Consider the following 63,006-nt stretch of genomic DNA (forward strand, 5'->3'; position numbering starts at 1 on the left):
TGTAATTCAATTTCAATTCAATTTTTCAATTTTATTTATATAGCGCCAATTACAGTCAGATTGTGTCAAGACGCTTTACAGAACCCATGTGCCTGAACCCCCAGAGCAAGCTAAAAGGCGACAGTGGCAAAGAAAACACCTTTTTAACAGGGAAAAAAACCTCAAGCAGAACCCGGTGCTTTATGTGGGGGGACCCATCTTCCTGCTGGGCGGGTTGAGAGGGACAGAAGAGGTAGAGAGGTAGAGGGATGGAAAGGTAGAGAGGTAGAGAGGCAGAGGGGTAGAGGGGCAGAGAGCCAGAGAGATAGAGGGGGAGGGATGGTAGAAGAAGGGGGTGGGGAACAAGGAACATATAACACAGAATTGGATACATGTATGATAAGCTAGATGATACATGCAAAGTACAAGCTAACATTGAAACTGTCACAGCCACAGTTTAAGGCTGTGGACTGTGGTAGTGCTTCCTCCTCCAGCCCTGTTCTCTCTCTCTCCTAGGTGTGTGTGGTGAAGCTGGCAGCAGGTGTGCTGCATCGTAATCAGCAGACGAGCTGCAGGTGGAGCTGAGTGACTGGTCTCTGAGCGTCTCTATAAAAGCAGATGGCACCCATCATTTGAAGCTGGACCGTCGTCTAATCTCCAGTTAGTGCTGGGAGTAGAACTGTCTTTGCCACCAGCCTAGAATTGCCAGTAATTCTGTTTTCTGTGTTTAGAAAGCTGATTCCTGCCTGATGAGTTGCCTGGGTTCCTTCGTCTGCTGGTTTCCGCCCTACCATGGATTCTGCCTTCTTCTCCGGAGGATCTCCACCTGTTGCCAGCTTAACCTGGGAACATCAACATACACCTGGAAAGAGGCCTTTCTCTGGAAACATCTGCCACAACCGGGTTCTACTGATACCAACTTACCAAGCACATGGTGAACACCAGGAGGGAGAGTTCTAGATGAAGTCAAACCAAAAGGACTGTTCTCAGCTCATCAGATAAGTCTCCAAGCCCTAGTATCACCAGACTCTTTGTATTGTTAATATGTCGAATTAAATAATCAGCGTTCTGTATTTAACTTAATGTACTTTATGCTCTGCATAAGATAGCTTTAGTCTGGGGTTTCAGCTCATAATTACTGGTAGTCTAGGCTGGGTTAGTTTTGTGTTTTCAGTTGTTTCCCTACCTTGGTGTTACCATATGCGAGTTAACCTTAGTTTCAGTTTCCATGTTCATGTAGTTATTCCTCTGTACCTCTAGATGGTTTTTGTTTTTTAGTTCTAGTAGTAATTTAGTTCTTCTTTGTCTAAGATTCTAGTTCTGGTTCCTGTATAGAGTTTCTTGTTATGAATAAAAGCGTTTTTAAAATGTTCATGCTGGTGTTGTTTCATTTCCTGCTCCTGAGCCTTTTGAACCTGCCGTAACAGAAACTGATTCATAGTTTTTATATATATATATATATATATATATATATATATATATATATATATATATATATATATATATATATATATATATATATATATATATATATATATATTCAATATAAAGGTAGATGGAGAAGGGATGGAGAAGGGCTCAGTGCATCCAGAGAGGTCCCCCAGCAGCCTAGGCCTATAGCAGCATAACTAGGGGCAAACTAAAGGGACGTCAAGAGGGGAAGTCAGTTGTGCAAATGAAGACACCAGCATACCCCCTCAGGGTCACCCAGTCAGTCCTAACTACAAAATTTGTTAAAAAGGAAGGTTTTAAGCCTGGTCTTAAAAATAGAGAGGGTGTCCGCCTCCCGAACCCAAACTGGGAGCTGGTTCCACAGGAGAGGCACCTGATAACTGAAGGCTCTGCCTCCCATTCTACTTTTAGAGATTCTAGGAACAACAAGTAAGCCTGCAGTCTGAGAGCGAAGAGTTCTGCTAGAATAATATGGTACTATCAGGTCTTTAAGATATGATGGAGATTGGTTGTTAAGCGCTTTATATGTCAGAAGAAGGATTTTGAATTCTATTCTAGATTTAACAGGAAGCCAGTGAAGAGAAACCAGGAGAAATATGATCTCTCTTGCTAACTCCCGTCAGTACTCTGGCTGCAGCATTTTGGATCAGCTGTAGATGTTTCAGAGAGCTATTGGGACAACCTGATAATCAGGAATTGCAATAGTCATGCCTGGAAGTAACAAATGCATGGACTAGTTTTTCTGCATCACTGTGAGACAGGATGTTCCTGATTATATTATTTCTCAGGTGAAAAAAGGAAGTCCTACAGATTTGTTTTATGTGTGAGTTAAAGGACATGTCCTGGTCAAAGATAACGCCGAGGTTCCTCACAGTAGTACTGGAGGCCAATGTAATGCCATCCAGAGTAACTATATGCTTTGAAAGCAATTCTCTAAGATGTTTGGGGCCAAATACAATGACTTCAGTCTTGTCTGAATTTAGTAGTAGGAAATTACAGGTCATCCAGGTCTTTATGTCCCGAAGACAATCTTGCAGTCTGGCTAGCTGATTAGTTTTATCTGGCTTCATAGATAAATACAATCGAGTGTCGTCAGCGCAACAATGAAATAGTGCTAGAGACTGTCTTTCGAAAGCCACACTGTGTTTTGGCTTTAACGACACATGAACATAAGATTCTAAAACTGGATTTCTTAAGAAAACAAACAGAAGAAGTGTCCAGTTGAAATCCTATATTTTCCTATATTTCACTATTGTGGTAAATCACTGCCGTTCCATCACACCACCACACTAAAAGTTAACAATCTGATTGCACAAGACCATAAACTATATATTCATGAATGCCGTATGACCTAATGTGTTTACATGGCACTCGCCACTAGACTGTGAAAACTTAGCTCAGTCATGTCTCTCCCTGCAGGACAATAAAGATTCAGCTGAAGCAGACACTGCAACTCGATAAAAATACAGGCGCTATGGGGAAAACTCAATGTTTTAGTTTATTATTGAATTAAATGTTCGGCAGTTTCATATTTCATGTAGCAGAGCAAGTGAAAGTGAGCAGTGCAAGATAGAAATAATAACTGTTTTTTAGAAGATATAGGAATATTGTGTTAAATCAAAAAACCTTCAGGAACAAAACTGGGAACTATGAAATGAAGCTGGAATGAGCGTTTGACAAAAATAAGGTCTTTATGTCTCCAGACACTGGAGTCAAGTTGAACTGAGAATAGCACCGCGGTGTTTCCCACATCAGTTTTAATGAATGTAACTGAACAGGAATATACTGGCTGATGAAGTATGGGAAACAGTTAGAGGTATGAGCTTGGTGCGTGAGAGAGACAGAGAAAGACTGAGACATTAAGACAGAAGCAGAGGAGAAGAAGGAGAAAAACACAGAAAGAAGTAAGAGGAGAGAAAGAGGAGAGAGGAGAAAGAACAAGATGACCGACTCAAGTCCTTGGCAAACAGCTCCGTTCCAGATGTGGAAGTTGTCTGAATTATATTCCTGCACGTTCGTGAGTGTGTGCACACAATTTCCTTTTTCACTATGGATATGTAAAAGCGCTGTTGTCTGTTGGGACCTACACTTGTCGTTCACATTTTGAAAAATGGGCCTCAAAGTCATCATCCCTGACGTGTTTTGCAAATATTAATGTTTAAATAAAAACAGGTGGCCACTATAGTTCCTAATGATATTTGCTTAAAGTCCCTCTCTGGTCATTGATTAAACCCCTAAATACCCATTTCTGATGTTCGTCAAAGTTTCATGTTTTTTTTTTTCATGAAATGAATCCCTTCATGCCCTATAGTGACTTAGATGTAACTCTAGACAGCCTCCTTTAAAATGTGGAAATCTATGAAGTCTCTACCCACGTCCTACACCAATCGCTGCAGCTTAAGCACACCAGCTCACCTACAAGTCTGCTGAGACACCTTAAAACTCCTCTGCACACACAGAATAATTCAGCCACACATATTTGAATTGAGGGCACTAGCTTGCCGGTTAGCATTTTCGCCTTCATGTCCTGGCCTTCCCGGGATCTTTCTGCATGGAGTTTGCATGTTCTTCCTGTAAATATCTCAGTTTTCTCCGGGTACTCCGGCTTCCTCCCACAGTCCAAATACATGCTGAGGTTAATTGGTAATTCTAAAGTGTCTGTAGGTGTGATTTTGAGTGTGCATGTTTGTCTCTATATGTAGCCCTGTGATAGACTGGTGACCTGTCCAGGGTGTCGTCTGCCTTCACCCGGAGTCGGATGATATAGACTCCAGTCCCTCCACGACCCTAATGAGGATTAGGCAGTGTATAGATAATGGATGGATAGATGTTTGAACCAGAAACCAATGCAGAGGAAGAAGAATGAATGACAAGGAAAATCCTCAACCTCCAAGTTGACAGAAGAAGTTCCTTAGGCTTGTTATGTGTGAAAGCTTGATTGTCTGAATCTGTGTTTTTGAGGCTACCACCAGCACATTGTAGTTTTAAGGCGGGAATGCTCAGCCATGATGTTGACTACTAATTTTGCTAATGATGTGTATTCCAGCATATGAAAACACCATATGGATGTTAACAACGTAAAAAACAACTTGATTTTCGCCAGAGGGGTCTTCAAACCACAATGACTCAGTCATGCATGAACAATTTGAGGTCAATGACACTCAATCTGAGCCAAAATTAAACAAACAAGTTAGTCATTATAGTAACCAAAGTGGTGATGATGAGACGCACTTGTGACCTTCTGATCTCAGCATTTTTACTTGCTGTGTCATCATTTCTACCAGTAAGTCAGGAATTTAGAGCTTCTTACACAACTTTTAATTTTTCCTCACTAGGTAGAGATTTTCACTTCTTTAGTTAAATTCATCACATATTGTTTCTTTCTGCTTTTTTTATTTGCTGAATTAACACTTAGAGTTTCTAATCACATAGTTTTCAAGTACTGCATTTGTTTAAGTCAGAATCTCACTTTCTGTATTACAATTTTGACTTAAAGACACCAATCCATTGTCTATACACCGCTTAATCCTCATTAGGGTCGCAGAGGGGCTGGAGTCTATCCCAGCTGACTTAGGATGAAGGCAGGGGACACCCTGGACAGGTCACCAGTCTATCACTGAGCTACATATAGAGACTCACATTCACACCTACGGGCAATTTAGAATTATCAGTTAACCTCAGCATGTCTTTTTAATTTACGAAGTAAAATTCTGATTTTTCATTTCAGAATTTTGAATGGAATTTTTGACTCACCACTGGTATTTCTGACTCCATCAAAATCCCATTTTTAAGAAATACATTTAATCTTATTTTTTTCTGTACAGGCTTCCATGCATTCCAATTTCTTTTACAGACCACAAAAAGTCCCTTTGACACTATTTCATAATTTTGTGTACAGGACTGCCTCATAGTGTTACAGTAAAGGATCTCTCTACTGCTGCTTTTGATTCTGCACATGAGGAGAGGGGGATAATGTATCAGTCATGTTTATAAAGACCTGTGATTCTGAAAGTAATGTTATTATCAGTCATAATGTGAGTAAGAGACACTGAGAGACCCAGATGACAGCCTGTAACACATCCTGCTAGAACTGGAGTCACAGTCCCAAAACCACTAAGTCTACCAACAATCCAACCCTCCTCACGTCTTGAAATAATTAAGCACAAAAGTTGCCATCCCTGCCAAATCTCCCAGATCAGGGAGCTGTGATAAATCCTTCTGGGAGAAAATTTGATGTGGGATTGTTTTCCTGATCTTCTAAATTTGTGTATGGCAACTTAATTGCGTCTGAACGCGAAACTCGTAGTGTTTTACTACTCTGGTGACTCCATGCTGGCAGAGTGCTCTCTTCCCCCTGCACTGGAGGGGGAAAACCTTTTTATTTGTGGTTTCTGAATCTTTATTCTAAGCTACTCATAAAGCACTAAGATGAGTGATATCATGTGGTCTTCATCAACAAGGGAGCTTTTTTGTTTTACTTTAGAGTCGTTTAAATGGAAAGATTAAAGAGCATGACACAGAGGCAAGGTTAGACAGCAAATGGAACCAACAATTTTTTAACAGCCTCTCATTTCTTCATTTGACTTCCACGGCACGTCACATTCACAAAATTACAAACTTTGCAACCCATGTAAAATATACATTTTGTATAATTTTCTAAAAGTTTCTCATTATGCTCCCTGGAATAATACTGAAGGACAAACATGACAGTTTTACAGATTATGTTGCGTTTACTTGTTACAGTTAGAGCAGAGCCTGTGAACAAGGGGTTGGGTGGGCTATGGAAAATGATCTGCCCGGATGATGTAAAAGGAGTCACCAGGCAGGGTGGGTCTAATGAAATTATGCTGCTGATTATATTAGAGGAAGTGTATATCAGGGATTAGTTACCCATACTAGGGTCTACAGGTCAGGATACCTCAGCTTCTCCTGCTTTCATGTTGAGCTTTTTTTTTTAATATGTTCTCAGCGTGTTCCTTGATTTCAACTCCAACAAGTAGAAAAACAATCCTGGAGGTGCTAAATGATATTTACTCAAAAACAAAAAGCCTGAACTGACGTTTTATTGATTTATTTTTAGTTTGAGTAATTAATTTGAGTATAATGTTTGGAATTAAACATAACTTACCTCATTCTACCACTGCAGGTTCCACAAAACACATGAATATAGGATACCCAGCTGCAAATATCCACAGCAGCTGAAAACAATGATTTAAATTAAGAATAAAACTTTACAGAAAATCAGCAACTTTTTTTTCAAAATAAAGGCTTAATTTATTGACTCCCTCTTACAATCTATGAACAGCATCTTCATCATTCTTATTTTCTCCTTTACTGTCTACTTCATCCTTAATTTAAAAAAAAAACCCAGCAACAACAAAAAAGATTTCAAACACCCCCAAAAAGTTTTCCCTTTGTGCCAAACTCCCTCTCATCCTCACCATCCTCATCCTCAGCATCGTTCCTCCACTGAATATAAATGTTCCGCCTCACAGAGGGCGCAGGCTAAGTGTTTTTGGTTTCCTTATCTTGAGGGATCTCTATCCTGCTTTAACAAGGCACTTGACCTCCCTCGGCGCTCCCCTACTCCCGGAGTGACGCAAAAAAAGTGGGCTGGCGGAGCGCTAAGTGCAGTAGTTTAGAGGACTATCGGTGCGCACCGAAACATCACTACTCCAGCAGACTCCATGTAGAGCGCCTATAGGTTCAGCGTCTCTCTCTCTCGGATGTTATACGCGTGCTTGTTGGCGGAGATACCGGCATGTGTTCTGATGTGTTTGACAGGGAAAACACTGACTTTTCCTCACACTTGTAGCAGCCTCCTTCATTCAGTAAGTTGGGAGGTTGGTGAAACTTTTCTTGAATGAGTATCCCGCCGCTGGCTGGCGCATCTGGATCTGGAGCTGTCAAGTCCAGCGCGAACTTTTAAGCTGGACCTGATCTGACCCTCCTCTGTTTTTTTTTTTTCTTTTTTTTTCTTTTTTTTTTTTTATCCCTAAACTTTGAGGCGGAATATTGGAATTAGTTTGCATCAAACTCTTCTTTCTTAATTTTTATAACTTTTTTTTTTGTATTTTTCCCCCCCTTTTTTTTAAAATTGCAAGGCACAAAAATGGACTCAGTCCTCAGAATAACATGCGTCTTGGTGGTTGTCTCTCTCTTGGATAAAAGGTGAGTTAAATTATTAAGTGGTGTCTGAATTCAAAGTGTAATAAAGTTCACATCTGTGCTGGTTTTATGCATTTAAAGAGTATCTTTGGTTCATAATAATGTTGCTTAGTCATCAATAGGATATTGTGGACATTTTTATCAACTTTAGATGCATTAAAGTTATGTTTCATTAATGCAAATACATGTTAAATAACTTATTAAGCTAACATGAAAAGGAGACATGAAGTATCAATCTATTTTATTTATTTTTCTTATTAGAATTATTATTACTTTTACAGTTATATTATCCTACAGTTTATCTGCCTCACTTGCCTCCTCATTTCTAGACAAAGTGTATTTTAAATTTTTATAAAATGCCTTTTGTAGAAGACAGTTGTTGAACTTGATCCATCCCAAAGTAGAAAGCCCAACAGGTAGCAACATAAGTCAAACTGGTGTTACAGAGTCACAGAGTGCACAGTCACCTAGAAAGTGCAACAACACTGGAAATGAACATTTGATGTCATTGCAAGCTGTATTTATTGATTTGATTTAAAACTCCAAATTCTATTTAGAGCTCAAGGTGTTTTGTGAAAGCTTAAGTCTGTGATTTAAAGGCTTGCACTTGCAGAATTTAACACGTGTTGACGAAACTATGTCAAAAAGGAGTATGCAAAGTAGAGCGTGTGTGTGTCACTGTACACTCTGCCCCACACCTGGGTATTTGTGTGTGCATGTCGGGATGTGCTTGAGCATGTGCATATGAGGATGTGTGTATGTGTGTGTGTGTTTGCCTCGAACTGTGTGTGTGTCTCTCAGTCATACAAACGGTGAGGCGCACAGCCTGTGTTTTACTTGTGATGAGACGGAAAAGAAAAGCCGGACACCTTGCAGCTCTCAAGCCATCATCAGCGCAGCCTGTGATTTCCTTGTTACTGCTGTTACTGTTTCTCTGTGAAGCAGAAAAGAACTGAGGCTGCTGTCAACTGAATTACTGTTGTTCACATGATTGATTTGCAACAGAAGCATCAGCCAGTTGAGTACAGAGACACACCTTACAGCTAATAAGAAATTATCTGCTAAAGTATTTCCTTTAGTGATTTTATGAGGCAGTAAGTTTTGTGTTTTTTTTCTATGTGTCTGTATACGTAAAGGTTACTAAAACAATCATGCCTTGAATGAATGTTCATGCAAAAAATGTTGGTCATGAAACTGAATTATGACTAAATTTAACATGGCATGCAAGTGCTTTTCTGCATATATTTAAATCCGCATTTTATTCTCCCACAGGAGCAAGCAGTCCTTTCTTTTTCACTGTCATTATGCATCAACTATCTTATCACTGTAATATATACAAATTTATATTCTTAGTTTGATTTTGGCAAAAACTACACCAGACCAACAGATATGAGAGTGCACTCCCCCCTCTAACCACCAGCATCTGGAGAAGTTTTGTTTTAAGTGTTAACCCACAGTATGTGTATTTTTGAGGTTTTACAGGAATCAACTGTACTGGGGACCATCAACTCAGGGCATCTATTTGGCACTGTGGGAACTGAGTCTTGTGAAGACACCCAAAAAACAACAACAAAAACCTGACTATTCCTAACAAGGCATTTGTGACTAAAACACAGGGAAAAGATTTGAGTTGTATGTTTCTCTTGTCGCTAACCTGACCTGTATCCTCCATGCAGGGTAGACTCCAATGAAATCTTGGGCCTGAAGCTCCCCAACGTTGACCCGATCCTGAATGCCAACACGGTGTGTCTGACACTACCAGGTTTGACTCGGCGCCAGCTGGAGGTGTGCATGCGTAACCCAGATGTGACAGCCTCAGCAATCCAGGGAATCCAGATTGCCATCCATGAGTGCCAGCACCAGTTCAGAGGGCACCGCTGGAACTGCTCCAGTCTGGAGACTAGAAACAAAATACCCTACGACAGCATAGTCTTTAAAAGAGGTCAGTTTCATGGTGGTCACTGTCCGCAATATGGGCCTGATGTGTAAACTCATTTGAATTCACATTTCAGTTTCTGTTCTTGTAGGCATTTTGCATCTATTCCATGAAAAAGCTGGTGGAAGCAAAGTTGCCAACTTTTAAAAGTTGCACAATACTCATTATGGAAAATAAACCTGACGCTTAGTCTAAAAGGATAAATGACTTTAAAAGAGGCGGTTCAGTAGAGATGAAATGTCACCACAGGCAAAAGTTTTGTCTTCAAACAGACTGTGATTTCCTCCTTAAACACACTTCAATGGACAACCTTGAAAGGATAAGCTTAAGAAGATTATCTGGCACAGAGATACAAAAGGTCCTAAACAAGAGTTAATATAACACAATTCTTTCAAGCAAGACCATAAAAAGAGATCATTTTCCCTATAGTTACAATTCATCAGCACCATCCTCAGACATCCTCCAAATGGTCAGGTTATCTCTAGTCACCGGTTGATTGGTATATACTTTCTAACGAACTTCGTGTAACTTTTCAATAACCCATACAAAAGAGCAGGTAACTTCAAAAGCGGTTAGTCACCTCCAGATTATCAAACCTCATGCAGATCAGTTTTCTCTGATGCTTTGTAGTGCTTGGAGCTTTGCAAGTCAGCCACAAAGGATGAAAGCGGATCTTCGGAGTTCAGAAGCCTTCAGATGGTCTCATCCCAGGTTATTGACTGGAAAAGGCATCAATTTCTTAGTAGCCTGAACACCTGGATAGCTAGAACAACATGTAGTGGGGTTGGTAGTTTGAGTCTTGAGTTTAGTTGGCTTTCAGTTTTTCAGGAAATGCGTCAGATCTTTCTTGTAGGGAGTTGCTAGAATTAATTTTCTCCTTAAAGGTAGAGGCAGCGATTTTAGTCACATACAGCTGTTGTCAAATTCATTGAATATCTCCTCACAGTTTCCTAGTCCTGGCTCTGTAAACGGGAAACAAACAAAGTGGCTTGGAACAATCCTCACAACACTATTCCAATGCACCTGTGCATGTTCATGCTCTTGCATGGCGGGGGAAATGGAAGTGGAACGGTGGCTAGCGAGAGGCATGGCACATCAATCTAAATATTACAGCTTTCTCCAGAATCACAGACTCACCTTTCTGCACTGCACTCATATAACTTCAGTTTTATAACCCTCACTGAGAACGGCGTCTTATCTCTGCAGTGGAACCTAAAAGTCCCTCCTAACTAACTACAATATATGCTTACACACCTCTGGTCTTACTTTCACTCCTCACTGACTCATTGAAAGGCTGTTTGTCATTATTAGTAGAGGCAGTTGCTGGTTGTCTGGCATCCCTGGTTTGCCCCGGGTGCAGAAACTCAAAACCACTGACATAAACAACCTCTTTAAATTGGATGATTCATCTGTTACATGTTGATACAATCCTCTCTACAGAAGCTAAAAAATGGATAGAAGTTAACATTCTGCAGCCATTATTGCATGTGGCTACCACAAAAGGGGGCAGTTCTTTGAATGAGAAACATTTGCAGAGATGGATTAGATGGAACTGGGGAGATTAGCAGAAGTTTTCAATGCAACTTCCCATAAAAAAATAAATGGCCGTGTCACACAAGGCCTATGCGAACCAAACTGGTATTTTTGTTTTGCAAATCATGTGACTGTAACAACAAGTTTATCTGTGGTTTTTAAAAGCTTGTGCAGCACAAAATCATCCTAACAAAACAGATTTAGATGAAATGCCCTGTTGTTGGAACTTCGCCTACTCAAATATTCTTGCAGAGCTTTCCCAAATCCCATATCCGATATTCTGAAAAAGTTTCTGAGAAGACTGTCAGGTGCTCTTGATGTTTGTTTTGGTGTCTAATTTTACTGCATCAGATGCTGCTTGGATCCTCTCAGGCTCTGCCACGAATCTCTGTGCTGATGGTCTCTGATAACTTTTATGGGCAACTCCCTGGTTAGCTTGCATTAAAATCTAGGCTAAAGAGGATGCTAGGCAAGAGATGGATAGACAGAAATAGGAGAATTTGCCCCTCTCTCTCTGCGTCTGTCTTTCTTTCTCCCTCTCTTTCTCTGACACTGTGTCTGTGTCCTCCCTTGCTGGCCTGCTCCTAATGCTTTTACTTCCCTTGCCAGTGCAAGTGCTTGTGAATTTGCTCTCAGCACTTTCCCAACTCTCGGCGGCAAAAGCATAAACCTGTTTAGTCGGTTTCTGTAACACAAAGTGACAGTTTCCTTTGAATCTTTAATTCATTTTACCACTTCCTCTGCCATCAGTTCAGCCGGGCGTGCCGCAGCCGGTGAATTATTTGTTAGATTGATTTGTTCCCAGTCTTCTGGGGGACTGCGTTGCGGAGCCCAGCTCAGAGCAGGGCAAGAGCTAAAACAGGCTTTCTATGTATGAGGATGTGCTTAAGTGCCATCCCTCTCTCTCCTCTCCTAACTTGTGTGGGTCAAGGTGGTCGGGTGGAGGAGGGAGGCAGGTCACGAGTTAGTGACTCAAATTACACATAAAGTCTTTGCAATTTCAGAGTTTACGGGTGTGCATTTCTTTCTGGGATAAAAACAAATTTAGAATTGCTCTGAATCAGATGTTAAACATGGAGACAGCTGTTATAAATGATTTTACAATGGCTGTGGATCAAATGACTGCTTCTCCCCGAGGACTGAGTGGAGACCAGAAACAGAGCTGTGAGGACTGTGGATAGTGGACATAAAATTGTCAAGTGGCCAAAAACATGACTCCAGATGAGTGTTGCTACACAGCACTGATTTGTTCACATGGTCACTTTAAAAGTGATAACATTTCACCACTGGAAGAGATGTAAAATCAAACTTAAGTAAAAATAATTTAGTATTAGCAGCAAAGTGAAGTAAGTAAAGTAGTAAAGTAAAAGTGCTGGTCTGGTCACTCTTACTTGTGCATTGTGTGAAATAATTGGATAATTAATATTGAAGTGTCAGCAGCATGGTGTGCCTGCTGCAGGTTGAGCTACTTTGTATGCAGTTTTATCTACAGGGACAGCAGATGCATCTCAGGGCTCATTGCATGATTAACTGAGGAGAAAAGAAGAATTTTTCACACATTTGTTTGCAGTCTTTGAGCTTTTTCTTCCAGTCTTTGATTTTTGGTGAGATGTTGGATCATATGAGCGTTTATTGAAATGACCATGAGGGAAAAATCGCTATATCATGGAGTTGCTCTTTTTGTTACCACCAGTTGTATTTCCAAAGCTTGTTATATTATTTATTGTACAAAATTTAATTCTTCAACCTAACAAGTAACAAAAGTTGTCGAATAAATAAAGTACAAACAAAAAGTACAGTATTCCCCTCTGTTGTCCGTCTATAGTTTAGGGGAAGTAGAAAATAGTATAGAAAAGAAGTGCTAAAGTCAGAATTGCACAGAACATGACTACATGTACTTCATTTTTTCCACCACTGATTACTTCTTACCAGTTAGCAGCTTATAGATGTGAAAATTAATCTGCAGCTGGTGAGCTCACTGCTAAATTAGAAGCTGTTACTGTACAACAATGCCAGTGAACCCAAGTTTAGATCAGGAAAGATAATGTTTTGCATCAGAAATTCCTTTATTTTGTTGATTTTAAATGGGAGAATTGTGAAAGTGAGTTTTATTAGTTTTGCCATGTTCATAACTAATTGATTATGCTAAAACAGGGCACATCAGTGGCCATATGTGACAATAATGCAGACAATGCAAGTTTTGAAAAGTTTGAATTTAAATATGTAAGAACTACTGGCTGTCTCCTGCTGAATGGGGTTTTTTTCTCTCATGTTTTATTAGACTGCCACTGAGTTCACTGTGAAGTATGCAAAAGCAAAGAAGTTCAGCATTATAGCAAATGTGTCAATGTTACACCATATCTCACAAAAACTAAAATGGCATTGAGTTCATTTGAAATATATAAATAAGGAAGCTACATCAAACAGTGCTAAAAAGACGTGTTCCAGTTAATAGCTTTTTATTTGACTCCATCAAGCAGCCTGAATCATTTCCCCCTCAAGTACCGCGCCATAAACCCCTAAGTGGTTTCTTTTCAAGTTTCCTTTACAAGTTTCCATTATAATCCTCACTGTTTTCTAAACCAGTAAGTGAGTGCCGGTGGGGCCGCTTTGATAGAACCCGAGGGCACCTTCACATGCAGTAAGCTGAGATCTAACAACAAACACTGTCGAGGGTATGAGAGCAAGTGAGTCTGTCGCACTTCATTCGTCAATATTCACGGATTCCACAATTGGACATGGATTTTTTTTTTTTTTGTCGCAGAAATACATCAACATGGATTGTATGACTGTGTATGTGTGTTTATGTTTCCAGTGTGTGAAGGAGAGGTCTACTATAACATTAGTCTTATGATTTACAGATCAGTCATGGTAGAGTTGCACTCATTACATGTGCTGCACGCAAGTTAGAAGATCCATCATGGAGAAAGGGGTGTGTTCAGCTGTGAAGGCAAAAGCAGTCACATGTTGTATGCAGAGAGATTACATGCACGCTGTATTTAACCACGTCCTCGACATGCTGTAGTCCCCCTTAACCAGTTTGAAGTGATTACAAGGCAGAAGCCGCAGTACGTCATAATCAGCCCCTCTTAGCTAAATGTGTACATTTGGTGGTAACTTTTCATCACAACATATTAAATGACAAAAAACAGCAACTGAACATAAAAACAATAAAATTATTAATAAATAGCCCTTAATTAGCCAGTTAGTGATCAAATCTGCCAGTCAGCTTGGAAGAACAAAGCTAGAAACTATTTCTGATGAAAATTTCTTTTTTTTACTTTGTAATCATGTCCATATGTTTTATTTTTTTACATGCTGGAAGACATAATATGTGTAAAATAAGCAGTTAGTGCCACGGCGAAGCATTACCAATTTGAAACAGTGGTGCGCAAAAGATATGAATTTAAACCTCATAATATATGTAGAAAACCTAAGGAACCAATTCTGACAACATGCATGGTTGGATCTTCCGTATATTTATTCTTCTTCAGAATTAGAGTCGGAATTACTCCAATATTACAAAACCTCTTGTTCAGCCGTAGTTTTACAGCATTTGAGCTATTGAGTCATAGGTGAGCTGGTGTGCTTGAGCTGCTGTGATTAACACATTCTAGAGAAAGTAATAATGTACAGCTGCAGTTAAGCCTTTTTAAGATAAGAAGGGATTATTTTCATGCCAAAAAAAGGCTTCAAAATATGCCACTTTGGATCAGAGATGAGTTTTTAGGGGTCAAATCAGTGACCATAGAGGTATTTTAACCATGTAGATGAAAGATCCTTGAAAGATGAACAGAGATCAAAAGGCAGGCAGGTATACAGGGCAAGAAATGCATGCGCTGCTATTCCCTGGCCATGATGTACAGTGGTGCAGAACAATAGTTTGTCTAAACAGCTGAATATCTTGTCTATGAGCAGTAGGACAGACAGAAGGAGACACAGCCCTGTTTAGTCACACAGTGTGAGTCCCCTGTGAGTCCTCTGATGGGAGTGGTGGGGGTCTGTTCATGTTCAGCGAGTCCATAGAGACAAAGTACGCAAGTGTTTGGAACACTTAATTGCCATTGTCCCAGATGTTTCCTCTTGTTTTATGAGTGTTCGCCTGTGTGCATATAAACATGTGAATAAACTGTTCAGTATATTACTTATCTTGTATAAAATAACGAGTGCAAACCGGCAATGAAGTGCAAACTCACAAAGCATCTGGACGCATGTTGCTATGTGACAAATTAAGAGTTTGTCTTAATTTGAGCTTTCGGGTGAAGGAAACTTCACATCTTTAGGTTGCATCCATAACTTTTACAACTTCAGTGAGCGGAATGAAATAGGCTTGTTGCTATTTATGATGCTGTTTTGGGGAAAAGTAGGAAATATACAAACACTAAAAGAACATGCTTTCAAACTGCATCTTTGTCATAGTCACGTGAACATGGATTATTATTACGCAAATTTAATTTTCCATCCTCCATTTAGCTTTTAATCCACTTAGTTCAGCTGACAGGTTCATGACACATATGCATTGGTATGTTCTGCCTGCAGGTTATTGAAAATTCTACAGAAACTCAATCTTAGAGTAAAACATGTAATGCCTGAATAACGGCTTCTTAAGAGCTCAATGGCTCATTGCCATATACTATATCAGCTTTTCTAGGGTTTGCGTGTGATGTTTATGTCATTTTGGATACAGCAGTAAAACATTTAGTCAGATTAGAGAGTATAAATCCATCTGTCTCTTGGCAACTTAACTGAAAGCATGTCATTCGTTAAACCTTTGAAACTATTATCACCCTTTTTTCATTCACCCTTTTCATTTTCCACACCCTGACTGTGACACTTCTTATAATCTTTTACTCCCGCATTTGCCCATATATCAACATTGTTACGCTCTCCATATGCCTGCAGGTTTTAGAGAGAGTGCCTTTGCATATGCCATCGCAGCAGCAGGCGTGGTGCACGCAGTGGCCAACGCCTGCTCCATGGGCAAACTGAAGGCATGCGGCTGTGACGAGAAGCGTCGTGGGGACGAGGAGGCCTTTCGCATTAAGCTGCACCGCTTGCAACTGGAGGCCATCCACCGAGGGAAGGGTATGGTACACGGCGTCATGGAGCACTTCCCCGCCGACCTGCCGGGGCCCCAGGACTCGTGGGAGTGGGGCGGCTGCAGCCCTGACGTGGAATTCGGAGAGAAGTTCTCGCGGGACTTCCTGGACGCCCGTGAGACCTACAAAGACATCCACGCTCGCATGAGGCTGCATAATAATAGAGTTGGGAGACAGGTGAGGGCAAAGTGAGAGGATGTGTGTGTTTGTGGTTCTCAACTGTGCATCACTGCTGCAGCATTAGACGCACCACAAGGCAAGATTTTCATTTAGTTTAACCACATCAAACTCACAGGTTACTCATATCGCATACCCAAATCCATATGTTCGAGTGTTTTCTCAGCACGTTTTAAGTCCAGGAGCCATATTTAATAGCTGCAGCAATACAGTTACAGGGTTTTTCTTTAAATTGAAAGGGCAGGCTGTGGATATTACACATCCAGCTCTGTTTGCTTTTTATATGTTTAACCACTCAGTGTGTGGCTGCTGTGGTAGCTTTACCAGGCAGGGATAGTGTAATGAAAGTGCCTTATAGCTGCATTACGGTGAAATGTTTTCGGAACTTGACCCACCCCTGGCTGCAATTGAGCACGATCAACAATGTAAACAGGAGGCCGCTTAGGCATCACATGGACCTCCAAATATGACAGTTTTAGAAGAGATATACATATTTGTTTCAATTATGTTATGTTATGCATACATATGTCTATAATGACAAAGAAACATACAATTATGTTAACTTAGCTGGGGTTATTTACTCATTTAACCTTGACAAATGTGCTGTTTCCCTGGAATGTAATTTTATTAGTGATCATGAAGATTTACATTGCCATTAAAACTAATTTTTATCATTTATGTTTCTGGTCAGATATACCATATCCATATAACCTCTTACTGTTTAAATAAATGATACATTAGGAAGCTATTGTTAATTTTGTAACATGGTTCTGTTAATTACGCACCTGATGATCAGTGGGTATAAATAATTAGTAACAGCTAATCATTGTTCACCATCTCCTGCTGTTAATATACCTATTAGGTCTTCTCTGTATAACTTATTACACAATCAGACAGGTGGAGGGTTGGTGGGTTGAGTGCTGCTGGGCCAGTGATAACATTATAGTGTACAACACAAACCTATTAAACTGGTCATCTGGGGCCTGTCAGTGTTACACTGTGTGTTTCTGCTGGCTGACTTGCAAAGATTGTGTGTGTGTGTGTGTGTGTGTGTGTGCGTGTGTGTGTTTGGATGGACTTCACTTGCAGTAAGACTTACCCTACAGTTTGAGTCTTGCAAAACAACAGAAAGATTCTTATTTGAAAATAATCAATTCAAAAATTATTATAGCACTACACGCTAACTGCAGCGGATAGATTAGAGCATGTTTTAAGTCGAGACGCCAAACTGGAGAAGTTTAAACAATTTTAAGGGGCCTTATACAAGGTGACAGGAGCTGTTTTTGCTAAATAGGAATTATTTGAAAAGCTGAGAAAGACTGCTTTGGATGCAGGGGCTCAGCTTTTTCAGTAGCTGAGTTGGATCTTTATTTTTCATTCATACTGGTTTGCATATTCTTTCAGTTGTTGAATTTTGTTTGCATAGGTTGCACAACAGATTGGGAGACCAGATTTGACCGTATGAACATTGCGTCTCTGAAAGCAAGATTCCCAAGAAAAGAAAAAAAAAGTTATTGTTTTGTGTCAGTATGAACTTTGGTGCGTAGTCGAGCATCTTGCACGCTCTGAGCTGTTTCATCAACTGTTCGGAGGGAATTTGCCCTTTTACCCTCCCACAGAGCAGAGCAAGAGGAGAGGTATTTGCCAAGGTAGCCACAGTAGGAATTTGCAATACGATTCTTCTCTTATGTCTTAATACACAGCTGCACGGATTATCTTAATGTATACATTATGACTGGAGTAGGTTTCCACTTGAAATTCAAGGCAAAGAAAACATCAGCTTGCATTTTTTTTAATACTATTTTGGAATTATAACTTGGATAATGAGACTAATAGATAAAACTAACACCAAAATGTACAGGTCCAGTAGCACATTTAGCATTTGCCTAATTGTGGCTGTATTGTTTCCTTGTTTAATTATTTATTTCGGGGAAATCCTGTAATCTCACCAATTTATGAAGATTTTTCATCATTCTCTGACTTAAAGAGATGTTTATTATTTAGAGGATATATTTTGTTATAATTCTGGCCATGTGCTGGGTATCATGTCAGTTAGTGTCAGATCAGTCAGGATGTTAAAGAGTGTAATGGGCAGAATGTTTTTGCTGCTGAGGAGTAGGCTCTCTTAGTCTTCCTCGTGGGTTTTCTGACATTTTTATCTTATTTTTTTTCTGTGAATCCAAGTTCACATATCATATTTTTGTTATATTCAGTTTGTGTGTTGTTTAGGATATTTATGCCAGGGAACACTATACAAAAGTTCTTCTATTTTAGAAACTTGGTAGAATTTCAACCATTAGTTAATTTACTAGCTCCAAAGGTTTTGACCTCGGGCAATTCAAGAGAAAGATGTAAATGATGGTGATAAGCCTTGGCAATGCACAGCACTATGGTGGAACAGTGACAAGAAGCAACCGTAAATTGCTCATTGTTCCCTGTTTCCTCCTGAGTAATTTGGGCTTGTATCTTTTCATCAGTTTACTTCTGGTTTCCTTGATTATGCAGACAAAACACAAATGTGGAGCGCGTCAGCCGAACTCAACAACAGCTGGCCTCCGTGTAGTAGCTGCAGTGGTAGAAACAGTCACAGACGCAGAACTGGTGACATAAATTCCAATCAGTGCGGTGGACGTGGGAGTAAACACAGGTGGGGGCTGACATGACGCGAGTAGTAACCAAATTATTTAGCCAAGGAACAGAAATGAGTTGTGTTTTTAGTCCTCCTCTTTTTGTTTGAGTGTAGTAAGTAAAATTCTGAAACTCAATAACATGCAGGGTCACAGTATGCTCACAAGTAGGTTGTTTTTAATCTCTCTACTGCACCTCTAGAGGCCACAGGCTTCACAATGTTTGATTTTTGGGTAGCAGACTGACATACATGTTGTCGTACGGCCAACACATCCCAAGTTTGCCTGTTTTCTCTTTGTCAATCTGTGGTTTTGCAGCAGTGTATCTTATTGAAATGCAATTTAACAATACACTGAGACCTCTTTTCTGGTGAAGAGGTGTGGTTATGAGTTTCTAATTATGTAAAAATGCAGAACATTTAGAAAAGTGCATCATAATTTTTAAAAAAAAAGCTACATATACTATTTTAAACAATCAACAAGTTTCAGTTTTTCTAACATATGCAACCTTACTTTTACAATGACATGTGGAGATGGCCTATATCATTGTCAATGACTTTAAATAATACCCTTTTACTGCCAGATGATGACACAGGCACTAATTACCCTATTAGCCTGATATTCAAGTGCTGCTTTTCTTATACAATAGGCATAACCTAAATTACACTGCCAATGTGATACATGATCTTATTACATAATTACCATACAAGTGAGTTGGTGAAAGGTTGGCAATGAATGACATCCCTACTCTTCTTTTGAAAGTCTGACAAGATCGCTGTGGAGTTGCTGAGAGTGAATGTTTTGCTTCTGTTTTGGCCATGAGCATCTTTGGCAGCACATCTGCTTTGTGTTTGTTGAGAAAAATAAATTAATTAGGATGCCTCGTAAATTTGTCAAACTCTGATATGCAAGACAAGATATGGAAACCACCTTTTCATGTAGAAGTGACTGGGAAAGAAAGAAAGAGCAACTTCAATGGGACACTGCTATGTTAGAGGAAGCCAACTTTTTGAAGCACAAACAAAATACTGGCAACATTCATTACGTATGGAAATTATATAATTTCATAATTTTTTTTGACATTAAAGCAAAGTTTCTCAAATCAGGTCACTTCCAAACTTTGAGAACAGCAGCGGTAGCTCAAGGAAAGAACAAACTAAAACTGGCATGGCTTAGTTTCATTTGAATTTACAGCTTTCATCTTTCCAGAGGCTAAGTATCGGCTCTCAGATTACTCACAATAAATTTTGTTTTCAGTGTGCCTTTTCACCAAACCAGCAGAGGCAACCATCAACCTACTGAAAGAAAGTGTGACTCGCATTTATCATCCATCCATCCATCCATTATCTATACACCGCTTAATCCTCATTAGGGTCGCGGGGGGGGCTGGAGCCTATCCCAGCTGACTCGGGCGAAGGCAGGGGACACCCTAGACAGGTCACCAGTCTGTCGCAGGGCCACATACAAAGACAAACAAGCACTCTCACATTCACACCTACGGGCAATTTAGAATAATCAATTAACCTCAGCATATTTTTGGACTGTGGGAGGAAGCCGGAGTACCCGGAGAAAACCCACGCATGCACAGGGAGAACATGCAAACTCCATGCAGAAAGATCCCGGGAAAGCCGGGACGCGAACCAGGGACCTTCTTGCTGCAAGGCGAAAGTGCTAACCACTACGCCACTGTGCAGCCTCGCATTTATCAGCTTTATCAATAATCCTAAATTCTCATTTACAGAGAATACTGTGGCTATGACCAACTGGTGCTGTATAAAATCCAATGCTCCAGATCTGTACTTTTGACACAAATCCAATGAACCCCAGTGACTTTGGTAGGATTCCAATCTAAAGTCTTGTATTATTGGCTTAACTGATAAATACCTGAAAATATCTCCAAAGTTTTAGCTGCAATTGCACATACGGAGAACCCATATTATTTTCTTGAAAGACAATATGCCATTTATGGCTTAAATCAGGAGAACAGGTGACCTACCGAGAGCTTCTCCGAAGGTACTGACTTGTTACAGGCTTCACTGGCCGGAGATCACCGCTCAGATGAGTGTAATACACAGTGGCAGTGCCTGGTCAGAGAAGAAAAAGATCAGAGAGAAAGAGAAACCCAGAAAATGGGGAGGTGTTTGATGGGGAAGAAGTACAGAGAGGATGAGGGAGAGACAGAGAGCAAACTTATGAGTCACTGCAGTGCTGTTACTGTAAAATACCACGCATCTGATGACTTCAAGTGCTATAGAAAGGCTCAAAAAAAAAAACAAAAACCCCTGTTAAGACCTCGCACCACGCGTGTAAACACACATGCATGTGCACACACGACCCCTATCAGACGGAGCACACTGACAGGTGGGGCCTCGCACTAATGCCTACCCTTCCAGTGTCTTTCCTCCCACCAGCCCACTGCTACCACCACTTCACCTCCCTCCACCCCACCCCCCCACCCTGCCCCTCTCCCCTCCTTTCAGAGAAGTAGTCTTTAAGCAGAGGAATGCAGTGGTTTTTTAGCGGGGTGTGCATGTCGCCTCATGCCCACCCCAGGGTTCTCACGACGTCCCGTCTTGTTTTTAGCCCTAATTAGTGGCTGCTGGCAGTTTGGAAACAGATGTTTAAAACCCTGCAAAAGATTTTAGACTTCAAACACCGGGGCGGAAAGTAGAAAGAGATTCGCCCTTCCTTCCCTCCCTTCTTCCCCCTCTTCTGCTCTGCCTCCTCCAACTTCACTCCGGCAGGCTGCAGAAATAATCCCGTACAGTGAGGACGAACAAGAAACGCATCTACAAGTGATGTCACCATAATATTAACACTATACAAATGTGAAGTCCAAGCTTGGCCTGCTGTGTGTTTTTTATACTTAACAATTTAATATATTATATAGAGTAATTTCAGTGAGCTATAATTATTATTTAAAATAAGATGATTTTTGTTTTTATTCAGAGATTTCCAACATCAACATTCATTTTAATGCAGAGATGCATCGTGTTGTTATTTTGTAGCAAACCTGAAAAAACGCTTCTGTTCAGCAGTCTGCAGTCAAGATTGACTACATGTTTAAAGCGGTTGCGTCTGACATGGAAACACATCAGCAGGCAATAAATTTTACTCTTTTTTTCCTTCCCTCCCTGAGCATTCTTATCTAACGTTTAAAGAGCAGCACACCTCAAAACAAATGCTTGGCACGCTTTCTTGTGTTCATGTTGTAGAGCTCAGAGCCATGTTGAGGTTCTGTTGAATCCTGTCTGTTCATTAGGCAGGTGGTGACAGTGCTGCCTATGTAACAGTCTGCTGTGTAACTGGCAATCGTCTTCTGGTAATTACAATTTACCATCAGGGTCTGACTGCAGGGGAGTAAGGAGAGATGGTGTGCAGCGTTTCAGGAAGGAAACGATAGATTTCAACTGCTTTTCTCTCACAATTTTAAAGTATGTACACTTGGCAGCTCGCAGTTAAAGACTGGTAAACAACCTTCGAGACATTTACCTTGACTCTTACCAAATCAATGTCAATACTTCTATTCATGATGAAACTTGCGTTGACTCTTGGTATCTTGACAGCACCGAAGTGGACTTGCAGGTGCAACAGTGCGTAGCTGGTTACCCTTCAGTGCAAGTTTGGCTTTAAAGTTGCAACCAAATGGCAGTAAGAGCATCATAATCATCTGTAATGTGTTGCATTTCAGGCTATGATGGAATATCCAGGGTACAGTTCCAAGTGGGACTTAAATCAGATCCTTTAGATCTCATGGGATTGCTCTAAAGTGGAAAATGCCTGAGTAAATATGGCGCAATATACGGAGCTGCATTGTTAGAGCAAGAGTAGGAGGACTGATAGAAATGTTTAGTTGTGTCATTTAATATAGTGGCAAAGAAAAGACTTCATGAATGGAGTCAACCTCAGATTGTATCGGGACCAATGGGAAAAAGCATTTTTTGTGAAGTTGTTGTTTTCAAGCAATAAAAGACTAGCTTTGTGTCCATCGAGGGTTAACATTGTTTCACCAGAGCACTGAACACACAGATTTATGTAAGTCATAATGAATTTGAGCAGCACCCCTTCTACGTTCATCCAAACCAGTATTAATGGGACTCCTAGATCCTTTAATGGCTAATTTAACCCTTGAGCGATAATATACTGCTCTTGAGAGGCCACTGGCATTAATTCATTGACTCAGAACCCACACAAAAAACAAAGTGTGTTTGATCAAAAATAGAAACATTAGCGCAGGGTTAGTCCTGAGCTCCTCAGAGACCTTTTCTTGTCATCAGTGGTGCGCAGAGCATTCCTGAGTCCTGACAGAACAGAGGCAGTGCATTTGATCTGACTTAACACACATCTAACGTGCTCCAGTTCATGCAAACACACATGCATGTGCATATATACACACACATTAACTCACACCCACTCTATCCTTACAACTCTCTTTCATTTTTATTCACTCACACACATGCACATAAGTATACACAGAGGCAAAAGTTTCATAAAGCCCAGCAGGTGGAAGTGCTTATGCTGGTAATAACATTTTATTAGAGTCTCCAAATGAGAGCTGTGGACATTGTGTGCAATTAACAGTGAGGAAATACTATACACACAGACAGAAACACACACGTTCTAATGTAGTATACCATAGATATGCATTTGCTCAGTAATTGCATGTCATTGTGTTTGCATGTGTGCGTGTGTATTTGTCTGCGTACGCTTAACTGTTCTTTTGAAGCAAGGCGTTTGATTTGTTTAAAGTGATGTCTGGGTTTAATGTGTTGCTGTGGGATTTGTTTGTGTGCTTTGATATCGCCTCGGCTTTCTGCTCGGCTTTAAACGTCCTTTAGTAGATTCCCTTTGAACTGACATACACAAGGCAGCATGCAGACTAGTCTGCTGTTTATCTGCGAAAAGGGTCGATCGTGGGACACGTTAGACTGAAGATTAGGATTTTCCCAAATGCAGTTAGTGGTGATGACACAGGGATTGGGCAATTATTAAACTCAAAGCGCTCAACAAAACAAGGAATAAGGCATCAGTTTTACCGGCGCAGTGTAGCTGGTTATGACTGGCAATGACGTCGCTGATTTAATGTACTTCCACACGGTGAATTACTTGCAAACTGCATATGTTGCATTTTGCAGAAAGTGTTGTTTAATATTACCATTGCCTAACATTGAGAGAAAATAAATTATTAGCTTTTTTTAATGTAAAAAGCACAATTACAATGTTTTTCCCATCAAAGGGAAGACGTTACAAGCACAGACAAATGATAATTTCCATCAGATGCTTTTGTTGTTGTCTGCGTCATGCGACAGGACTTTCACCACACCAACTGCTTTATTACCACTGAGTCAATATTGACTGAGCCAAATCTTGATATTCAGTGAGGATGACAAAATAGGTTTAACATTAGGCTCAAAGGAGTGTGGTAACATTTCACCTTTGGCACACTGCAGCAGTGGATCACAGTATGTGTTATGACAGGGCTGCAACAGGCGAGCGCATGCAGGAATTGAAAAAAATAAAAAACTGCCCTATTAACTTTGTATGCAAAAAAATCACTGTAATTATTGACTATTGTTGCACAGACACGGAAAAATGCGAGACCAGAATGCATTTTTAGGTTTATTGTAAGTCAAAGGAAATAAAGATCTGTGTTAGAGATGCAGTGGTCCTGATTTTCTGGTTAGATTCATGATCTTGGTCACGTCACCCCCATCTCTTTGTGTCGTCTTGTTTCCTTCAGTTCTGTCTACTCTCCAGTAAAGGCAGAAAAGAATTACGCTTTTACCTTCTTTTTTTTTAACCTAATTAATGTGCTCTGACCCATACTCAAAATCACGCTGTGGTAACAAGGCTCTGATCTTTAGTTTACTTCATCCACTCCTACTCATTGCACAGTAGTCTGCTTGTACTTTTCCCTGGTCTACTGTATTATGTAGCCTGCAGTCTTAGTCTGCCACCAACATGTCGTATTTGATCTCTGTCTGGGGTTGTTTTATAGATGCCTCTGTCTACTCTCCGAGCCAATTAAAACTTGCCAGATGTTTGTTTCTAACTATGGTCCACCATTGACTTTAAAGCAATTACATCTCTGTAGCGTAAGCGCAGTGTAAGTGGCAAAGTGTACGTCATGAAATAGCATATATTGACATGTTTCCGTCCTTATTCCAGTAAGTCATGCTTTGCCTTGTTAATATTTAATGCAGATAATTTTATTCTTCTGTCTGCACAACAAAGACTTGAAACTCGAGAATGCAATGAGATATTATGACCAATTGTTCTCTTTCAAAATCTTCAGCTGTTTTCCTTGGTTAACACAGTGACCTATTTCACTCATCCCTTGGCTCTAGTGTGGTTCAAGTTGTGTAAGAGCAACAATATTTGTATATATCCCATCTCACATTGCCAAGACAATCAGTGATAACAGGTTAGATAGGACTGCAATATGATCTTTATGGCTAATGACAGCCGGCTGATGACCGAACCTAGATAGAGTATCAGCTGGGTGGACGGTTGATTTATGATAACCTCACACACACCACCACACACATAAGCAGCCTTTGTGTATCAAACAGTGTTGGGACAACAAAGAGATAATCCAAAGATCATCTCCTCCTCCTGTCAAGCCCTTTTCCTCTCCCCTCCCCTCACTTTTGAATTTACTGTACCACCCCCCCCCTTCAATCCACTGTGCCGCCCCTCCTCCACCGGCACGATACGTCCTCGGGGCTAAATTTCAGGCTCTCCAGCAGCGTAACAATAAATCATTGCATCAGTTATCTTCCTGTTTTCATCTTAAGTGACGATATGGTAAACACAGAGACAGACACACAGCATTTTTTTTTCTGCGTTGCCTTGCTCTCCCTCTTCTCTCTGCTTTGCTGTATACAGCCATAGCCCCAGGTATACAAGAGGAGGAAGAGAAGAGACCAGAAAATCACAACCTTTCATCTGATCATCAATCGACCAGTCTGATTCTTTGAGTGATTCAAAATCTGGGAAAATACAGTCGAAATGTTCTGGAGGGAGACCGGAAGTGCATGTTGGTTTGTTGGTTTCAGACCATCATCCTCTAAAAACAGGATAAATCAACAAGTGTTTGATATCAGTTTCTCATTGTTTCAGTGCTTCCTACAATCCTGGAAAAATAATACCTCTAAGGGAACCATCTTAAATAAACAACAAAAAAAAAAGGCTAAAAAAAATTATTAAATGCAACGCCACACATTTGAAAATGCAATGCTGCCTATTCATAATGCTAAGTAAAAAATTGGGCGCTCTTTTGCGTTTGTCTTTACTTGTACAAAATGTTCTTAACTAATGCTCTTTTGTCAGATGAATCAGCACTCCACATGTCACACTGACAGACCACTTCTAATATAGCAAGAGCAGACAGCTTCCCTATTTCCTATTACCTGTTAAGGGTCTGAGCTCTACCTGTTTGCCTTTCATCTACACGCCAAAAGAATATTTGACATTTCCACACACAGAAAGCACATTTCACCCGCAGTTATTTTCTTTTGTTGAGGTTTTACAAGCTTGCAAACTTTTTTTTTCAAGCCCCGCCCAGTCAGAGCACAGGGTGTGCAATACGCCTCGTGTTTAATGAATAAACAGACCCTAAAAAAGAAGTCCTTTGATGCCGCACTGGTGTTGAATCTTAAATCGAGGGCTATTTCGCTGTAAATCCAAACAATTGTTGCAAGTCAACATTCTTTCAAAGTTTCAGATGAGTAGAAAAAAGCCATAAACCTAAATTGCTGCGTCTGACAGAATAAATCACACTTAAATGATGTAGCATTGTTGTTTTGTATGGTCACATATTTCACACAAAACCAGTGGCCTGCTCTGCACTTACTGCTCATCATTTTTTGTAATTTTTGAGACAAACAGTCATAAGCTTGTAACATCTGGCTGCTTAGATACAGTTGTGAGCGTACGACCCTTTTCAGACATGGGATATGTAACTTTACTAGATTCATCAATCCGCTAAAGAGACAGTAGCCTTCTGTCATATGTTACCTACATGTTTATTTTCTTCATGGCTTTATTCAGAAATACCCACAACTGATGGAGAGCCAGGTTCAAGCAGCTATTAAAAATCAGAAGACTAATCTCTAACAGCCACCTCCATCAAACTCTCCAAATACCTGGGGAAAGTTCGAAATCGGTATTAGCAAACAAGTTTACTTCTTGATAGCCGCTTCATAGTGTAGCAATAAGGCTACCACAAAGATGATAAATCTCACTTAGGCCATTTTTTATATGTTCATTTGGAAACAGTTTGATCTAGTGCTGAAACAGACAAATGACCACGGTCCTCATTCAGTCATGAAGCTAACGTGTTCAGTTGCTGTCAGATCGTTTCAAAGAACTGCATGTCTGAAAGGGGTATATGCCAATCACTGTTCAGTAAAGGTTCAGTTACATTCAATTACTGGATGTATTAAAGAGAACTGAATACTATTTTTAAAGAATCATTCCTCTGAAAATGACAAATTTGCATGTAGATTAGCATCCTTCTCCACTTGAGGAGGCTGAAAACACATTTTCTCTTGGGTCTACTAGACTTTTTTTTAAAAAATGCTCTTAGACTCAAGGCACAAAGAGTTATTTGGGGGTTTGTGATGTTCAGATTATTTACAGTTTTATAGCTGCTCCCTTTCCCAGGGTTAGTGAACAGGAAATATACTCTCTGGTCAATGGGCATCATGTTTTGGACATCCAAGTTGTAGTAACATGGTTTGGCCACTATGCCAATTCACAGCTCAGCACTGCTCCTGGAGAGACTGACTTTGCATCCCATAGTTTAGATATGGAGGCCAGACAAGGCTATGCAACTGATGAGCAATGATTTTGAAGACACCGTAGTCTTAGTGAGAACATTTCCATATGTTGAGTCTCCATCAGGAAGATATTTTCTTTTATGTAAGCTACTTCATTCTGACACATCTAAAAACTTTATATACAAGTTGCTGTCGACCGTAATCCCCAAGAACAATTTCTAATTTCCCCCTCTGCAACTGTATATCTAATTGTAATTAGAAATAACACTCTTCAGCTGTTTTTGTTGCTCTACTGTTCTTTGAAATCCCTGAGCTTGCTGTGAACGTACCATCAAACAGTAGCAATGTGGATGCAATTATGACTCCTGGGTCAGTTTGTCTCTTTAAGGTTTAAGTGGGTTGGAGCGTTTCATGATTACAGACTTTGCTGTGTGTTTAAGGCCAGCACGTTTGTGATTCTGGGGTTGCCGCTGCCCCAATGTAAAAACTGAACTAGAAGCTGCAATCTGAACTCAGTGCAAGTGCTGTTTGAGCTATTATAGTGTTGTTTACTATAAAGTCTTACGGGCCCTGGTATCTCCTCACCGCTGATCACAGCTTCTTAAAACTGTCTTTTCAACACTCTCAATAACAGTGGAACTATGTTTATCCAAAAAGCACACTTCTTAGTCACTTTCTATTATCCTAACATGAGCAAAACATGCACTGATGCAAAGACTGAAAATATTTTGCATTCTTTTGCATGATTGTTATAATACACCATCGAAATGCTTTCTAAACTGCAGCATCAGTGGCTCTAACATTTAATTTTCTCAAATGCTCTGCATTACTGGCAGGTTTGGTGACTGATGGGGAGATAAACATGTGTCCAAACATTAACATATATTTACTGTGGACTGTAGAAATTTGTCTAAGTAAGTAAGAACACATAAGTCCCATACTCACCTCTATGGACATTTTTGCAAGTCAGAACAAAGCAGTATTTTTTGAACTTTTGGAGCTTTAGCAGGATGCACTATCTTTCCTGTTCCATTGGTTGTGTGACAGTGACTAGATTTAAAAAAAAAAAAAAAAATCTATTAATCCTTTTGACAGTGTGACTGATCACTTCAGCATTGCCTCTGTGGCAAACACGGCTGTTTTCTTTCGCTGTGCGTTTCACTTGTTCATTCTGGACAGATGAGTCAAGTGTCACTCCTTTCCTCTGTATTGTTGGTAAACCCAGACAGCACAGCATCATATGTTATGCTGCACACACAACAAGCCCCTTTGCGGTATTTAACAGCTTGTTCTTGAGAAAGGTGAAACAGAAGCCAGGAAATCAGGTTTTTGGCATTGGTTCTACTTAAACGTAATTGTCATACTCAATACATACAAGAAAGATCTTATTTTCTTCTGTGCTTCTGTTCTTAGTTTTGCTTCTTATAAAAACCCTTCCAGTGAAAAGCAAGGTGTCCAAAAGTGTTTTTGTTTGAGCTTTTAGAAGACATGTTGTGAATGAAATAAGCAGACAGCACCATGGCTGAGCATTTCCATTTTGGAACTGCAGTGTACTGCTGACAGTCTCAAAAACGTTTTCCATATACATAACAAATGTAAGAAACCAATCCTGTCTGCTTGCAGGGTGGGTATCATTGTTCTCCCTCGGAATTGGTTTCCAGCTGAAGCATATGTAGCTGAATTACTCCAACAACTTTGTGTAGTTGTGCAGCACAGAGCAATTTAACAGTGTTTCAGCAGAGCTGTTACGGAGAGGTGAGTCTTTTAGGAGTTGAATCAGCATTCAGAGAGGGACTTTAATGGATGTCAAGCATATTAATAACAGAGAGGTTTTAAACTGTCTAATTTTGAAACAGGGAATAGATTCTACTACTTTGGAGAGATTCTCAAGAAAATTTCAGCACACACATATCACCACCTGCATATGAGTAGTGTGTACTTAAAAACACACAAAAAACAACTTCCTCTGCCATACCTGTACGTCTGCCAGTTTAATCTTGTTGTGTATGAAGCGATAAAGTATGTGGATTAGGTTCATATTTTGCATATGTGATAATAATTACCTTTATCGCTAGCATGTGTGTTGAATGTCTTTAATTGTGGGAGTGTTCAGCCTGTGTGTGTGTGTGTGTGTGTGTGTGTGAATGTGTGTGTGTGTGTGTGTGTGTGTGTGTGTGTGTGTGTGTGTGTGTGTGTGTGTGTGTGTGTGTGTGTGTGTGTGAGTGCTGATAGGGGCGGCAGCAGTAGCATCTGTCAGTACTCTGGGTGGCCTGTTGTTCCTGTTTGTAATTGGATCTTAAAGTTTAGCGCTAGTGATGACTGATAAACACACATACACACACCCTCACACACACATACACGCACAGCATTAAGCATTAAGATGGACAGGGTTCCTGCTGTGTCGGATGTATCTGTGTTTTTATATATGTGTGCCAATGAAAGGGATGGGTAGGTCCTGCAGGGTTGCTCATGCTCTAATAGGATGCTTTGTGTTGCTGCTTGTTTATGCGTGCAGAAGAACTGTAGACACGCAAAAAAGCATTCTTTAAGACATTTTAAGAGTTAAAATGTGAGTTGAGTAGTACTTTCATACATTGAATTTAGGCCTACAGCAGCCCTGCCTGTTGATATCCATGTGGCTCCACTGGCCAGCATTAAACCATTACAGTGAAAATATGTAAATACTGTAATGCTCTGATGCCTAATGTGCCGCTATATGTGGGTCATGCTTGGAGTCATTACTTCATGCCAAAAGATGAATAATGACACTGCTATCTGTTTGGGTAATGCCTGCATCCGTCTGTGTTATTTGATATCAGCATGTTTAACAACACACTCAGAGTCAGACCACCTGGCTTTTTCAGCACGGAACCAATATTTCTTCAGGGCTTTATATGTCATTCGGTATACAGTGGATCAGTGGATTGCTTAGCAGAACAAATGAAAAAAACACTGAAGTAAAGCCAGTATGAAATATGACATCCGGTCTTCAATGTTCCGTACCTGTATATATTAAACTTCAAATACAACTGGTAATCAAGGCAGTCATTAATCTTTCTCATTTTCTTTTTTCTCCCCTCGCCTCTGCTCACCTCCTCGCCTCTGCTCACTTCCTCACTCCGTCCCACTCTCTCTTTTCGTCTGTCTGGTCTGGTGTTTATCGCAGGTGGTGCTCGACCACATGAGACGGAAATGCAAGTGCCACGGGACGTCGGGGAGCTGCCAGCTGAAGACCTGCTGGCAGGTCACTCCGGAGTTCCGGGTGGTGGGCTCAATCCTCAAAGAGCGCTTCCACGTCGCCACGCTTATCAAGGCTCACAACCGGAACACAGGACAGCTGGACCACTCCCACCACAACCATCACAACCACCACAACCACCACAACCATCACCACCATCATCAGCACAACCACCACCATAACCACCACCACACGCATCGGCGGCGGCCCAGCGTCAACGAACTGGTCTATTTCGAAAAGTCGCCGGATTTTTGCGAGAGGGACCTGGGGTCGGACTCCGCGGGCACGCAGGGCCGGATCTGCAACAAGACCAGCCCTGGCATGGACAACTGTGAGAGTCTGTGCTGCGGGAGGGGCCACAACATTCTGCAGCAGACACGAAGCGAACGTTGCAACTGCAAGTTCCACTGGTGCTGCTATGTGGTTTGCGAAGAGTGCAGGATAACAGAGTGGGTCAGTGTCTGTAAATGAAGAAACACACAACAAAAGACTAAATCAAGACATCAAGGAAAAGAGAGACATTTTAAAATCTGGACTATTATTCTTTTTTGCTGTGGACTGCAGTTTTTCTTTGCAGAAAAGGCGAGCAAGGACAGAGTGTGAAGCAGTTGAGCCAGCAGAAAGATAGATGTGCATGTTGGTAAAGAGTGTACACATGCAGCATATTCTGTGAAAGCTGCCACAACTCAGAAAGCTTGGACGTGTACTGCTTTCCCCTTGAGACCACGGAACATAGTTATATCAGATAAATGTCTGAGAAAAAAAATTCTGTTGACTGACATACAGCTGCATGAGATTCAAATGATCCAAAAAAAGAAACTTTATAGTAAGCGGTAGATTGCAAGCAGAAAGAAAATAAAATTGCTTCTTAACAACAGCAACATTCTAAGATCTGCATGAAACTTAAAAATCTGTTTTATTTTATCAAACAGATCACACACTAAACAGTAGTTCCTTGGGCACCAATACCATGGCTTACAGTACAGCAAAAACCCAGCCACTGAAATACAGCATTTGCCATGATTCCTTATCTACTACGTACGGAGACAAATGTAGATGATGTTCACATGTCAGGACTCACAGTGCACAGGATTTGACACAGCACAAGATATCTGGAGCACTTAAGGATTTTGTGCCTTGTTCAAGGGCAGTTTGAAATTTTTCGATATTTATTTATAGCACCTATCATGGTGTACGGAGAATACATCAGGTGATTGTCTGGCTCAACTGGTACATGTACCAGTCAGTATAACTGTGTTGTATGCATTATGTATAACCTGGCTAACAATGATAATAAATACAATCACACATTTAGGTAAAAAGAAGGCTGAGTGTGGAGTCTAAAATAGTCCTAGAACATCACTAACTAAACGGACTATTTAAATTACAAGGTCGCATTAATGGTCCAATGTTGGCCACTGTGGAAAGACTACAACAATAATGAATCTGAAGTCAATCAAAAGACTGATCTGAAATATTTTTGTGCTGCTTCCTTGGATTCCTCATATCAGACCCTCACTCGTCAAAGCATTTCCTTTCCTCCAAGGGAGGGTGTTGAGAAAACTTCAGGCAGATTAAGGAGTTCCTCGTCTACACACGATAAGATTAATATTGTGGACCCGTTCGGAAAGCACAGTTTGAAAACCCTTAAACACAAGCTTGTACTGGTGTTTTCAGACTAAACACGGCACAGATATCTGGTCTCGAATTAGCCAAAATATGCCATGTGTGGTCTTTTTGGTGTGTGGTACGAAATACAAGAGGAGTGTCTGAGTGCACAGTAAACCTTCATTTAACTAGTACAGTTTTCATCGTTAACGTGATCTGAAAACCACTGTAAATAAAAATGAATAATGCTGCACAAATGCCATCAATAATTTGAAAGTGCCTCGGGAAACTGAGTGCACATGAACAGGCTCCAGTTCCTCACTCTATAAACATCCTAAACTGTCATCAATCAAAGTGTTTCCTGTTTTGTGATGCAATGTACTGTGTGCAACACTGTAAGCTTCTAGGAATATATCACACCTTCTTCACACTTCTTTGATGTGTACAACGGGCATGTCAACTTCAAAGTATATAAGTAAGAACATTGATATGGATTTCTGCCTATGCACATTTATAAGATCATATTTGGTCTCAAGAGACTTGTATGAGTTAGGCTCCTTATCAGACAGTGTAATTTATTTCAAGCAAATATGTTTCTGTGTCGAAAGCACAGAACAGATTCTTTGGACTCTGATAAGTAGTTTGCACATACAGAACCGTGTCCAGGAAAACTCTGGGAAGATATCAGCAATATGCATTTTTTTTCATGTCATAAATGTAATGTATGTATGTATTTGTATGTTTTAATATGGTTATTATCTAAGTTATTTTATTTTTGTTGATAACTTAATATTTGTAAGACAATAAAGACAGACCATAATAATGAAAAGGTCTTTAATGTGATGAATAATAAAATACACGGTAATAGTGGACTTGGTGAAAGAAACATCTTATGTTTATTTTTTCACAAGCCAAATGCTGTCAGCATGCTAATGATGATGACGTCACTCTGCCAAAGTACATCGCTGGTTAGAGGTCATTGGCTTTCCACTCTAGAAAAACAAATATTCCAGTTTTCTAAATTGTTATTACTCTTTAGCTTGCAGTTTCATCTTTGCCGATGACACGTGCTAATAAACAGTTTTGTCACAAAGGGATCGGGGCAAAGTTGCCATGAAATCAACACAAATTACTGTGAAAACATTTTTAACATGCTGTATAGGTACAGTATCTAACTACAAAGTAATCCTTCCAGCATCATGTTTCCTTGAAAACATATTTTTTGTTGCAAGTTTGATGTATTTGAGGATCATCTTGAGCAGTTAGAAGTTGCCTTCACAGGACAGAAAACATAATAAAGATAAAAAATCATGATATCAATGCATTTTAATGAGGTGCCAATGGACCCTCTTGGTCCGCTGAGGGCAATAGCTTGAGCCTTGTTTCTTCAGCCTATATTTGATAACATTTTAGCAAATTTACAAGATTAAGACAACTTCATTCGTTGTTGAGAACAAATCAAAAACAGAAGGATTTGGAGGTAAATACTGGAAACATCCTTTTAAATTTTTTTCTGTTGTTTTATGGGTTGATCTATGAACTTTTAAATCTATTTTAATCCACAGATTTGTGATGATCAGACTTAATAATAAGCCTGTAACAACAGCCCTAAAACACATGCATTACATCTCTGTGTTAAGATTTGACGACTTATGATTCCAAGAAATAATCTCTAATTTTGGACACAATTAATTTACGTCATGCAGTATCTCTGCCTGTCTCTCTGTGCTCCCCTTCTGCTGTCCTACACCACCCTTTGGGACATACCTCACAGTTTGAAAACCTTAATGCAACACATCAGCGTGAATTCCCAGCTGTGTAAATGCTCATGACTTTGAAACTCTGCACTTTCAGTTTGCTGTCTGTTATAAAATTGTAGTCCCCGAGCTCAAACTGCAATAATGACGTCACTAGAAAGCTGCTCCAAAGCTGAAGAACACACCTGTTTTCATGGACTAACAAGCACTCTCTGTGATAAATGCAATGAATTTGATGTTAAAAAAAAAAAAAAAAAAAGTGGGGAATCCCTTTAAGGTCATTTTGCATACACTCTGTGCAACTGTTTATTTCTTTGTTCGGTAGGTAAACAATTTATCCCTTTAGTACATGTAAATAATGCAAAAGTAATTTATAAACGGAAAGATACTGTGGGTTTTTATTGGCAGGTTCCAGTCTGGGAACAATTGTTTATTTTAAAAAAGGGTTTGAACAGAAAGCACAGCAAATACATATCCAGTCTGCAGGGGAGAAGGTGTTTCCGCACTGTAGTCACAGTTATTACAGTAATTGCTTTTGATAGTACATAAATAGCTTTGTTAGGAATTTTTGGATATGCTCAGACCAAATAAGACCACAGCTCCGTGGTCAAGTGCAGATCCTCCCTTACCAGTTGCTGCTTGCGTGCAGAGAGAAATCCTGTTGAGTGTCCCGACTCACTTATATATTCTGTGCCCTGAGGGAAGTGATGAAGTCACCAACTCAAGTGTAAGAATGCAAGAGATACACTTTCAAAGTAAACAGATGTGCAGTAAAAAGGTGCTATTTCAGAGTCATGCAATTCTATTCTTATCCAAACATACCACTCCTCTTTCTGTCTTCTCTCTCTCTCTGGTGCACCATCTGTATGTTGAGTTAAACATGCACAGGGCATCTTTCACTGCACTGATTTAAGTGGAAATGCTCTTCACCTCCCTCTCTGAATGTATAAATAGTTTATGCGCGATTGTGTGCTTGCTGCGTGTGAATTGCATGTGCATGTTTGTTTATGCAGGCTCAGTGTGTCAGTTTGTGCGGCCACATGCGTTTAAGTGACAGTGTGGGTGTATGCTGAGTAGCCTGCTGCGACCGCTGCCGGGTTCTTCCACCAGCAGGCTTCAGTGGCTTCAGCCAAATCAAAGTTCAGCTGATCCTCTCCATTGTAATCTTACAGAATTTAAAAATGCTTACTTCTACTTTTTCTGCTTTAATGGTTTCATGTTGCTTGGAAAGAAACAAAAGACAGAAGAAAAAAAAAACATTAATCTTCATGAGAATAGCTCTCGCCTGTGAATGTCAGAAACACCAGGCCTGGGCTTGTGTGCAGAGTTTATTTGAACAGTGGCTGTTATTTTGATAGAGAGCAGGTCCCAAAGTGACTGCAGATTTGAGCTGAAACAACATCATGCTGGTGAATGAGATTTATTATGTTATGATCCCTTGACATGAGCTAGCATGTCTGCATCACTTGTTAAACATTCTTTAATGTTTTCAAGGACAAGGTCAGGTTGTTGTGCAACGATGCCTGAATGGACACTCACTATGCATGTAAATAACAGGATGTGACGTGTGTCTTCACGATGCGATGTGCGCTGAATGAATTCACTTGTAAAACCATTGCTTTATCCTGTAAATTAGCATCTGTAAGCTGAGATATTATTTACATATTTACATAAGTTGGGAAGAATACACTAGTTTATATTAGTTACTTCCGTAACAAAATGTTTTTACATAACACTGACAAGATTGGCCCTTTGGGGCTACATACCAAACTGTCGACAACTATATTCATCAAGCTTAACCGTAATTACTTAATTGAGATTGCTGTTTGCTGAGATGTTGGTAAAGAACATTTTAATACCCCAATTGTGGCAGATCAAAACACACTATTGTAATTAAAGGTAGAAGTAGAGTCTATCCCAGCTGACTCAGGGCGAATGCGGGGGACACCCTGGACAAGTCTCCAGTCTACTGCAAGGCTACATATACAGAAAAACAATCGCACTCGCATTCACACCTATGGACAATTTAAAATCACCAATTAACCTGGGCATGTTTTTGGACTGTGGGAGGAAGCTGGAGAACCTGGAGAAAACTCACACATGCACAGGCAGAACATGCAAACTCCATGCAGAAAGATCCCAGGCCGGGACGCGAACCGGGGATTTTCTAGCTGCAAGGCGAAAGTGCTAACCACCAAGTCACTCTGCAGCCCTCACTTTGCTTGTTAATTTGCTATTTAAACACAGAATGTTCACCAATTCAAAAGATAAAGTAGATGCATTACTGACATTAATGACATTGGAGTTGTTTTTGGTAAAATAGTCAAAGTTGCAGACAGTGACAGATGGTCAGACAAAGTTCAGTCAACATGATCAAACAATCTGAAATGAAAGACATAAGGAGACAGACAGGCAGCTAGCTGCTACAAGCTTGATGAGGAATAAATGTTCTCCTTGCCTTTTCCCTCAAGGGTGGATTGAGAAGAACAAATGTGAGAAACCAGTCCCTGCAAGTAAATTCATGAGAAAGAACACTGAATGGTGCATTATAACAGTAATCCACATGAATTACATGTGCATGCCGCATGCTGCAAACAGAAACTCGAGCAAAACAACATCAGCGGTATTAATGACCAGTATTGCTGCCTACAGAATCTCATAACAGACAACAGCACTGTGTGACTGATCATTTTAGGTCGACTGAACACTGAAGTCATGAATGACTTAAATGTTATGCCTTTTAAGAGGAGATGCTACGTTGGTGGTCCTTAAAGTTCAGTGTACATTCTATGCTGGATTAATATTTTTTTTTATCAGTTTTTTGTGAGAAATATCTGCAGTTTTTACTGAAATGTGTGTGGTTTATGTGATTTGTCCATAAAGTTGTGGAGCTCACCTTCTTTTCTGCCCAATAGTGATGCTAAAGTGGTAAATAATTCATAGAGAGAACAACCAGGTAACCCTACATGGTGGGAAAACAGTGACAAAGATTGGTCACTCAGCACTGATGATTTGGAAATGGTTCTGATTTTTAAAGCCAGACAAGCAGCAGCAATATTCATGGCAAAATGTGTGGATGACCTGTGACCATGCGAAGGTAAGTTAACACCCTGCTATATACATCAAAAGCTAAAATCTGTGCTCATAAACTGCTAGAACCAAGCTCAAAGTGGTAACAACAGTTCAAACCCCAGTCGCAGCAACATTGTATTTTTTTTTTAATCACTCTGTGGCACATACAAGTAAATGCAACTGCCAGTATCAGTGTACAGTAGCTAATATATGCAGCAGAACATGCCGATCTGTGTGACTGCTGGTTACTTTGTAGAGGCATAAATGTTCGACCACATTGGTGGCAGAGAAAATCCAGTTACTGATTCAAAAATAAATGATAGTTCTGAGCCATAACAAACCTTCCTTTCATTCATATAATATTCCATCCTAAATTATATCTTGAACCTCAGAGTAAAAGGTACTCTCATAACTTATGTTTATGCTTGGTGTTACTTCCCAGAACCCACTGTGTGTATACTGTGGGGGTCAAAGAAACATGTTAGTGTGTTTCCTTATATTGTCATAGTTGCATATTCCTTTTTTTTTTTTTTAAATGGTATAATTTTATCGCCATATCACTCGACCCTAGCCTAGCTCATACTGAGCTCTCCACAGCTCCATGAAGTTATGCAATGATTTGTATCAAAGCAACTTTAGCAGATGCTCTTTCAGTCGCATTGCTTATTCCTAAAAGTTTGCTAATGAGCACTTGTTCCAAATTCAGTAGGGACTGCTTAAAATGCATGTTACAGAAAACACCCCATAATGTTTTTTTTAGACATACCACGTCAATAGATGTTGGCTGCAGTAAATCAGAGAAGACCACACATGAGACAGTATTTGATCCAATGAGCTGCAGCAGACCAGCCCTTTAGGGTTAAAACAGTATTCTGCTTTTAAGTGAATTTACTGACTTTAAATGACATTAAAGTTTATTTTCCAAATGACTGATTGCTATACTCAGAACTTTTTGCAAACAGCTTTGTAAAATGCTTTTTCAAGACATTTCAGTCTAAAGATAGGTCTTGTGTTAAGATAACTAATTCATCATTCTTTCACCTGGTAGAATTTCAGTCCAAATTAAAATTCAATGTGACACAAACGGGGACCATGCAAGGCACAGCCACATTATCTCATAGGGCCTCTATAGCCCTTTCAGCTTCTTTACAAATACTTGATCTGCGGTAACACTGCAGTTTGATCTGTGTTATTAATTCATGCCCTCTTCCACCAGGGAAGGATCGAAGAGGAAACAGGGATCATTTTTAGCGTGCCTTCTCTTATTAATTATTGAGAGCGAGGGCCAACGAGTACATGCTTTTAACACCATTTGCAACATGTTCCGCTTGACCTAAGCTGACACTTTCTCCATTGGATTTGAGTTCCACTTTCTTGAAGCCTGACAGGGAATGAGATGGTGTAGAGAAATGCTATGGGCCTGCTGACTAATTCACTTTAACTCAAGCCTCACACACACACACACACACACACACACACACACATACTACAATCATGTCCTCGTCAGCTCGGAGATGGGGAGTGACACGAGGAGCAATTTTCTAAAATATTGATCAGTGGAGGTCAAACATTTCCTCACAAGCGGGGCTATATATGGAAAAGGGCTAACCCCTCTGCTCCAGTGGTTTTCCCCAGCAAGAGCCTACTGATGCTCCTAGAGCCCCTTGAAATCTTGCACTTTGAGCTCAACAAAGTGGAGGGCTACAGAATTTGGGCCGAACTTGACTAAATACAAACTTTAAATTAAAGCTGCAAGCAGCGTTGGACGGGTCCTCGCATCCTTGCTGGTCGGCGAATCCGCGCACGTCCACCAGGTGGCGCTGCGACCGAGAATGCATGTCGGCCTATGGATGTGATCAGGACTGGACTCTGATCACACATGTAAAGTTTGAGGCAGATTGGAGCATGTTTAGGGCAGTTACACAGCAGTTGATGTTTCATGGCGAAGCATCAGAATTCACGAGGCCGCCATGGCCACGCCCTCAGACTTAAGGTGAGCATTTTGATAACTTTTGATCACCCATGCCTGGAGTACATCCTGGCTGAATTTCATATCTGTCGGTGTTACCCTGTTTGAGTTGATAGCTTTTCAAAATGTCAAAAAATGACCCAAAATTTAAGGTTGGTGTAAAATTCTAGAAAGAAGAAGAAGATTAAAGAAAGAAAATACATAAAAAAGAAGCAATTAAATAAATGGGAAAAAGTTAAGACAATTAAACTTTTATAAAGTATGGGGGGGAAAAAAGATGTAAGAAATTAAAGAATTGTATTTAATAAAGAAACAGGAAATTTGTAAAAAAGTGTTGTAGTCTTTTGCAGTTAATTGATGGATAGGCGTAGTGAGAGACAGCCAGACAATGGGGTAGAAATAAGAATGAGAACAATTCATACAGCACGGGGTTGCGAGCGGGAATCGAACCAGGGCCTCAGCGTTGAGGACCTACTACATGCGTCAGTGGCTTAACCCGCAGAGCTATATGATCACACATGTTGCATGTCAGCAAAGGTGTAGCAACCCAATAGAAGTCCAGGGGAAGGGTTAGGGTTGGAGAGGTAGGTCCTGACAGTTGTAATGTATCATAAAAAATTGATATATAAATTAAAATTTTTTCATAATTTAATATTAAGCCACTCAACCCAAAAAATTTATAAAATAAACTTGGGGTTTTCCCTTCAGCATTGTGGTTGCACGTCTCCGATAGAGGATATTTAGACCCACAATGCTGAAGGGAAAACCGTGGATTAATTTCTCGGATTATTCTGTTGCTTAGTATTAATATTAAAAATATTTATGTGTCATATTAAATTTACCTTATTTTTCATTAATGCTGTAAGGACCTTGCTCTGTAACCCTAACTCTATCCCTAGACTTTCTATTGGATTTATACACGTTTACAAGGCGAGAACATATGTGCTCATGTAGCTCTACGGGTTACGCCTCTGACGTATGTACTTGGTCCCCGCCGCTGAGGCCCGGGTTCGACTCCCGCTTGTACACCCCATGCTGTATGCGCTGGCCTACCTCTTATTTCTAACCCCATTGTCTGACTGTCTCTCACTACGCCTATCCAAACAAAAAGTGAAAGAGACTACTACACTTATTTAAATAGTTAAATGTTTATTTACAAATAAACACCTTAAAGACAATAACACTTTTACTAGGAATTAAACACAATTTACTATGAAAACTTTAAATATACAATTACACATTAAAATCTACTACAAGTTCTTAAAATTACAAACTACAACAGTTTATCTAAACATTTAATATTGAAAATAATATTTTAACTCATCACATCCAATAATACTTTTGACTCAACAATTACACATTAAAAAGACAGAACATTTGGACATCTAATCTAATATTATAAAATCATACAGAATGACAAAAGACCAAGACTACACTTTTAAGATGAATCTAAATACAGACAAAAAATTTGAAAAACACCAGTGACACTTTTGAATATCTAATTACACAGAAGACACAATAACAAAATCCAAAAAAACAAATAAATTTACATATCTTAAAACGTTTTCTATTCTGAAACAAAAACATCTGGTTGTTTCTTCAAACAGTTCCTCTTTCAATGTTCTGGGTTGCACTATGAATTGATTTACTAATAACTCTTTTCTCAAAACTGCTTCCCTCATAAAGTCTACTAATAGTTGAAACCATTGATCAAACTAATGTTACCTTCTGATCACCACTAACTATACTTTTCAGTGAATACAATCAAAGTTTCTGGACCATTTCTAAATAGCACACAGGTGAACATCTCACCAAAACTCAAATGGATACTCTAAATGTGAAATCAAGACTCATGTTCACAACTTTTAAGGCTTCGATTAAACAGAAATTTCTAACTAACAGAGAAGTACTAAGACACTTTGCACATTTCAGTCCTCACACTATCTGACATTTCAAATTAACAGACAACTACACATGGACATAGAAGACACGAGTCCTTGGACTATCTCAAGGTTCTAGTTTACAGACAGCTACTGTGAAACTTCGAAAATTTCAGCCCTCACACTGTGTGAAAGCTCATCTCCTCAGGACTCAAGAGGTCTGTACACTTAGAACATCTTGGAAATCAGGGTTCAACCCTCCAGCACAAAGCCTAAAGTCCAACCTCCTCACAAAAACTGTCGAGTCCAAACTCAAGTTAAAAATTAAAGCTGCAAGCAGCATTGGACGGGTCATCCGTCTTTCTCTACAAAACTCCTTTATGTCCCCGAACTGTGGCCGTGAAAACAAAAAAAATAAATAAATAAAAGCTTTGCGCTCTTTGCGCTCTTTGCGCTCTTTGCCAGCAACTTCTTGGTTTTGCAGGAACCACCCTTCAACTCCAATCCACTGACACTCCACACCACAGACCACAACCTTTCCACTCCACTATCATCCTCCACAAGGTTCCCAGTGGGGATTCGAACCATGACCCTCCACATGACAGACACACAACCTATGTGTGAGCTATCTTTCACACAAGGTCCTTCGTGGACTTTGTTGTAATGATGGTTGAAAGAGGTTGTCATACAGCCAAAGTATGTATATATTGTAAATAAAGCTGCTGTAACAATGTAAATTTCCCCTGGAGTGGGGAGAAATAAAGAACTTTATCTTATCTTTATCTTATCTTAAAAAGTGTCAAAAGAGCCCTGGGCTGGATTCGAACCAAAAACCTCCTGGATGAGAGGCAGATAACTTACCACTGCACTATCCTTCCTACTGGGTGTAACTGTTAGTTTTCGTAAATGATGGTACACAAAATTATTAAGGAGGTGAAGATAATAAAGGTACTAAGGTGGATTTCAACCGGGGACCTTCAACATGCCAGGCAAGAAACTTACCTCTACACCACCTGTCCTACAAGATGCTGCTCTAACTTTGCTTAAATGATGCTAGCAATTAGTACTGGAGCATCCAAAGGACACATAAAAAGTGTGAGTGGGGATTTGAACCATGGACCTTCAACATGTGAGGCACAGAACTTACCTCTGCACCACATTTCCTACAAGGTGTTGTTGTAAATTGGCTTAAATGATGGCATCAATCAGTACTGGAGCAATCAAAGGACAAATAAAAGGTGTGAGTGGAGATTTGAATAATGTGAGGTACAGAACTTACATTGTAGGTTTGTTTCTGAGACTGAATAAACCCAATCTCATCTGATCTGCAATGCTAAGCAGGGTTGGGCTTGGTTAGTATTTGGATGGGAGACTACCTGGGAATACCAGCTGCTGTAAGCTTTTTACTTCTCCTCACAACCTGAACAAGACACTGCTGGTCATTCACTAGAGACAGCTATCAACTAAAACCTCTTGGTTTCTTTATTATACACTCTATGAGGTGGATAAGCTGCAGCTCATGCTGATTTATTGCTGGTTCTGGTTGGAGCCAAAGAACAAAGGCGTCACCTGTTGGAGCAGCTGATGTCCTGCAGCCTCTTCACCACAGAAAGCCTCTGACAGCTTCAATTCTTTACACTCTGACTGCAAGACACCAATCACATAGGAACATATACATGTGTGGAACAAAGAGCTGAACTGACACTCAACATGTGTTTGACCATTTATTGATAAAGACATTCAAACATGTCTAGAGATAGAACACCAACGCACGGTGTAAGAAAGGTCAGAACAGACTTCACCTGCTCAGGAAACTGAGGTCCTTCGGGGTGCAGGGAGCAATTCTGAGGACCTTTTATGGTTGTGTGGTGGTATCAGCCATCCTGTATGGAGTGGTCTGCTGGAGCAGCAGCATCACAGCTGCAGACAGGAAGAGACTAAAGAAACTGGTTAAGAAAGCAAGCTCTGTCCTGGGCTGGTGTTAGACAGGAGGATGATGACAAAGCTGTTGTCTATCATGGAGGACATCTCCCACCCCCTGCAGGAAACACGACCATCACCGGCAGCTCCTTCAGGGACAGACTGCTTCACCCACAATGTTTGAAGGAGGTCCTTCCTTCCTGCAGCAGTCAGACTGTGTTCAATCAAACCTGCTCCCAGTAGTTCAGATCACCCATGAAGTAACTGCAATAAAATGTAAATAAGTCAATATGTGCAATTTCACAAGGTTTTTTTTTTTTTTACAAGCATTTCTATTTCTTCTCTAAGGAGAAAGCATCTATTTATATCTGTGCACTGAGTGCTGCTTTTCTTTTTACTTTTTTTCCTATCTGCTACTGCCACACTGAAAATTTCCCCACTGCAGAATCTACCTATCCATCCATCTATCTATGGTCCATCTACCTCCCTACCTATCTATCCATCCATCCATCCATCCATCCATCCATCCATCTCTCTCACAGGTGTGGGGGTTGATTCACCTGTTCTCAATCACCTTAATCCACGAAGGCCCGGTTCTTCATTCTTCCGCTCTCTGCCAGACCAGAGACTTTGAAACCAGAACCTTTCTCCTACAATTAGTCTGGTTTCCCCTTTTTGTTTTCACCTTGGTTTAGTTATCCTTTCTGTGTTGGTTTTAGTTTCATTCGTTAAATAAACTCCTTGTAATCTTTGACCTGTGTCTGCAGATGTCCTGTGACACCAATGATCCCATCTGATATTTAGCATGTTTTCAATTATTGGTCCCATTTCTTAAAAAAAAAAAAAAAAGCCCCCTGAAATCTGATCAGATAAATGAATGTGAAACTTCTTTGGGTCTGCTGCAGCTGCCTCCCTCTGATCTTGTTCCTGCCCACAGCACAATCTGATCAGTGAAACACTGAAGGACAACTTCAGCATGTAAAACATAAATAAGCAAAGGCTGCAACTCGTGATTATTTTAATTTTAACTTAACTTTATGTGCTGTTCAAAAACTTTATTTTTTCTGCAAATGTGTAGTGATTCCAAATCTTGGTTATTGATCTCCTTGATTACAAAAAAAATCTGTATCGACCCGGAAAAAAAACAAACATGTCAGGCACCCTATGATGTTAACTGTTTGCCTGAATGTTTTTGTTTAAAATCCTCAGTAATAACCTTTGACTGGTTGCTCTTAACCCTGTAAAACTCACTGCTGCAAAAATACAACATCAGCTTATTTTTTAATTACTATTTTCTATTATATATATCTGAAATAAACCCTAATCTGGGGTCTGACAGCAGCGTGAGGTCAAAGAAGCTGCCATCAGCTGCTGCACTTCTGTCCGTCCAGCAGATGGAGCCATGGAGCTGCAGTGAAGTGAAGAGCAGCACAAGGCAACCACCACTTCCATCCACTGACGCATTCAATTTGACTGACGCTAATGCTTTATTGACTTCCAACCACTAAACCAATAAAAGCTGCAAGCAGCGTTGGACGGGTCCTCGCATCCGAGCGGCCCGACTGGCCCACGCATATCCACCAGGAGGCGCTGCAACTGAGAGAGTAAAGTTTCAGGCAGATTGGAGCATGTACAGGCTACTTACACAGCACTTCCTGTTTCATGGCGAGAAATCCAAAATGACCGCCAAGTGGTGCAAAGATGTGATTAGGGCCGGACTCTGATCATACATGTAAAATTTCAGGCAGATTGGAGCATGTACAGGCTGGTTACACAGCACTTCCTGTTTCATGGCGAGAAATCCAAAATGGCCGCCAAGTGGCACAAAGATGTGATTAGGGCCGGACTCTGATCATGCATGTAAAATTTCAGGCAGATTGGGGCATGTACAGGCTGGTTACACAGCACTTCCTGTTTCATGGCGAGAAATCCAAAATGGCCGCCAAGTGGCACAAAGATGTGATTAGGGCCGGACTCTGATCATGCATGTAAAATTTCAGGCAGATTGGAGCATGTACAGGCTGGTTACACAGCACTTCCTGTTTCATGGCGAGAAATCCAAAATGGCCGCCAAGTGGCACAAAGATGTGATTAGGGCCGGACTCTGATCATGCATGTAAAATTTCAGGCAGATTGGAGCATGTACAGTCTGGTTACACAGCACTTCCTGTTTAATGGCGAGAAATTCAAAATGGCCGCCATGTGGCGCTATGACTGTGAGTGTATATCAACCTATGGACGTGATTAGGGCTGGACTCTGATCACACATGTATAATTTGAAGCAGACTGGAGCATGTACAGGCTAGTTAGACAGCACTTCCTGTTTCATGGCAAGACATTCAAAATGGCCGCATTCCGCTGGTAACTATGGCCATGCCCTCAGACTTTTGCGGAGCATTTTGATAACTTTTGATCAACCATGACTGGTGTCCATCATGACCAAATTTGAGCTCTCTCGTGGTTACGCTGTTTGAGGTTATAGCTTTTGAAAATGTCCAAAAATGACAAAATTGTCCAAAATATGAATCATATTTCAAAATGGCCGCATTCCGTGGCTCGCCATTTCCACGCCCTCAAACTTTTGCAGAGCGTTTTGATAACTTTTGATCAACCATGACGGGAGTACATCCTGGCCAAGTTTGAGCTCTGTCGGGGTTAAGCTGTTTGAGTTTATAGCTTTTGGAAATGTCCAAAAATGACAAAATTGTCCAAAATATGAATCATATTTCAAAATGGCCGCATTCCGTGGCTCGCCATTTCCGCGTCCTCAGACTTTTGCGGAGCGTTTTGATAACTTTTGATCACCCATGACTGGAGTACATCCTGGCCAAATTTCAGCTCTCTCAGGATTACGCTGTTTGAGTTTATAGATATCAAAAAATGTCCAAAAATGACTCATAATTCAAAATGGCCGACTTCCTGTTGCATTATGGGTAATGATGCAAGAAGCTTTTTTGTGCGTCTTGATGAGTTACATATGTGTACCGAATTTCAGAAGTCTAGGTCAAACACTGTCCGGGGGCTGAATTTTCTTAATTTTCTAGGGGGCGCTATTGAGCCATTTTGGCACGCACGCGTGCCATTTCCCTAAAATATCAAATTTTTCGCCGGTTCTGATGTGTGTGGTGATTTTCATGCATTTTCGTGTATGTTTAGGGCGTCAAAAAGGCCGATTTCCCGGCGGACGAAGAAAAATAATAATAATAATAATTCTTAGGGTTTCAATAGCTTCCTCGCACCACTTCGTGGTGCTCGGACCCTAATAATTCCTAGGGTTTCAATAGGTTCCTCGCACCACTTCGTGGTGCTCGGACCCTAATAATAATAATTCCTAGGGTTTCAATAGGTTCCTCGCACCACTTCGTGGTGCTCGGACCCTAATTAGGACAGTAATTGGACAATGATATGATGATGTTTCAGAAGTCTGTGAGAACAAAAATACAGATTGTGAATGGCCGATTTTGGCTACACAGTAACACTTTTCACCTGTTCAAGAAATTTGTATTAAGGCCATCACCCATTCTTTTTCTAATACCAAAAAAGCACAATTGCTTAAGATATATAAATATATGTATATACATAAATATAAATCCCAACATCACTCTCAAAGACAAAACCAATGTGTTAACCTGTGAACCTTGGAGGTACTGGCAGATGGATTTTGTTACCTTTGGTATCAATCTTTTGCTTTAACTTGCTCTAAGACAGCAAATAATCGTATTGTTCAAATTGCTTTAAACTCGGAGGTCTAGTCTCATTTGAAAACAACTTCTGAGGATCGGCTGATATCTTGATTATTGCCCACAAACGGAGGAATGAACTTAATGTGCCATTGTTTGGTCTTTTATCTCTGCATTCTTTCCTCATCTGTCATGCATTCTCTTGAGTTGCTGGAAACCCTTTTGCACTCACCATGCCAATCACTGCATATAATGAAAGCAACACATTCATCAAGACAAACCTCATTAACATTCTTTCATTTACTGTTTTTTCATGACTCTGCACTGTTTTAGATAAGATTAAATTATTATTAATGCGTTTCTGGTCATGAAATATGAATGCGTGGAACGGCGCCCTGTACCATCCACATAGTTGGCAGTCTGTTTATTACAGCTGCTTTAGTCATACAGTACAAATATGTTTATTGTAGCAACCAAAATAAAAGCCTCGAAAAAAATGCGTTCTATTTTCTAAAGCCTTCTTTTTCTCCTAATTATGACTTTGGACTTAACTTTGCACTTGCCTCAGTGACTGAGTACACTGCTTCCAAGCTTTCCAACTAAACTACATTTTTATTTTGGAAAGCTTTTAAGCATAATTTTATTAGAAAGCTTTTACTGGTGCAATTCTTGCAGGAATCAAATAGACATCTAAAACAAAGAATGGAGGCACAAGCAGAAGAGCAATGTGCCAAGAAAAACAGCATACCTCAAGTAACTGGTGATGTTCCTGTGGTCACTGCTGTTCAAAGCTGTTTATGCCAGACTTGAAAAATCTTGGCATAATCACAGCTGCTATAACAAAGGCATCTGCGGAACTGATCACCATTGCCATGGTGGATACGGTGCCTCACACCCTCAAAATAAACTGGAATTAAAGACAGAAACTGGCTGAACCCAACAGCTACGTCTCTGTGCATCTCAAAAATCACAAATCCCCTCTGCAAGTGATGACTGAAAAGTTAGCAAGGATGACGACAAATAATTAATGCATTAAAACTTAGCAGAATCGTGTTTAAATTTGGGTCACATTGACTTTTTATGCCTTGTTGTCTTCAGGTGTAAGCCCACATACAGAATATATCTTTAATTCTTTTAGAATTCTAGATATTGACCTGACTTAATGTTAATGAGGAAGTCAAATCTTCTAAACTCAACTGAAATTTTAATAAATGTACTCTTTTTAACTCTCTCATACATGTTGTACATCTCTAGCTTACAGTTCGCTCTGTCTTTCTCTGTGTTTTTCTCTTCTTATGGTCTATCAGCTTTCTCCTTTATGACCCAGGCGGGTGTTCTGCTTTGATCACTTATCTGCCCCAAACAAGTTGAATTGCTGCATCATCAACCAAGCCTTCAAACATCTGAGACAGTATAATTAGTAATTCCAGCATTAATAACACAACGAGGGACAAGCTGTGGTACCCTTTAATCTTAAGCTGTTCAGAGGCTTGTTTTATGTCCTTTCTCCTCTCTACTTCCTACCTTCTTCTTTATGTCTACTGACCCATGATAGAGTGCAACCCACGGCCTTTAACCAGACCAGACTTCAGACCTCAGAGAGAGGGTGTGTATGGTTCTAGAGACAGATCTGAAAAGTGGTGGTGAGCCAAACGTCTTCGTCGGTAATTTCTTATTTGTAACTCTGTAATCCTTTATTATATTCTCTCGAGGCCTGTAGTGCATCAAAACATTTTAATGGATGCTAGGGATTTGCAGAGGAGTTTAAGTTACTGAACGGCGACTGCAGACTTGGTGGTCCATCGTGATTGGCTGATCTGAAATAAATTGCATGTTTTGTACTGTTTGGCTTGAGTTAGTGAGCGCTGTCTGTGCTCATGGAACCAGAGCTGCTCTGTGAAACTTCCATTATGCAATCACAGCAGTTCATGTATGGGCATTATGCTTGCATTTCATTCATTGTAGCACATTGCAAAAAAAAACATCATTTTCTGAGTTACCACTTCCATTAGGGTACAGGTATTGCTTAGGAAGATAACAAAAATATGACAATTTTTCGAAGCTTGCCATGAAGTCATTATGGGCATTTTGTTGGAGATTCAATGCAGCAAAGGAATTCCAGTTATCATTCCAACGAAGGTCAACACTTTATCATTAACTTTGTAACCTCAATCATGGTCATTAACAAAACTGTTTTCAGCTGCATATGTAGTCTTGATGAGAACTTTAAAGAAATCTGGTCTTCATGGAAGCTAAATTTTAGTGGTTACGCTCACAGAAATACTTAAGAATTAATGGGCATGTCAACAAGTTTATGATGTTAAAGATTTTAAGATTTATGTTTTGAGTCTCCTCCAGTTGTCCAAGCTTTGCATCACTAAAACTAGCTGTTGTTTCTGTGAGGTGTGAGAGGTAGTCCACAGGGTTTCTAAGTCACTAACACCTCATCAAAATCAGTTGGCTGCTGCTAGTAACGACCCTGGTGTCAGTGCTTTGGAGAAATACATAATAATAACTAATATCAGCGTTGCCATGAGGATGTTTTGATAGCTGTTGAGTTATGTACTGACCTTCCCAAACAAATCACAACATTTCAGTTACACTGATCATAGTTCACAGCTTTTATACTTCCCAAGTAGAACTTTTTTTGGTCATCAGTGCTGATAACTGCTAACATCTGTCCATAATTGCCAAGTGGGCCGCTGCGAGATTCTATGGCATAGCTGATGGTATGGACAGGGCACATGTTATATAAATGTAAGTGAAGCACTGAAGGATTATGATGTGTTTGACAGTGTAAAGCCATATCACTGTAGATGGTAACCCTTGTATACATAATGAGTTAGCCATTTAGTTTGAGGAATTGCCGCAATCAGTGGATTTGCTTGAGTTGGGTAAATTAAATTAGTGTGAATCACTTGTACATGCCATGCGTGAAACAACAGCAGACCATCCTGACAACGCAAATGGAGGGTGCTATCATAGTTCAATGTTACAAATACATCTTTCAAATAAATTGTGAGTAATTTCAGTTAGCAGAGGTCTAATGAGATGTGTATTTGGGGTTCATTTGTTACAAGATGCTTAGATCCGTAAGAGACAGTCAGTATCCCTTATGATCCAAACATTTACTATCAGAATAACCAATTTCTGTCAACACTCTCTCATTCTCAAAATAAAAACTTTACGGACACACACGACATTTTGACAGTGCACAATTAGCAATCATCCAAGCATGCTAATAGGGTGAGCCCATAAAGCTGGACAGACACTGTGAGATTTTCATCGATCTTATACAATTAATCTTGTGTTAACATATATTTCATTGTTCAATCAGCCAGATGCTGCCACCTTTTTGGCGATGCTGCTCTCTGAATAGGAGCACAAAGCCCTTTGTTCAACTTCACTGACAATTTCAATTAAGTTTATTCAAACGAGGTAGCCGTGTCCTCACTGTTGGCATAAAAACGAAAAGAAGAAAGGCGGCATCACTTTGTGCAGTTATTAAGAAGAACTGTACTGCTGGATTCAGTTGTTAATGATGGATTTATGAATATGTCATTGCACTGTTAATAATGTATCTGTTTTTGTTGTTTCTTTTTCACAATATAGCACCTATTTGCCTTAAGTGTTATACAAATCGTTATAGCCTAAATGCCAGTTTTGAGCATTTTTCTAAATAAATGACAAAAATGCTATTTACTGCAGTTGTTGTTAGTCTCTTCAGTAACTAAACCATGACCTATAAACTGAGTTACACATTAAACTGTGAATTTTGTCAGTTGGAGACCATTTGACATGCTACAATGAGTATTTGTTGAGCTCACAAGGCTGCCAAAATGCAGGTGATCTCCAGTCAGCACTGTTTCTCAGATCACTCTGTGCAGAACAGATGAAGCACTGAAGATGCTGAAGTTGCATCACAGTAACTTACAGAGTCCCGTAACTCTACTAACTGGGTTAAAAGACTCTTTAAGTTATTGTGATGATCTAGTTTGAAAGCAAAGTAATGTGTCTCCATCTGCGCTTTTCTTCTAGTGCACATTAAGCAGGCATTGAGACAGACAGATTCACTTCCAGGCTTATTTTTTCAAAGTTCAAGCCAAATAGATGCAGGCAGTGTCTAAAAATTGGCGTGAGAGTTGACGCGATATAGGTTAATCAGTAGCAATTTCTTTGTGCAAAAGCGGAGACAAAGACGTGTCCCGAGGCCATTTCTACTACCTCACCTCGAGTTCACTGCGCATGCTGTCTCTGCACAGACCTGCCGAGCTGAGCTCACCCTTCATTCCTCACATTCTTCCGTCCTCCGTTCCCTCCTGTCCATCCCTCCTTTCCCTCTCCCATGATCCTGCAGGGCAACTCTTCCTGCAGACTGTGGCACAATATGGGCAGATCTGCTGCTAACAGACTGGATCACCCGGTCTTCATCCGCTTAATGAAGGCTTATACTCTTTACTTCTCTGCTCACACATATAGATTGGCTGTTAAACTCTATGTATTAAGTATATTTTACAGTGCACACACTTACCTCCCACATCTGTGACTGAGGAATAGTCACTGATCTCTCAAGTGGATGCTTCTACGGTTTTTCAAATTCATGCTTGCAGACACATTTTGCCAACAGGAACAGTCTTTATCTTTTGGTTACATGTCCAAGCCTCGAACTGCTACAGCTTCAACATGCACACGCAGTTTCTCACTGTTTTTTACACATATACAGCATACAGTACATTCCATGTGTTTAACTAAAGGGAAGAGTGAGAGGAATGTAGCCTAAAAACTTTCACCTTCTGTTTCATACAGGTGTGACTGCAGCTCGCAACTCCTGTTTCGTGTCAAAGCCCACACCAGCACCCCACCACCCCCTAAACCTGCAGGTGCTGTTCTCTGCTGCTCCAGTTGAACTCAAAAGCGCTTTTTATTGATTCCATATTAGCAAACAAACTGCCAAATCACGAAAGAACACACAGAACGCATCACTTGTTGTTCTGCCACTCCTCCCTTCCCTTTTTATTGTGACAGACAGAGGTGATCAGGTACAGATTAAGTAGAGAATCAGTGATGAGGACAGATTTGAACATGTCAAGAGGGGAGTGCCAAGGCTTCACTGCAACCACGGTGTTCAAACCTGTCCCATGCTGAGGGCGGGTGTGTGAGTGTGTGTTTGCAAATGTATGTGCATGTACACACATATACAATATTTTTCAAGCATGTATTTCTGCGGACAGGAGACCTCCCAGCAAGCGAGGCTTGAGTCGGAGAAGGCTTCCAAAATCTTGATTAGGATGAGCATTAATGATTGACCTTTCATACACCCAAAGAGACACATTTTTGAAATCTAAAAGCACAGTAAAAACAGTTAGACTGCAGTGTGCACAGGATAAACAGCTTTTATAAGAAGGTATAGTGCTTTCAGGGTGACATTACACAAATAAATATTTCTGCCCTTCAGTGCAAAGACTTTCTAGATACATTTGATCTTATATTAGTACAAAGTGTTGGAACAGGTGAGCTCACAGACATGTGCTTGCTTACTGCAGGAAAAATGCTTCTTAACAACGTATTGAAGACATGACCACAGCAACTATAGCACTGTAAAACATGTAATGAAGGTGCTATTAAGCTCACTGGTTATAGTGCGGGAAACATCAAAGTCATGAAGCTATGAATAAAATGATGCAACCAAACAGTTTCTACATGTAAGAGAAAGGTCACCATAAAGGTTAACATATAAACAGTCAGGCTGATTTACTGTATGAAACAAGACGTTAACCTGCTACCTGACTTACTGGTTTTACAGTCAGATACTGATACACCCGTCCCCCTCCCAGGCATCGTTATCCTTACATGTCCTACATTTCCTACTGTAACTATCGCTGACAATCAGGATCATATGTTTATTTTATTGTGTATTTACATCACATTTTACAGCCATCCAATTATCTAATCAGTTGTCTCAGTCAGTAATGGTGCAAGTTTTTATCGCTATTGGCACATCTTTTCCTCTAAAATTGAAAATTAGGTTGACAGTTTGTCACACTAAAGAATGTTTTTATCAGCATAAATCATTACATGTCACACTGACAATATGCCAAAATTTGTGGAACAGGTTTGTGATATTTATTTCTAAATTATCCATGTGGCAGCCATCTAGGCACCAAATCCACTAGGAGGAATCTGCTTTTGCACTTATGTTATTGTCATAAAATAGGTGTGGAATAAACATGTCATAAAATAAAACTGCAAAACGATACTGGATAATTTCATGGGAACATTCGTACTATGTCACAGTGAGACAATTTATTGTGCATTGTTAGCTGAATGTGAAGCACAGAGTGTACAGAACATTCTCCTTCCTCCTCACCAGCACCTGAACATAATGACATAATATTTGACCAGGTTACATTCTCACCTGCACCAAATGTCTCATGAACAACATTCCTTTTCATATGAGGCAGCCACTGCTGGTGTGTCACCACCTCTGTACCACTGACATGATCACACTTCCTGGCAGAGTGACGAGCGTGCATGTGTATGAGGTAACTGAGAAATATCTCTGATGTAGGGAGTCAGCATTCATTTTATGTGATCAGCCCAATACAATGACACACAAACCAGACATCTGGAGGGCTGTGCCTTCATCGGGGTTGTGACATTAAGAGTATACTCTTACAGGGATCAACAAACGGCATGAGTGTGTGCATGCTTGTGGGGCCGTGTGTGCTTGTGGGTTCTTCCCTTCGCTCACTGGTGTTTATGCGTTTCCACTCATGTACGCGCCTTCCACAGTGTGGAGAACAAAGAGATCAGACGGATCAGTCACACAGAAGGAGCGTTTAAGAGTGCGCCTACCTCCCGGTGTCACAGCAATAGCCTTCATCTCACCTAGAGAAACCACAACAGAGGATACGGGAGGGGATACCTCACTGGCACATGAATGATGGCTGCCGCCTATAAAGGGGAATTCCACCCTAAAATAGAATTTATGTACAGGTGGGTTATATAGCAGACATCCACTGTTTTATAGTGGCCTTTGTGTTGCTGGCAGCCCAAGTGTGTTAAGTTTGAGCACAGGACAAAACCAGCTACTTTAGAAGATGTTCAGCTGCTGTACTTAAAATTAAAATTTTACCTAATGCATAAGAAGAGTAACAATTTCAGATACAATAAAAATAAGCAGCGAATGAAAATAGCAGTTTAATACACATTACTCAAAGGAAAATGAGTGAGAAGTAGTCATTGTGAGTCTGTCCATGGTCTGTATTCATGATGTTACTTGCACTGGCACATATTATTTTAGTATTAAGTGTTAAATTGAAACAGTTTACAACTCAAGCTCAAACATCAAATAAGCCACTACACCTTTTTCCAATTTGCTGCAGTCTACTGCTGCTCATTGCAGTAATTTGTCTGCAGTTACAGTATGACAACAACAAAAGCAGACTGGACTCTTGGCTTAATAACACTTTTGTTTAGACAGCTACATATACTGCATTGTCTGAGACTTTTGAAATAAATCCATATACTTCAAGAAATTTAAATTAACAGTGGATTTAAAAGCCACCTGTCTGATATTGTGTAGCTTCCCCTTGTGCTGCCAAAACAGCTCTGACCCATCACAGGGTGGACATGGGACTTCTCAAGGTGTCTTGTAGTGTTTAGCACTGGGATGTTGGCAGTGGATCCTTAGTGTCCTGTGGCTTATGGGGTGTGGGCTCTATGACTCTGGCTTTGTCCGGAACATTTCCCAGATGAGCATTCCACAGATTGGGATTTGGGAAGTTTGTAGGCTCGTTGTTGTGTTTCTCAAGCCATTCCTGAGCAGTGTTGCAGTAGGCACACTCCTGCAGGGGGAGGCTGCGGCCATCATTGGGTGATAAGTGTCAAATTAACCTCCACAAAAATGCCGGGACGTAAAATTTCCCAGCAGAATGTTGCATTGTAAAGACATGAGCGATGTTATTCATTTTACCTGTCAGTGGTTTTACTATTGTGGCTGATTGGTGTGTACCTGAACTGATTTGACCTGGGGGCCTGAGGAGCTCTAAAGTAATTATACAGGCATTTATAAAATATGTTTTTTATTGAACTTCTGTGGGCTTGTTCAGTCATTTGGCTGTAATTCCCTGAGTCAAAATGACACGTGGTTAAGGTGTTTGGGTGGAAATGGAACAGAATACGTCTTTGTGTTGAGCTGATATAGAGGTCACATAACAGTCTAGAGGACGCTTTCATGTTAATTGCTTCTGTCAGATTACCAGTTTCTTTTTAATCATCCATCCAGCTGTGATGCTTTGCTCTTTGAGCCATTGTCAAGATTCCAGCTTTCATGAAACTGAGCAAGTGAGCGAGTTTACAGCAGATGAGAATGCAGATACCCTCATACTGTGTGACAATAACAATTATAAAAGTTTACTGCATGTCACACTGTGAAACATGGGTCTGAATAGTCTTGGTCTCACTGTGCGTCAGAGATTAAATACCGTTTTGAGCTATGTTAGGCTAAGCAATGAATGTGTGGTGAATTGTAGCACCACAAAGTAAACAGAAAAAATTTATGACAGTAGAGTCATATCATGTTCTTGTGTCATCCATCTTACTCTTATGTTTTCAAAATGCAGCTCTTGGTGGTTTTCTTCTTTGTAATTTGTCTCTTTTCCTTCCATTTGATTTGTATATGTGCACATAAGACATAAAAAAATTGGAACATATGTGCTGGCCAGCGTATTGTACATAATTTCATGTTGTATTCTGATTAGTTGGTTTATAGATGTGGGTAGTAGCACAGTCTAAACTTTTGGACATCATTTGTAGGGGGTTTCTTTGGTTGCCAAACTTCCAGATTGGCCATCAGTGGCTGTATCGCTCAGTGTGATCTAGGAACAACATTCTGGATTTTACCACATTCCCCTCACAGCTTTCAATGTCCTAGACAGTTCACACAGCATGAAGGAGCCTTAAGGGGAGCCTGTGCAACTGAAAATATATTGAAGATTCTTCTTCATTATCATGTGCAGTCAGAGCTACATGACTTCACTTGAGAGAAAATGACCAACCAACAAGCAAAAGCCTTCCTCAGGTTGAAATGTACATTTGATTAGACTTTGCCATTTTGAGATTATTCAAGACATCACATCATTTAAATTAACTGACAATTCATCTCGTCTCTTCTTAGCAGTGATGGCCTTGATCATGACCCATCATTGAGACATTTACTGACTGATGCAACACGTCCTATTTGGACACTACTGAGTCCAAAACCAAAGAGATGATAATAGATATTTTATAAAAATCCAATGGTCATCTCTCATTAGGTTGCAGTAGTGTAAATACCTTGGCACATTGATAAGATGAATTTCAAGCCTTGTATGGATGCTTATATTTGTAAAACCAATCATTATACATACTTTTATCATTAGTTTAGAAGTTTTAAAGTTGGCAAGACCTTTGTGAAAAAGTTTTTTTCACATTTTATTGCATCCTCACGAATCCTCACATTCTGTTTTCGCAGCTGAAATGAGTGACTTGCCTTCAAAAATAGCAACAGATTGCAGGATATCAAAGTGTGTCAAAATGTGGAGCAAAATTGTTGGCATGACCTTGAATGATCTTTTTCATCTGTACATGGTCAAGTGGAGAAGAACCAGTTAATCCTGGCTGATTCTAGTCACCTCCTGTCCAAAGAGCTCAGTTTACTTCTTTGTGGCCACAGATACAATCTGCAAACATGCAGGACAAATAGGCATAAAAACCATTTTGTTCTTGTTGCCATTTGGCATTTAAAATGACTCAGTGTCATTCTTTATATTGTATTCATTGTTTATTGCTTGGATTATGTGCTGACTGCCGAAAGATGTCATTGATCCTTCTGAGATCCCAAAGTCAGTTACATCTTTGGACAAAAAGTCAGGTAAAGAATAATATATGTCAGCTGTTATATTCTAATCTTCCTACTCTAGGGTTAATTACAGAAAACCAGAAGTTTCTTGGTTATGGTTAGAACAAGACTATAGTCATAGTTATCAAAACATCACTTACATGCAGCATTAGCTTCTATCACCATACAACTATACATCCAGACATAAAGCCTTGTGCTATGGTTACTTCCATCATTACAGCTGATAAATAACAGATGTACACTTGCATAATCACAGAGAAGTAAGTATGTGAACAAACAAGCAATTTTGTCATTTTTCTGGTAAGGAAAAATTCCAAGTGACACTTTAACAAAGCCAGTGAGGTTTTTGCTGTTGTTGTGGTTCAGTGAAAATGTGAAATGTGTAATTACAGTTCCTGACAGTCATAAAATTAACAAGACACCAAAAATGAAAGATGGAAGGGAAAAAAAAGGATTGTTGTTACTTTCTTGTTGAAATTTGATATATGAGTATCAAAGTCCTTTGAAGACACCATTAAAATACCACAAGCATGGTAGGGAAGGTCATTACATCATTGCAACTCTGTTTCATTCTCACCAATGCTCTCTTTTCAAGTGGTTTCCTCAGTTTAGTCATTTTAATCTCAGCTGGCTGAAACTCGCACAACGTTCCCACCTCTGTTTCCTGTCATCGTTACATACATAGCTGACATTGCTCGTGGACTCGTTTCTTCTCTCAAGCCATGGATGTCTAGAGCCTATGGGAAAAGTGTGCATTGCTCCACTGTTTTGTGGTCCAGCACACATGGAGAGATGTGGCATTTCCAGCATTTTTGTGGGAGTTCTTTAGCTGAAGCGGTTCTGATTCTGAACAAACTAAAGACTTTTAGAGCATCCGTTAGGTTTTGGAAAATGTGGTACCCCTTTCCTTTTCTACAGTCGTGGCCACATGAGCTGGATGCCAGTGTTTTCCAGGAGAGTGCACATTTGCAAGATCTGCTGGCTTCCCAAGTTTGAAGTATGTTCTAGAAAGCTACTTATAGGAGCAGGGATGATGCATTGGATTATATTGTGATTACTGAGGTCCTAGCTTCTCTTGAGACTGCGGATTGGAGTTTTTGTTTTTTTTTACTTTTACGCCATTTTCCGCACAAAGCGGCTTTGTCATTTTCCATGCCGCTGCTCTGCTTTTAAAGAATCTGCCACCATGAGGTTAAAATGGAAATTACATCTTTTTCCTTTTTCCTCCTGTATGATGTTCTACAAAGACTTACACAGTTACATATACTTCTCATATAAAAACTCCAGTTACGATACAAATAGTAGAGTTGAGGGCCTAATTGAAAAAAAAAAATCTATTACAGAGGATGTATTTTTTGCTGTGCATCATTCCTGTAGTGCTAGAATCCAAAGCTTGGCAGGTGTACCAATTGTATCTAAGAGTGGCAAGGATTCAGCTCCCAACCTCTTGCCAACATCCATCCATCCATCCATTTATCCATTCATTCATCCATCCATCCATCCATCCATCCATCCATCCATCCATCTAACCACTCAGTAAGGGCATCCAGTGCAGCACAAGCCTCTAATCTGTGGGCCTGAGCAGCTGCTGCCTTGTGGCTGACAGACAGCAGGGCTCTTATTATTGTACACACATGCATGCACTCACACACATGCAGAAACACACACACATGCGCATACACACATACGTACACCAAAAGTCCTCTAATGTGGTAGGCCAGCTGCCAGTGGCGTGCCTTCCCTTCACCAGTGTGACCCAAGCACCACTGCTGCAGCTCCTGGTGCTACTGCTAGACTCAGGGGACTTTCCAGTAGAGAGGTGAGGGAGAACGGCAGAAGGTGAGAGTGAAAGGCTGAGGACAAAATCAACAAAAAAGAAAGTTACAAGGTGTGGAAGGACAGAAGATGAGAAGCAAGCATGAGATTGAAGGATAAGTGCAGATGGATAAGGAGGGAGAGCAGGTTAGCTCATTATCTTGATGATCTTGATGTAGACAGCAGAAACAGTAGTCAAATGGAGAAAGGAGGTCATTTCAGGTAAGTTTTACCTGGATGGCACATTATTCAAAAAGCACTGCCCCATTTTTCTTCCCCTTCCTTCCTCCCTTATATCAGTTCAGCGTTGTCCATATTGACTTTTCCGTCTTTTGCAAAGTTCTTCACATTTAGCTATCTGTGCTGTGTCCTGTACTTTAGTTGTCTTATGCAACCCCCATCAAGAAAACATTCATGTCTAACCCGTGTTCTAGCTAGCCACCCAGTTCTGTGCATTCCTAAATAACCATTCAATTATAAATGTAATAAGCATATAAGAAAACTCACCATGCAATAACCTAGATGGGAATATCCATGTAATTTCAACAGTCCAACTCTTCGCTGCCCAACCCTGGCAGGCCTATCCTAGCGAGCAGACTGCACATCTGCTGGTGAGCTCAGCAATCTCTTCCCATCGCGGTAACATGAGGATGATGGATGCTTTGGCCACAGAGGTTTTCTTTGTGGTTTCCTCCTCTCTAGACCTCAGTTCCAGACTCCCTCTGCCCACCTCTCCCCCCCGTCCTCTCATCTCTCCTTCAGTTATCTTTTTGGCTGCCATCTTAAGCGACTATGTCATTCTCAGTAAACATTTAGCTTAATAATTATTCCATCTCCTAATGGATTTCTGTCTCTGCCTCATTTTCTGCCTCTCAGGTTTTAGGCCAGGTTTGGACAGGGCTAGAAAAGGTTAGGTCTATATAAAGAAAACAGAATAATATCCATTTTGCATTTTATGTTCTGCATTGCCATTGGCTAGCAATGTTAGCACAATGTGTTTAATAACAGTCCTCAATTCTCGATATGACTTAACTGTGCGGACTGTTGAACTGCAAATGTCTTATCAGCTAATCACATAGGAGAAGCTTTATGCATTTAGGAATGTAGACATGGATCAAGACTGTATGCTGAAATTCAAACCAGGCATCACAAGGGGCGGGAAAAGCTTTGTTTTTCATTTTTTGTTATTTGTAAGTGAGTTTGAATGTGGCATGGTTGTTGGTGCCAGATGAGTTGGTTTGAGAATTTCAGGAACTGCTGATTTACTGAGATATTCATGCATAACTATGTCTAGGATTTAAAGAGACAAAGAAAGATTGGAAAAGCATTGCCTGGTCAGATGAGTCTCAATTTCTGCTGTGACATTCAGATGATGAGAATTTGGTATAAACAGCACAGAAGCATGGGTTGCATTGTTTTCTTAAATGTGACAATAAGTTCACAGTCACCACATGTCAGTCCAGTAGATCACCTTTCGGATGTCAACACAAAAGTGATGCCCACAAATAACAAGAAAAAAAAAATTTTGGTTTGGCAGTGATGCAGCTTATAGTCTGAATCCACGGATTTGTTCAAGATTTCTGTATCGTTGCGAGATAGCAGCACAGCATCACTGTAACAAATGAACACTACATCAGCTGCCTGCTGATGATCACATGATTGCTATCTGCTGCAGACTTTTCGGGACTTATCCGCCGGAAATAATACAAGGAATCACCAGCCTTGGCAGAGTACTGCAGTCTCTGAATGCTTTTCTTGTTTTGTTTTGTGTTCACATGCAATTGAACAGCCTAATAAAGTGGAGATCTTTGGGCACAAATGCTCTGAACCATCTCAGCCAGAGAATGACTGACTTCTATATCTAGTAAGAATCAAGCACCAACTCCAAATGTGGTATCCCTGCAACATTTGCCCACAAGTAAATCTTTCTGTAGAGGTGTTGACAATCACTAAACAGTCTCAAATGCAATAACATCACAATATGGAAGTGACCACACCATAATATGGAAGTGATGATGGCCACTCCTGATTTGCAAATAATGTGGGAAAACAGAGATAGATTGTGCAGATGCATATTAAATATATATATCAAAAAGAAAAAAGGTCATTAAATTACACGTAGCCTTTATCTGGACAAGTATAAATAGGATCTAGAATAGTATAGCATCAAGTTAAGATTAATTCATTCCTGAATAACTGTTTTGTTCTGTGCATGTTCATGATAACACGGTATAAAATCCAGGCTTCAAAACCCTGCGTGTAGTGTCAAACTCGATAAGCCACAATGTCTGTGTTTTGTCATGCAGTAGGTATTGCACAAACCAGCAGCATCATGCTACATTGAGGACGGTGTTTACAATCCTACGGAATCCTTTGTATGTAGTTTCGGAGGATTTAAGGTCCAACAATGTTCACATTTGTAGCTGGTGAATCATTGCAGTGAACTTTAAGTTTTCATACAAAACTATGACAGCACTTCAGAAGTCTAATGAAACAACTCCGGAGTTGAAAATGGAGAACAATTGCGCTTTTTTGTGACACAGCATCTCCACTCCTCATTTTTTTTGCCATGACTTGCTTCAAATATTTGTTGCTTTAAATGCTGACAAGGTATCAATGCACCTTGATGTTTTGAAAAAGTCTTGTGGGATCACACATTTGTTACCTGACCTTCATCTCAGCATTCCATCATTTGAAAAAAATCGACAATGCAAGGGGTTGTTGTGAAGTGTACTCCCTTTGATTTTTGAAGTAGACTAATTACAAATGTCCTTGTCATGTATCAAACTTCCATTCGCATTTCATTCTAATGGAGCATGTACGATAACACACACACACACACACACACACACACACACACACACACACACACACACACACACACACACACACACACACACACATACAGTACACACACACACACACACACACACACACATACAGTACACACACAGACACATCGTGGCCAGCTGCATCTGTTCATGGGAGGTGATGGTGAGATCAAAGCAGTCGTCTTGTCATCCCACACCAGAGCTGATCTCACACACACACACGCACACACACACACACACACACACACACACACACACACACACACACACACACACACACACACACACACACACACAGAAGCAGGATTCAGGATGTTGTTAATCAGTAGCAGTATGAGCTACTGGAGAGAGAAGGAAGGAAGGAGATGTAAAGAAGTAAAGGAGCAATCCCTTTTTTTCCACATGTGATATTCACATGGCTCCTTTGAAAAAGCCCACACTTTCTACAAGAGAAAGAGTAGGAGAGTAAATAGCCACGCAAAATAATTTGAGAAAATTTACTACAAAGTTGCTTATTCAGTAAATCTTTGAAGCTAAATTGGATGTATAGTTTTACCTGTATATAATAAACTTCAACTGAGTGCGATCCCCCCACACGAGTTGGGTTAAGGCCAACTAATTGTTTAATAAGGTATCGCAACTCAATATTTCCTCTACTAAATGGCTGAGAGGACCGTACATTTACATATACCGTGAATGAAACAAGATGGAGTTCATATTTAGCTACAGTTATAACCCACTTAAGTTGCTATAGCTACAACAAAAGTACAGATACCTTTATCTAGGAAATGCAGTGATATTAGATGTAACAATTTAATACAATATTAGTATTTCTATGGAAATTTACCATATTCTCTCACATGACTTCTAAGTTATTTCATTCAGAATGCTACATTTATCTAAATAACTAGGTCAAATAGATGTGCTGCATGAATGTGATGCATTCCACAAGGAGGAAAATGGTTGAAAGAAAATTTAGATGGATTTCATTGAATCTACATATTATATTCTATTATATGATGAAAAGCAAAGATGAAGAGCAACCCATTGGATGTTAAGCTGCTACCCAGGATCCAAAATGAGTCACAGACTTCTGTCTGGTGGGTCACCACATGTTCTGTGTGATTCAATGAGCCTGTGTCCCAGGGTGAGACTGCATTAAAAAAAAAAAAATCTTCACTTTGCTCATCTGTGTTGTTTACAGAACTGATTGACTGACCAACCACTGCTCCTTTTTTTCTCAGTAAAATCAACTATATTTATACTGTGTCATCAGTATAAATCTTCCTGGCAGTAAAGACATCACAGATGGTCATAAACTGCTCTACATGTGGGATGTAGGTTCTCGAGGAAGAACGACTGGAGAGTGATTAGATGAAGAGTTCGGTACTGGCCTGTGCTGACGGGGCAGGCTATTTGCTGTAGCTAAATAATAGGGTGAGGCCGACTCTCACATCAGGTGAATGAGTGGTTGTCACTTTTGAGGATCAAGAGAAAATGATTTGTTAAATGACCCACATTCATATACACACATGAATTCACAGACACACGTATGCCTGGTTCATACACATTTATATGAAA

The 63,006-nt window shown here is 40.1% G+C and overlaps 1 protein-coding gene and 1 long non-coding RNA gene across 2 annotated transcripts; both read left to right on the plus strand.

Moving 5' to 3' along the window:
• The first annotated feature begins 454 nt into the window (after positions 1-454).
• On the plus strand, positions 455-1,351 carry LOC129350091 (uncharacterized). The gene is made up of 2 exons (XR_008603319.1): positions 455-639; positions 711-1,351. It is a non-coding gene; the product is annotated as an uncharacterized LOC129350091 (long non-coding RNA).
• Positions 1,352-7,082: 5,731 nt separating this feature from the next.
• On the plus strand, positions 7,083-33,472 carry wnt10a (wingless-type MMTV integration site family, member 10a). The gene is made up of 4 exons (XM_023290053.3): positions 7,083-7,602; positions 9,276-9,541; positions 15,971-16,344; positions 30,921-33,472. Exons 1-4 carry the CDS (start codon positions 7,544-7,546, stop codon positions 31,461-31,463), a joined length of 1,242 nt encoding a protein of 413 aa, XP_023145821.1. The 5' UTR covers positions 7,083-7,543; the 3' UTR covers positions 31,464-33,472.
• The last annotated feature ends 29,534 nt before the right edge of the window (positions 33,473-63,006 follow it).

This window comes from Amphiprion ocellaris, chromosome 11 (genome assembly GCF_022539595.1).
Source record: "Amphiprion ocellaris isolate individual 3 ecotype Okinawa chromosome 11, ASM2253959v1, whole genome shotgun sequence".
NCBI classification, from domain to species: Eukaryota; Metazoa; Chordata; class Actinopteri; family Pomacentridae; genus Amphiprion; species Amphiprion ocellaris.

Excerpts from the sequence above, each read along its gene's own strand:
- wnt10a (XM_023290053.3), top strand. The coding sequence starts at position 7,544 with ATGGACTCAGTCCTCAGAATAACATGCGTCTTGGTGGTTGTCTCTCTC. Across the intron at positions 7,603-9,275 it reads GTCTCTCTCTTGGATAAAAG|GGTAGACTCCAATGAAATCT; the intron begins GTGAGTTAAATT and ends TCCTCCATGCAG. Across the intron at positions 16,345-30,920 it reads ATAATAGAGTTGGGAGACAG|GTGGTGCTCGACCACATGAG; the intron begins GTGAGGGCAAAG and ends TGTTTATCGCAG.